The sequence below is a fragment of the Aricia agestis genome, chromosome 16, assembly GCF_905147365.1.
Source record: "Aricia agestis chromosome 16, ilAriAges1.1, whole genome shotgun sequence".
In the NCBI taxonomy this organism is placed as follows: domain Eukaryota; kingdom Metazoa; phylum Arthropoda; class Insecta; order Lepidoptera; family Lycaenidae; genus Aricia; species Aricia agestis.
The window spans coordinates 9,093,782-9,155,502 of NC_056421.1; the positions used below are offsets into that span (position 1 = coordinate 9,093,782).

Sequence of the window (61,721 nt, forward strand, 5' to 3'; positions counted from 1 at the left end):
AAATAATATTAAATTATATAAATTATGTTAGTGTATATCATACAGATTCTAACAACATAAACTGTATATATATATTTCATACAAAATTAGGGAGTTTTCGTCATTTTAATGCGACGGGGCGCTATTTCCAGTCCTAGGCCGAAATCTGTCTGACAGATACGCCCGAAGATGTCATTTTAAGAGGATTCCACACCGCCATTTTTTCCATACAAACGTTGTCCCCTGTTTCCTCCCTGGATAATGCTAGTAGAGTTATAATTTTTTTCCTGAATATCTACGGCCACTAATACAATGTCCCTATGTTTTCTTTTTTTTCATAATTTAATTATTAAATAAGATATGAACGTTCAAAAACCCAAAAAAATGGCCAGATTTTCCACTGTGTTCAAACGTCCAGAAAACAGATTTGGATAGATTATACAAAAAAAGCAAAACATAGGAACACAGCTCAAGCCTTTTTTTAATCTTTAATGAAAAAAGTACTTAAATCGGTTAAGTTTTGGAGAAGGAATCAGGGGACAACGAATCGTTGATTTTCTGGATTTTCTGCAGTTGTCTCTATCGCGTTCTGCGGTATAGGCTTGAGGTAAGGGAGACAGCTATAGATATTACACGTATTTTTTTTTCATTTCTCTAGCCGCTGTGGTATCCTCTTAAATTTTGACGTATGAGGGGATAAATGGCCCCGTGCGAGTTTCTTACGCCGGTTCTTTTCGGCGGGGTAGTTCCCGAACCGGTGGTAGGCAACGTAGTTTCTTCGTTCGACTTTCAAAAAGTGTATCATGATACCCATTTTGAATAAAAATATATTTTATTTATTTATTTATAAGTTGTGCTTTTAATTAATCGTTACTGTAGTACTTCTTTATTTAAAAATTTTACATACATGCCACAATAATTATTATCTATTGATGGCCGCGGCCTAGATGCGGCAGTGTCCTAGGGACAGCAGCGTCCTAGGGAGGCGGCAGATTTCGTACATGGGGCGGCGGAAATAAAATGGTCTACACTCATAAATAATATAAACCCGCTACTGATCTCAATGCAACAAATGCAAAAAACTTTCTTTGTAAAATCTCGTCTACTGATCACTAGATGGCGCTTTTAAGAATCTTTGATAAATAATAATTATTGATACGTAGAGAGTATTAAGTATTTGAATTAAAAGTTAATCTTGGTATATTATGGTGTAAGAAAACAAGCTGAATACTATGTATATTTTGTCCCTTAACGGTTAACCCTTTGAATATTACCTATAATTATAGTGGTCACTATAATGTACCATCGAGGAAGTTGATTCCTATGCAATTGACAGACCAACGTTATTTGGTCGAATATGTCAATTCAATGTTAATTGTGATCTGTCAGCTGGGTTTGACGTAATGCAACCAAACTACTTAGGTCCCCGATTTGCATAGGAATCAACTTCTCTGATAGTACTTATAGTTACTACTTACTTTTAGATAAAGATACTTTTGTCTTCTAGGTCTCTATGAGAAATACCAGAACGCCATGAATTTGCCCATATTAAAATAAAAAATCGGCCAAGTGCGAGTCGGACTCGCGCACGAAAGGTTCCGTACCATTATAGAGCAAAATAGGGCCAAAAATTGTGTTTTTTGTATGGGAGCCCCCCTTAAATTTTTATTTTATTTTAATATTATTATTAATTATTAAAGAACACGTCTTATTATAATTAAGGACTTTGTGAAAATTTCATGTCCTTACCTGGTGCCATTATTGATATCGAGCAAAAAAAGCCAAAAAAATCACGTTTGTTGTATGGGACTAAATATTAATGTTTCTAGTATTTGTTGTTGTTGCGGCAACAGAAATACACAATCTGTGAAAATTTACTTACCGCGAATTTTTTCACATTTCCAGAACCAACCGTACCTATAGCTGGTAGAAGGGGGGACAGGGGGGACCAGACCAGACCAGGACGTGAAAAAAAAACACCCCCGCTTGTTGTGTAGCCTGTAGGTACCATAAAAAATATTTTTCAAAAATTTTATATAAGTACTTAGGTACATTTTGTCGGCATCATTAATATGTGCATTGTGCATTCATGCCGAATTACAGCTTTGTATAGTCTCTGAGCAAAACCGCGGACAGACAGACAGACGGACAGACGGACGGACAGACCGAAACTATAAGGGTTCCTTGTTGACTACGGAACCCTAAAAAAGTTACTCTTTTAGTGTTGCTTCTCTCACAGTGAACTCGATACTAAATAGGTAATAATTATAGAACTAAGTATATTACTTAATATATTAAATTAAGACATGATGTATAATAATACACACCCAAATACAATTTTTATAACGATCACACACCGGTTTCGGTAACGGTGGCCGGTTTCATTTAAACCAGGCCAGCTACGCAGGAGTAATTTTATAGTGCCCAAGTGTGTGCGCAGTACACAAGAGCACTTTCTAATCCTTTACTCTCATAACCCAGTGGGACAGAAGACCGACACGACCGGCGAGAGATCAGGCGCAGGACCGACTTTTTACATGCCCATCCGACGCATGGATCACCTTACTTGTCAGACAATCAGGTGATCAGCCTTCATTCTCCTAACCAAACTTGGAAATAACATGTTTCCAACGCGGGAATCAAGCCCACGACCTCCGAGTCAAGAGCCGCGCTCTATACCACTAGACCACAAGGCGTCGACCTGTATACTATACGACTACTATTAGTATAGTAGTATCATACTACTCAAGTAAAGCTCACTTGTTAATAGCGTAGGTAATCTTGTCAGCTGTGTCATCCCATAATATTCGTATTTGTCACTTAAACTCCCGAGAACTTACCGACGAGCAAGTTTCGCATCTCACAACTAAAGTCATTACGACGCTAATAATAATTTAATCTATGTTCTTGATATACTTAACTTTGTTATCTAAGTACTTTTAGGTGATGTAGACGAAACTCACCTAAGTAATAATTATTTTTCAAGTTTCTTCGGTAGATAACAATGACTTGTACGTCTTAGATCTTTTATGTTACAAAAATGAATTTTAAATTTTCTTAGTCTCGCTAGAACTTGAAAACGGCTAAACCGATTAGGCTAATTTTAGTCTCGAAATATTCGTCTAAGTCCAGGGGAGTAGCGAAAACCCCCAGAAACTAGACAGGTAGGTCTACTTAATTACGTCCCACTTTCCGACGCCTTCTGTATAATCTAATTTCTAAGTAAAAACATAAATGAATTACCTAGTTATAATAATTTAAAATTTATTAAAAATGTATTAGCGATTAGCATATAAATAGAATTCGGTAAGAATTGTAGCTGCAGAAAATTCTATTGGAAATCGGAATATGAATTTGAAATTCAGTCTAGAGACTTAATAATAATTGTAATTTAAATAGTAATAACCGAACTTTGCATTCGAGACGAAGAATTTTATTAAGAGGAAATATTTTAAATCTTCTGTAAACTTTCAGGTGAAATCCGGGAGAGTAGCTTAAAAATTATTCTGATCGGAGAAGAACGAAAAACTAACTACTTAGGTTGGGTTGCACCAACTAACTTTAACTATAACTTTAATTACAATGCAAAATGTCAAATCTTTGGTTAAAGTTAAAAATGGACGCCATCAAGACGCCATATTTAACCATAACCATAGAGCTCGACAAGGTTTTAAATGCACGTGGCGAAAAAAGGAAGTAACGCTGCCATCATACAAAAACGCCAATTTTTACAGTTCTCCTTTACCAGCAGCGCCCCCGCCCACGTTCATTTATAACCTTGTTGGACCAGCTGTCATCTGTCAATTTCTCCAGTTAAAGTTAAAGCTAAATTTAACCACTAACCCATCAATCCTCAAGCGGCAGTCGGGTGCTGCATAACTTGACAATCTCTCTGTCTGTCATACTCACGATGGAGGTGCTATATATTGTATACTTTTGAAAACATTCATTTGAAGTTAATTTAAAAGAATTGTCACTTCAGAAAATTGTAAACCCTTACAAACCGCGTTTCATTGGCTATTGGTATTCCAGTAGCGTGCTGTAGGGGGCGCAATCACTCCTCTTGTCTCCACAACGATACAATTTGGTAGCACAATGCGTATGATGATTGTAGGTTATTGTAGTTATGATTTTTAGGGTTCCGCATCCTAAAGGTTGGAAGGAAGGTTGAAAGGCTGGAAGTTGGAACTCTGGCCAAGACATTTTTTAGGCTTCCGTAGCCAAATGGCAATGAAATGCCCTAAAACCTTATTTGATTTTATCAAAAAATTATATTTTTCGAACGAAAATCGCGACGAAATTTAAAAGTAAATAGTAAAGAGCATTTATACAATTATTAATTCTTTACTCACAACAATTTGATGCAATATACAGGAACCGTAAATTTTTTCGGGATAAAAAGTATCTTTTCTAGTTCCTTCACCAAATTTGAACCATTTTTTGGCCCTTAGTAGCTCTCAATAATAACAAATAATTTATTTATTATTATTATTATTTATTAAGCAGAGGACGCTACTGGCACATACAGTAAACAATTAGACCTAAATCCAAAATTTTGCCGAAATCGTCATATCAGAATATCGACTGAAACGTTGTCAAACCTCGAACAAAACTTTTGGTTTACGGTGCTCTAACGTGAAAACTATTGCAGTAATAATATTGTATCATAGGGTGGGTTGCACCAACTTACTTTAACTATAACTGGAACTTTTTTTTTATGAAATAAGGGGGCAAACGAGCAAACGGATCACTTGATGGAAAGCAACTTCCATCGCCCATGGACACTCGCAGCATCAGAAGAGCTGCAGGTGCGTTGCCGGCCTTTTAAGAGGGAATAGGGTAATAGGGGAGGGTAGGGATGGGAAGGGAAGGGAATAGGGGAGGGTAGGGAAGGGAAAAGGGTAGGGGATTGGGCCTCCGGTAAACTCATTCACTCGGCGAAACACAGCGCAAGCGCTGTTTCACGCCGGTTTTCTGTGAGAACGTGGTATTTCTCCGGTCGAGCCGGCCCATTCGCGCCGAAGCATGGCTCTCCCACGTATAAACTTACGAACTTTAACTATAACTTTAACTACAATGTGTGTACAAATGTCAAATCTTTGGTTAAAGTAAAAAATGGACGTCATATTTAACCATAACCTTCAGCTCGACAAGGCTTTGAATGAACGTGGCGAAAAAAGGAACTAACGCTGTCATCATCCCCCTCTCCCTCGGACAGTGACAGCGACAAGTCGTGTTAACGTGAGCTCTGTCATTTAATTTAATTATCGCTACCAAAACTGATTATTTCTGTTATGAGTGACTTTTACCTTAAATATTGAGCTATAGTGTTATTATCTCAGTGAAAACTAAACTTTAAAACAAACTGTGCATGTTTCTTTAACCAGTGAATAGACAAGTAATATTCGTAACTGCTGGTTGTAAACAAACCAATAATTTGGTTACCCTCATTATAATTAACAAAAATTAAAGAACTGTCAGCATACCATACTACAAATTACAACTCTACGTCACAGACTTGTTGGTTGAACGGGGAACGCTCTGTGCCACGCACATCAAGTGGTCTGGGTTCGAGACTGAGCCCGGGTCAATTTTTTCACTTCGAAATTTTGTAGACAACAAGATTTGAGTTGCTTTATTGTAAGTATAGGATAAAAATGTCTATACAACGTTCGCCACCAGGCAGCAACAAATACGGATCTGACCCATCCTTAAATGTGACAAACAGGCAGAACAAACGAAAATGCACTGACGATATGGAGGTGATACAGCAAATGTTCAAAGAATTTAAGGAGCAGCAGTTGTCTAGATTTGATGCTTTAGAGTCGGCAATGAACTCAGTAAAAGTTCAAAATACCGAGATAAAAAGTTCTATTGAGTTTATGTCAGCCCAATATGACAAATTCATAAATGAACTGGCAACACTGCGTACCGAGAACGAAACGATTAAAAATCGTATAAAAGTACTGGAAACCAAGCTGGAGTACATGGAAAAGTCTGCTCGCAATGCAACCATTGAAATACGCGATATACCAAAAACTCAAGGAGAAAATATAGACAAACTCATAAGCACAGTAAAGACCTTAGGTAAAATAGTTGATCAACCAATTGATGATTTAAGCATACGTGATATTTATAGGCAAAAGTCAAATAAGCAAGATTCTGGACCCATCATAGTTGACTTTACGAATACTTTTATCAAGAACTCACTACTAAAAGCAACTAGAACCTTCAACAAAAATAATGAAAATCAGCAACTTTCTACAAAACATTTTAACCTGGATGGACCCCCCAAGTCTATATATGTCGCAGAGTTCCTGACGTCTAAGGCGAGACACCTATTCTATTTGGCGCGTGAAATCAAAAAGAAAAACCAATACACTAGCGCATGGTCTTCGTTTGGTAGAATTTACATTAAAAAAAATCCAAATTCTGCACCAATTAGAATTGAAAGCGAAGCGGATATTATGAAGTTAGAAAAGAATATTATATGACTGCGCATAACATTAGATTTTACTTCTGCATATTTAGTTATAAATAGAGTAGAATGTTGTTTTCAAACTGTCCCTATAATAATTTTAAGTTGCATGTATTTTTTAAAGAAACACTTTTTTTGTAACAGGCCTATATTTAAAAAACGATTAATTATTAAGACAAACAATACACTTATATATTTCATCATTTGTATGTGTCATCAATACTATATACCAATCCATAACTACTATACTATAGAATTATACGCGTACTTGAAACTTACCCTCTGTTTTCCAAATCTACAAAATTCAATGAACAAATTCAATTGCAATCCGAAATCGACTCAATAAAAGTGGCTCAAACGGTAGTATCCTGTAACGTGGAGGACTGTGCATCCTACATACCAAACACTAAAAAGGTTCTCAAAATGTTCCATCAAAATATTAGGAGTTTAAAATGTAATCTGACAGGTCTTCTGCCTATTCTGTCAATGTCTAAGGTAGAATGGGATTGTATTATTCTAACGGAATGCTGGCTCTCATCTTCTAGTAACTTACCTGTTTTCCATGGATATAAAAGCATCGCTTCCACCAATAACTTGACCCAGAATGAAGGTGTGGTAGTGTACTACAGAAGTAACCTTTTAATGACAGTAGAGGAACCTTTAATAGAGAACGCGAACTGCCTAATGATCACAATCAACGAGGATACAGTCGCATTGGCTATTTATAGACCACCGGGATATAAAAATATTGAAAAATTCCTACTATCTCTTAATAAAATCTTACTGAAATGTTCCAAAAAACGAAATATCATAATCATGGGTGATATTAATATCGATATAGCCAATGACAGCCGAGACTCTAATCACTGTGCGTATTTAGATCTACTAGCTTTCCACGGTTTACTACCGGCCTATACATGGCCTACACATAATAAAACTTGCCTAGACCATACTTTTTTAAAGACCAAACAAGATGCTCTTTGTATTATACTCCCAACAACACTAACCGATCACTTTAGTGTGGCCTTAATTTTAGCTAGCCTTCCAAAAACTAAACCTATTAAAAAAGTAAAACAAATAGATTACGATAGCATAAATAGAGACCTTAAGAAATTTGACTTTACTCCACTGTATTCAATCGATGATGCAAATGAAGCTGCAAATTTTGTCAACAACACACTTTACACGGCTATTCAAAATAATTCTAGTGAAGTAATAGTATCAAATAGGAATACAATACTCAAACCTTGGATTACTCCTGGGATCCTGAGATGTATAAGAAATCGTGATAGACTGTACCTAAAAGTAAGAAAGTATCCGGACAATGACGTAGCTAAAGCAACATATAACAGATATCGATCTTTCTGCTCCAAGCTATTAAAAAAACTTAAAAAAGACTACGAGGAAACACAATTTACAAACGCCGGAAAAAATCCTAAAAAAATTTGGAACGTTGTTAAAGAAATTACCTACTCTAAGAAACCTCAAGACTATGCTCTGGAGCTAATAGATACTGATCAGCCCCAAAAAGCAGTAGATGACATAAATAGTTATTTTGCTAATGTCGGGAAGAATTTAGCCGAAAAAAATGTTAATAAGAACCCTCTAGCAGAATCAGTTACTCAGAATCCGACTTCTGACTCTTTCTTTCTTCTTCCAACCGATGAAGACGAAGTTGAGAGGTTTATATGTAATCTGAGGAACGACTGCTCCGTTGGATTAGATATGATTTCTAGCAGAATAGTGAAAATGAATAGCGACGTACTAAGGACACCAATAACTTATGTGTGTAATCTGTCTCTCTCAACCGGGGTGTTTCCGAAAATATATAAGAAGTCGAGAGTACAACCGATCTACAAAAACGGTGACAGAGGCAATATAACCAATTATAGGCCGATCTCTATTCTTCCCACTCTCTCAAAAATTCTGGAACGCATTATAAACAAGAGACTAGTTACATATTTGGAAAATAAAAATCTATTATCCCCATCACAGTTTGGCTTTAGATCAAAACGTTCAACATCAGACGCTGTCTTATAACTAACTAATTATATTTCTACTAAGTTAGATTCTAAAATGAAAGTTATAGGCGTGTTCTTGGATTTAGCAAAAGCGTTTGACACTGTCTCTATCCCTATTTTAGTGAACAAACTTGAACGTATCGGCATCAGGGACATTCAGCTCAAACTAATGAAAGACTACCTCACGGACAGAACTCAATGCGTAAAGATCGGAAACGTTATAAGTAAAGAAGTTCCGGTAACATTTGGGGTGCCTCAGGGAAGCATTTTAGGTCCAACCATGTTTTTGATCTATATAAACGATCTATGCCAAATTAAGCTCCCTGATGCAGAAATTGTTACTTTTGCCGATGATACGGCACTTCTCTTTAGTGGTTCTTCTTGGCATGAAGCATTTGCAAATGCTCAAAGTGGGATAGACACTGTGACCAAATGGCTAAATAATAATATACTTACCTTGAATGTCGAAAAATCAAACTACATAACCTTTTCCATCAGACCTAATGATAAGTCAGATTCTCGCCTGCGTTTAGTCTCGCACTCATGCTCAAACCCGTACGATAAATGTTGTCAATGCCCTTTTCTTAAACATATAGATGCCACAAAATACCTGGGTGTGATCATAGACAGGAATCTGAAATTTAATGACCATATCAACCTGTTAGTGACAAGGATACGTCGTTTAATAGCTGTTTTTAAAGGCCTGAGAGAAATTGCTCCAAAATCTGTAATTAAAACAGTATACTACGCACTATGTCAGTCTCAATTGGAATACTGCATTACTTCATGGGGTGGCATGTGCAAAACTTCCCTTCTGAAACTCGAGCGAGCCCAGAGGTCACTTCTGAAAGTAGCCCTGTTCCTTCCATATTACCATCCAACTAACGACCTCTATTTGAAATGGAAGGTATTAACCGTCCGTCAACTCTTTATATTAAAAGTTATTATAAAACAACACCCACTTGTAACTTTTAATCCAAATCTACAAATCCGTCGAAGAGATAGAGTTTGTCATGTGCCTCTATATAAAACCACCTTTGCCCAAAAATTTTTCTGTTTCCTTGGACCCAAACTTTACAACAATTTAAATCGGATTTTAACCATATATCCTTTAAACAAAATTAAATGTAAATTTACAGTCATGGATTGGTTGCAAAAGTTAAATTACAAAAGTACCGAAAATTTAATTCACATTAATAACTAATTGTTAATTTAGTTTTACTTGTTTGTCTATCTTTTATGGCCATCCCCTGAGCAGACGACCTTGACCATACATTTGCCGAGATCGCACGAAAATCCAATTTTCTTACTTATTTAACGGCTAATTACAAACGGAAAATATGTAGTTTATGAAATTGGCGTATGTTTCAAATAAACGTAATTTGTAAATACTAGGGAAACACTGAATGTATGCTTGAATTTAATTAATTTGGAAGCTGATATCATCCGGGAAGACAATTCCCAGCTGTCACCCCGGGTGGACAGGGCTAAAGGGGACTACTGGGAATAATCCTCTTTTATCATTATGTATGTTTTTTTTTTTTCCTTTGTCTCTAATAGTTCCGTATCCGTAACTATTGATTTGTCTCACTGTATTGTCCGAGGTTGGGGACCTGGTGATTTGTACCACAGGCTTTGGCCTAACACAAACACCAGCTCCTCACAGACCTATGTATGTACTATGGTGATTAAAAATGTTATGTTAAGACTTTTTGTGAGGAAAAATAAAAATAAATATTATTATTATTATTATCATATAAAACGCAATTTTTGGCAGTTCTCCTTTACCAGCAGCGCCCCCGCCCACGTTCATTTCAAGCCTTGTCGGACCAGCTGTCATCTGTCAAATTCTGTGGTCAAAGTTAAGGTTAAAGTTAAATTAGCCTTAACTATAACTAAAACTTTGACAATAACTTTAACTTTAACCATGCCTATGGTGCAACCCACCCTTATTGTGGCATTCTTTAATACTCCTGTGATGTTCAAGAGTCAAGACCACCGCTGACCGCAGCACCTATTCCTCCTCCTCCAGTCGTGTTCCTCATGTCTGAGGGTCGTGACCTCCCCCTTCCATGACCTTCCTTCTAATGGTCTTACGCCAGCTGTTCCTATCCTCGGCCACTCGAAGAGCGTCATAGACGGTGGACTCAAGTGTGGTGCGGATTTGATCGGACCAACGCATGGGACTACGACCTCGTGGTCTTTTTCCCTCAATCTTGCCAGTTACCATCAGTTTTTCAAGATTGTCTCCTTTTTTTCTGGCTATGTGTCCGAAATATTCTAAAATGCGTTTGAGGCAGATGGTAGAGAGCCTTGTTTTTATATTTAGCTGAGCCAGAATGGATGCGTTGGTTCTGAATGCAGTCCATGGAATTCGGAGCATTTTCCTCCAGCACCACATCGAAGGCGTCGATACGTCTGCGGTCTGCAGACTTCAGAGTCCATGTCTCAGATCCATAAAGAAAGATGGAGAATATGAGCGTGTGCACAAGTTTCGTCTTGGTTCTTAGCGAAATCTTCCTGTCACGCCAGGTTTTATGCATTTGAGACATGGCACTCTTAGCCATCCCAATTCTCCTACGTATGTCTGGTCTACGTATTTACAGGAGCCGTTGTTCGTGATAGTGGACCCAAGGTATACGAATTCGCTAACCACTTCTAGTTTTAGAGCGCCAGTCAATGGTAGTGTGTTTCCTCTATCTATGATCATTATTTTGGTTTTCCTTTTGTTAATAGAGAGGCCTAGGGTATTGCTGATTTGCTCCATTCTCTCCAACAGTTCTTGCATCTCGACTTCATTTGCAGCCAAGAGAGTAGTGTCATCAGCATATCGGAGATTATTTAACTTTTTTCCTCCTATGCGGACGCCTCCCCTCCATTGGTCGCAGGTTTTCCGCATAATGTATTCGCCGTATGCGTTAAATAAAATCGGTGAGAGAATACAGCCCTGTCGTACTCCTTTGCCAAACTTAAAGGGCTGGGACGTCATATCCTCGATCCTTACTACGCCACAGCTATTGCAGTAGAGAGACTGGATGAGATATATTAGGTGATCCGGATCCGGGCAGCACCTATTATACCTTGAATATTTATTATATTTAATTTGTTTAAAGCTTTTCATATCCTTCCGCATTTATTGTGATTTTATTTCCCAATATTTTAAAGTAAAACCCCACATTTCCGTCAGACTCAATAAAGCAATTTGTAAAGCAATCCGCGCTCATTACCCGACCCAGTATAATTGTTGCAATAATTATTTTAAATGTACCGAAATGAACTCGTTGAAAACATTGAAAATAATTACAAGTATTAATTATCGATGCTTACGGTTCGGAGAACTGTTAAGTATCATTTACACAAGTTATATTGTAACATTGATTATTTATCTCCACGTTGTAACTATTAAAATGTAGGAGAAAATAAATAACTTTTGTCAATATTGGTTGGTTGCTCCAAAATTCGTTTGTCACGCGGGAACCGTACATTTTTCCGGAGAAAAAGGATTTTATTTATGTCCTTTCCCGGGACTCAAAGTATCTTCATAATTCAAATTTAGGTATTATATTATTTATCTTTAAAATTCAAATATGTTTGACTGTTTGACTGTCTGTATATTGTATGGATTACGCAATAAGTACTTTTCATGTTTAACTTTTGATAACTCAAGACGTGAGTGGATGAATAGGGATGATGAATAAGTAACATGAAAAAACTTCCCGTTTTTATGTTTTAATGGAGGCTTTAGGGCTGGAAAAAATATTTGAAATAGAAAAAGTATGGATTATACGTGTAGCCAGATATATTAGCTTGGTTATGAAGTATATAAGTCACAAGTTTTATTAAAATAATTAGGGAAAAAATTAATTATTGTCCGAATGTTACGAAATGTTACTTGTTCGATTCTTCCACTCACGTCTTCATTATTATTAGTATTAACCGTCTTCGTTACGAATTACGATTAAAAAATTCTACATCCGATATTAAAATTATTACAGATTTACAGAATCTTATATTTACCTTTTTATACTTATTTTAGGGATTTAGTCAAAAGTGAGATGGGTCATAGGCTGCATAGTGCATAGTGCATATTAAGCAATATCAATTTAACACTTCTGCAAAACACAGAAGTATAACAGCGGCTAGAGAAATGAAAAAAAAGTACGTGTAATATCTATAGCTGTCTCCCTTACCTCAAGCCTATACCGCAGAACGCGATAGAGACAACTGCAGAAAATCCAGAAAATCAACGATTCGTTGTCCCCTGATTCCTTCTCCAAAACTTAACCGATTTAAGTACTTTTTTTATTAAAGATTAAAAAAAGGCTTGAGCTGTGTTCCTATGTTTTGCTTTTTTTGTATAATCTATCCAAATCTGTTTTCTGGACGTTTGAACACAGTGGAAAATCTGGCCATTTTTTTGGGTTTTTGAACGTTCATATCTTATTTCATAATTAAATTATGAAAAAAAAGAAAACATAGGGACATTGTATTTGTGGCCGTAGATATTCAGGAAAAAAATTATAACTCTACTAGCATTATCCAGGGAGGAAACAGGGGACAACGTTTGTATGGAAAAAATGGCGGTGTGGAATCCTCTTAAGGCAGCATTTCGTGGAAATTGTAATAAATATCCATAATGGGCGTAATTGAATGTAAGTTCAGTCTGATTTTCGCTTTAATATTTTCCTTATTATATTAATTTACCAAGAACACTCTCCTTCAACCGGATTTTTATTGACTACAAAAAGCTACGACTGTAGTTATATTGTCGATGATATTGTCGATCTATTGGCGTGTGTTTCAAATAAAAATAATTTGTAAATACTAGGGAGGTGCTGACAGTATGCTTTAATTTTAATAAATTGGTATTACTTTAGAAGCTGATATCATCCGGGCTAGCATGGCCACTGGTAGAAATGCGAAAGTATAGACAAACTGTGGAGATAAACTTAAGATGAAGTTCCGATCTTTTTTCGTTCCGAAAAATTCAATTAAAATGCCACTTTATGACAGACTATAGTCCTAAAAATTCAAATAATATCCTACTTTATGACATATATTATAGTCTGTCATAAAGTGGCTTTTTAATTGAATTTTTGTCGGTCACGATTAGCCGCGGTAAAGAACGGAACGGCACCATAAGTTTATGTCCACAGTTTGTCCACACTTTCGCATTTCTACTGGTGGCCGTGCTAGCCCGGCTGGAGTATAATAAACAAAAATAGGAAATTAATAACGTGGAAAGGAATGTTCGTATACAGAAGATTATTGGTGTATTTTTATTATAATTTTGTAGCTTTCAAATTATGAGTTATACAGCTCTATAAAGCGGTAAATTACGGCATCTCTGTAGGGGGACCGCCTTATGCCATTGGGCATTTGAGCGTTTAGAGTTTTAGACGATAAAGGCAGTCAGACACACGTAGTTTTTGACGTGGGAGAGCCATGCTTCGGCACGAATGGGCCGGCTCGATCGGAGAAATACCACGTCCTCACAGAAAACCGGCGTGAAACAGCGCTTCCGCTGTGTTTCGCCGAGTAAGTGAGTTTACCGGAGGCCCAATCCCCTACCCTTTTCCTTTCCCTACCTTCCCCTATTCCCTTCCGTACCCTCCCCTATTCCCTTCCCTACCCTCCTCTATTACCCCTTAGAAGGCCGGCAACGCACCTGCAGCTCTTCTGATGCTGCGAGTGTCCATGGGCGACGGAAGTTGCTTTCCATCAGGTGACTCGTTTGCTCGCTTGCCCCCTTATTTCATAAAAAAAAAGTAGTAGGGATATGTATTCATTGATATCACCAGACTCTAGATATTTATAATGTAGTGTAGCGACGCGGTCACGTCCCGTGTCCTACAGGTCCCTAATGGCGAGAGCGGTGCACCTGCAAATTATTCCATTGCATAAAACGCTATGGATTAAGCTTTTAGCCGTTTTAAGCATATTACTAACCTCTACCAAAAACCGCGTGTATTACCAAAATCATTACTTCCTTTTTTCTCCGTAGTCGAGTAAAAATGAAACCGTAAACTGTGATGTAGTTGAACATAATTTACGGCGTAATAGGACAGAATGAGTAATTAGTGTTCTCGCGCCGCGCTGTGAATGATTTACGATTCGCACCCCCCCTCCCTAGGTTTAGCTATATTTTGTGGTTAAATTTAAACTGTGCTTTTAATATAAGAACTTGAACCTCAAATCAAATGAAAATTAAGATGTCTCTATTTTGTTATTTTGGAGCAAGAATTTTATAATTTAAACATACCTACACTGAGAAATGCTTCATTCTACGCTATTTCGTTTACTTCGTTTATTAGGGTTCTCTCTGATAGTACCATCGAGGAAGTTGATTCCTATGCAATTGACAGACCATCGTTATTTGGTCGAATATGTCAATTCAATGTTAATTGTGATCTGTCAGCTGGGTTTGACGTAACGCGACCAAACTACTTAGGTCCCCGATTTGCATAGGAATCAACTTCTCTGATAGTACAATAATATGAATAGGGATGATGACAAGGTCAAAGATTAGCAAATTTTGTTAATAAAATAAAGAAATCACGGTAAAAAATAAGCGTTCCCTAAATTTCAGCTAGATAGCATTTGTATTTTTTTTGTTATGCGCCTTTAAAGTTGGATATTCAAGTCGATTTTTTTTTCAATTAAATTTCTTAATATTTATATACAATTCTATAACTTATGCAATTAAAAGCAACTTTTGTTATGAAACCACTTTCATAAACGCAATATTTAATATACCTGTCGAACAAAGTTGTCTCCCGATGCATACAAACTACGAAAGACTGACGTCAGTCTTTCGTAGCACTTTGTATGGAGCGTTTCGGGCAGGTCTTTTTTATGGGATATTTGAATTGTCATATCTTGGTGAATTTTTAAGCTATCAGAGTCATTCTTTCAACGATGTTTCTATTTTTTAAGTGTCCTTCAATTACCGATAAGAAAAAAAATAGTCATCATGCCTATTATGATGTATGCCATAATAAAATTAAGTTTTATTACGTAGTAGGGTGTTAATAGTTATAGAGGTAAGGCACGTGAGCCTTAAGAAACCTTTATTGGCAGCTGCGTCCTTAAAACGGACATAAATTAACTTAATCACGGCAAATGTGGGAACCTACATGTGTATGAAATAAACATAATAACATCTTTTTATTTACGTTTTGTTTTTCTCTGATGATACTCGTATTAACTTCAAGTAGAGTCGTTCTCGGTCGCAATTCGCAAAAAGAGATTTTTTTTTTATAAAAGAAGGGGGCAAACGAGCAAATGGGTCACCTGATGGAAAGCAACTTCCGTCGCCCATGGACACTCGCAGCATCAGAAGAGCTGCAGGTGCGTTGCCGGCCTTTTAAGAGGGAATAGGGTAATAGGGGAGGCTAGGGAAGGGAATTGGGCCTCCGGTAAACTCACTCACTCGGCGAAACACAGCGCAAGCGCTGTTTCACGCCGGTTTTCTATTATATTTTACTAAACTTAGATATTATTATATTTTACTAAACTTTGATTTATTGAAGATTTTGGTCATAAACTCTATACTTATAATTTCTGTCAATACAACTCTTTTGATTCAATTAAATTTAGGACTTAGATAAATAATCATTGAAATAATATTATGTTCCTGAGTGCGGCCGTGTCGGTCTTTGCTTGAAATAATAATAATAATAGCTCCCACACCGGTTTCGGTGACGGTGGCCGGTTTCATTGAAACCAGGCCAGCTACGCAGGAGTAATTTTATAGTGCCCAAGTGTGTGCGCAGTACACAAGAGCACTCTCTATTCCTTTACTCTCATAACCCAGTGGGACGGAAGACCGACACGACCGGCGAGAGATCAGGCGCAGGACCGACTTTTTACATGCCCATCCGACGCATGGATTATCTTACTTGTCAGACAATCAGGTGATCAGCATGCACTGTCCTAACCAAACTTGGAAATAACATGATTCCAACGCGGGAATCGAACCCACGACCTCCGAGTCAAGATCCGCGCTCTATACCACTAGACCACGAAGGCGTTAACATATTATGCTTGAAATAGCTAGTACTGCAGAAGACAAATCTATTATTAAAAAATATTTTTTTAATTTTTACTAATGGGATACATTGATTTAAGAAGTGTTTAAGTTAAAGTTATAATAATGCTTAGAGTTCAGGGGCTGAAAAGGCTCAGTTATGAAAAAGGTGATAAAACTTTTTCTTTGGATCTCCTTTAAAACTTTAACAACACTCGTTTTTAACAAGGTAGAGTTTCGAAGTAAGATTCAAACGTTTTAGTAAATATTATATTATTATGTAACAGGGATTCCAGGTAATTCTTACATAGAAATGTCCTTTTTTTCAGAAGGCTAAATTCTGTTTATTATAATATGTTCTTTAATCCCAAATTTTTCAACCCCGACTTTCTAACACGGAAGATCCTCGTATAGTATTATGAACTTACGTAGAATGGAGATAAAAAATCTAGTGCAAATCGGATAACCTAGACTCAGGCATACTTCATGAATTCATGCAAGTTTATGCTGTTTTAGAAAAACGCATGCTGCATAGGAGTAAAGCAAGCACCCTGACAGAATAGGTGCTAGTGACATAATGAATAGGGATGATGATTTAACGTTGTTAGTGGCGGCCGAAAAGGAAGATCTTCCGACCGAGCGAGATAGCATGCTCAGTCAGGCCGAAGCCCACTGACGTCATTTCAGACGTTGTATATAACTTGCCGTTCTTCGAAACTTCGATAGCGCGATGCAGGATTGTTAGGCGAATAGTGGGTACCGCCACATCACTCCCTCCCGAAGACCTGTGGTATTCTTCGATGCGCTTGTGTTGTCAGGTGTGGGCCGAAGCTACGCGTGCAATGACCAGGAGAGGGACCCCGTGCTCTGCTTGTTGACCGGTCGTTGTAGCCTATGGCTGCCCCATTCAAGCCAGACGCGGGTTCGACCGGCGCGGACCTCCAACGCGGCTTATGGTCGAGGCGACCCGGTTATGCTTGATGTCTCTGCTGACGTGGTGCGGAGGGGCGGGGAGTGTTGATGATGATTGATGTCCAGAAGGATGCGTGTTCTTGTCGGCGGTCACCAATTTAACGTTGTTCGTGGCGGCCGAAAAGGAAGATCTTCCGACCGAGCGAGATAGCATGCTCGGTCAGGCCGAAGCCCACTGACGTCATTTCAGACGTTGTATATAACTTGCCGTTCTTCGAAACTTCGATAGCGCGATGCAGGATTGTTAGGCGAATAGTGGGTACCGCCACAATGACAAAGTCAAAGATTAGCAAATTTTGTTAATAAAATAAAGAAATCACGGTAAAAAATAAGTGTTCCCAAAATTTCAGCTTGATAGCATTTGTATTTTTTTTGTTATGCGCCTTCAAAGTTGGATATTCAAGTCGATTTTTTTTTTCAATTAAATTTCTTAATATTTGTATACAATTCGATAATTTATGCAATTAAAAGCAACTTTTGTTATGAAACCACTTTCATTAACGCAATATTTAATATAGCTGTCGAACAAAGTTGTCTCCCGATGCGTACAAACTACGAAAGACTGACGTCATACTTTCGTAGCACTTTGTATGGAGCGTTTCGGGCAGGTCTTTTTTATGAGATATTTGAATTGCCATATCTTGGTAAATTTTTAAGCTATCAGAGTCATCCTTTCAACGATGTTTCTATTTTTTAAGTGTCTTTCAATTACCGATAAGAAAAAAAAATAGTCATCATGCCTATTGTAGATTCTGCGAGGAAAAGGACAAGAAACTTCTTCACTTTCTCTTCGACCGTCCTGCACTAAAACAGTGGGCGCTACGAATATGCTATGAATATGCTCTCACACAGGAAATTCGTGGCACCAACCCCAATCACATGAGCAGAATTGGTTTGCAGATTGTACTCTAAAGAGAAGCAGTCACAATAAGTCTATTACTTAGGTCGCAATACATCAGACTTTACTTACCTGCCTATGAACATAAAAAGATTAAAGACGTGATGCGTCCCTTTCCGCATTTGTTACAAAATATAACTTTTAGACTTTCTGGAAACATAGTGCAACGTACGTGGACATATTTTCCGAGGTTCGCTACAGAATTGGGCCGTCGACAGTAAAATTAAAGTAATCTGTACCCGCGAGAGCGCATCTGTTCTGACGACAGCCACACTTACTCTCTGATATCTGCAACCGCAGATCTTAGCACTGTAACGAACAATGCAGAATGAATTCAATTTCACCATAAACGTCGGCGCAGCTGAAAAGGGATTTTGACAGTCTCTCTCAGAGAAATTAACTCTAGCAGATGGTAGACCTAATAGGTTATTTGCTTTGACTATGTTTTTTTTTTTAATGAAATAAGGGGGCAAACGAGCAAACGGGTCACCTGATGGAAAGCAACTTCCGTCGCCCATGGACACTCGCAGCATCAGAAGAGCTGCAAGTGCGTTGCCGGCCTTTTAAGAGGGAATAGGGTAATAGGGGAGGGTAGGGAAGGGAAGGGAAGGGAATAGTTGAGGGTAGGGAAGGGAATAGGGTAGGGGTTAGGGGATTGGGCTTCCGGTAAACTCACTCACTCGGCGAAACACAGCGCAAGCGCTGTTTCACGCCGGTTTTCTGTGAGAACGTGGTATTTATCCGGTCGAGCCGGCCCATTCGTGCCGAAGCATGGCTCTCCAAATATGTCAAATATTATGTCAATGTCTGAGGTAGACCGTCCAGTTGGCAAACCGCAGGTGGTTTTAGTAGGTCGGCTGGCGCTTCCCCCTCCGAACACAAAAAATGTTAGATAATGTTTAAATAATGTATCTATACATATAAATAAAATTGGAGTGTCTGTTTGTAATATTGAAAGAACTGTTTTTTACTAAATGCATATGAATGTATATAGGGTACAGAAACCAAAACAACATCTTTTACAATTTTTGTCTGATTGTCTGTCTGTTTGTTTGTTCCGGCTAATCTCTGAAACGGCTGAAGCGATTTTGACAGGAGTTTTTAGGCACATAGCTGGTGTAGTAAGGAGTAACTTAGGCTACTTTTTAACCGACTTCCAAAAAGGAGGAGGATATATTTCACTTTTTTTATAAAGCAACCTTAAAAAGGGATTTTTTTTCTCTTTTTTATTATCTTTGTTATCACATTTTGCTGACCTGGACGAAGTCGCAGGCAACAGCTAGTTTAATAATATAATAGTTGACTACCGCAACTCCGTTGTGCCAAAATTCGTTTATCGTACATTTTTCCGTGATAAAAACTATCCTGTGTCCTTTCCCGGGACTTAAAGTATTTCTTTGCCAAGCAGCAAAATCGGTTTAGCGGTATGAGCGTGAAGAGGTTACAGACAGACAGACAGACACACTTTCGCATTTATAATATTGGTATAAATATTCACTGTTGATGCCAGAAACACTATTTCACGTCAAAAAAGCCCGGAAAAAAGCTAGTTATTTATTTATTTAGGTAGGTGGTAGGCACCAGTAGTATCAACGTTCTGAAAGCATTTGTTACAAATCTATTCGGAAACAAAACAATTTTTTTAAGGTCACTTTTTAACAAGCTAGTTTTTATTTTTGAGTAAGTATTAAGTATTTACCCCAAATATAAAAATACAAATTTTATATTTCAGATTTTCAGAACATAAAATTTACCCACCTCATTAATTAATCTGTTCAACCACATAACCATCATAACGAACCTTTATTTTTACGCTATTAAATAAAACCTCGAAGGGCCAAAACTATGCAAGTCATATTTTCATAAAAATATTAAAGCCTCTTTATCCTCTGTTCGTATGTCGTAAAGTCATTCATGCGCCCTTTTTATGAAGTAGATAAAAGTATTAAGCCCTAAATTTACGACTATAATACCGTATAAGTGTTATTCAGTTTTCCATAACTTTATATGGCCCACTTTGATATCACGCATTGTGACGGTATCAAATAACTTAATATTTTTTAACATTTCATGTCAGACTTTATTTACTTATTAATACCAGTCTTTCCACTTTGACCAACTAAACTAACCAACTGCAACTGACCAACTATTTTTCGTTCCCAACGTTACAACTTTTTAGTTGGTTTGATAGGAATATTTTATTTTTTTGAATACAACAAGATGAAAATAATTATAATTTAGTCTAGTAATAGAAAAACCACGTAGGTTTAATGACGTAGTACAAGTTATCAGTTTACGTCTCTGTACGAAATTTTTAGAAGTAAGATGAGTGCATTGTAATGGCATTACATAATATTATGAAGATTAATATCATTGTTCCGAAAGAAAGTAAGGTTTTAATTTATTTTTTTATGTATGTAGGAGTTATGGTAGTTATTAATTCAGGTGGTAATTGATTTATTATACTTTTAGCCCGATGCGATAAAAAGTTTTTTAATTAATATAATATTATTTATATTGTTATTATTTGGTACGTTTTGACTGTCACCGTTAAATTAGTACCACATATTACTACCTAAATAGTTACTGCGTACATAAATTATACTACAAATACGTCATGACTATAATTGTCGCTTTTAAGTATTGTGTCCTAATCCACAAAACATTTTTTTGTTAAATGTTGAATGCTGTCTTGTTCTAAACCATCTTCATCATCATGAAAGAACATAACTGCATTCATAACTGAATAAGTATGTATTTTTTGTGGGTTAGTACCCTAATGCTTAATAGCGTCCAGTTATTAATTATCAAATTATACACATTTTGCTTTAATAAATGTTTATTAAAATATCAAATACAATATAATAGTCTTAAACAACAAATACTTTGGCTAATTTATATCACCTATAACTTAAATATAATTTAAAGACATTATATTTTAATCCAAATTATCAAAAGAAAATAAAAAATACTAAAATCGATGGGCTCATAAAAAAACTTTTAAAGCGTAATTTATTTTTCTTCAATTTGGAAATAATTGAAATCTAGAATAATAATTTAAAAATTATAACGTTAAAATAAAATAAACGTTAAACTTACAAAAATAATGTACAAAACTTAATTATTGTTAAACTTATATTTTTACAAAATATTAACTTACTTATACAATTAAATATCATACTGTAAAGTATAAGTAAGCTTATGAATGTGACTATAATTTATTATCTGAATTAGTTAGTAAAAATAACATCTTATTTTTTTAATTACCTTGAAAAAAAATCCTATCAAAATTTGGAATAAACCACTCGAAAACTTTCAAACTTTTCGCACATTCACACAATCTCATGACTTTATTTTTACCAAAAATAGCATGGAATAATAATTATGTTACCTAACAAGCTAAACTAAAGAACAGAATAATTCTATTCTTTAGTTTAGCTTGTACTACCTTAGGGTATGTTCACATGATCGCTATAATTTTATGCATATAATAATTAAATAGAAGTTTTTGATAATAAAGGGCTTTCCAATAGGGACTTGACAATTTTTAATTTAGTTGGACGCATCACGCACCCTTTTACTTAACATCAATCTGTCACTGTCAGTATTAAATTGACATAACATTTTCATCATGGTGAAGTACACGAGCGAACGTCTGCAAATAAAAAAAAAATACGACAGTTTTTTTTGGTCCGGATTGGAAGACATTATGGACTTGGGCAGCATGAAGTTTCAATAGGACGGCGCCACAAGCCATGTGCACACGTTACAATCGATTTATTGAAGAACAAGTTTGATGAGCGTGTTATCTCAAAAAATGGACAAGTCGATTGACCGCCTCGTTCGTGCGATTTAACGCCTCTAGATTTTTTTCTTTGGGGCTGCGTCCAGTCGTTGGATAAGCCGACGACGTTAGAAGAACTCAGAGCCAAAATTAAACGCGAAATAGCCGAAATGTGTGGCCAGGTCATAGAAAATTGGGTTCAACGAGTCACCGCTGAAAACCATAAAGTTAATATACCTAGCGGAATAGAGAAACAATTAAGGCCCGAGCAAGAGAGATGTCACTATCAGTAACACTGCGTGATAAAAAGAGACGTGTGATACATGACAGCAGCACTCTTTTTTTGACGTCCAGTCGGCACGTGCCGCACGTTGACAATTTAATCTCATAGAAATCATGTTCAATCATGCTTGTGTTAGTGTATACGTACACATATTTTTACACACAGATGAAACCAATTTCAGTTTCGTTTGACAGCTCGAGATTGTTGCTCTATTCCGCTAGATATCTTATATCTTTAAACGAGCAATTCTTGTATATATATACATATATAATTGGAATCTCGGAATCGGCTCCAACGATTTTCATGAAATTTAGTATATAGGGGGTTTCGGGGGCGATAAATCAATCTAGCTAAGAATCATTTTCAGAAAATGTCTTTTTATTCGTGTTTTATCGATAATCGATAAACTGAAAAATATGACTCTTCCTGACATCTATTGGCGAATAATAATACTATTTTGTTAGCAACTAATTGTTTTAACGACCAGCAGATGGCGTTATTAAGTAACACGAAGTCAATGAGTGTTTGCTATACCGCTTTATGCTGCAAACGGGCCTGCGGTGACCAATTTAGGGTGTGTCACGTTGTATGGGCGATTTTTTTTTCTTTGAATTTCTTTACGTAATAGGAACCAAAAGTTGCCTTGGACTTATATGATTATGTATATGTTATAAAAGTTATATATTTCTTTTATTTTTGGCTCGCTCAAGTGTCTTGAAATATCAAAAAAATGAATTTTTGTCCTATTTTTTTTAAGTCGGTTAAAGTGATAAATTTTATTTTTTATCAGTTATAAATATATGTTTATACATTAAAGAAAGTAAAAAAATATATTTTAATCCATTAAATTATAGAAAAGTAGTTTAAGCATAAGGCCAAATAACAGCCGGCTGCGTTCAACAAATCCAATTTAGTCGATTTCCGCCAAATATAAAATAAATCTTAATTGAATGTCTGATTTTGTGCTTTTTTCAAAATTTCAAGGTCTTTGAGCGAGCCAAAAACGTAAACTTAAGTAGAAAAAATAAATGCAGTTATTATTTTTATGGACAAATACAACTTTTGAAAACTATTACATGTAAAAAATCAAAAGTTGGAAAAAATTACACACCCTAGTGACCATATTATGACCATATAATATGAGCGAAGTCGAGTTCCATTCAAAAATGTTTTCATTATACTTTGACCCGATACTAACTTATAGTAAGTAAATATAATATTATAAGTTGTAATTTTATTGAAAAAAAAGTTGTCAAGTCCTTATTGGCAAACCCCTTACATATTGCGGCTAAAGGAGAGAAAACTGATGCTGCCGCTCTAAAAGTAGAGTACAATTTGTAGTATACAGTAGACCACTTTACATACAAAACTGACTCAAAGAGTCGGACAAACTTACGATAACAGCGGGGCTAAAATGGTCGCTTTGGAAAATCATATTATTAATCATAATATGATTCATTTTTTAAAATCGCAAATGCAAGTCTGCTTGCAGTTCATGTCTAGTAATTTGTACTAATTTGACATAATATTTTGTTAGTTTGACAGTTTTGACATTTCATTTGCTGAATTGATTGAGATGAATTGCTACATGCGACCGTTTTAGCCCCGCATCTGCGGGGCTAAAACGGTCTGTCACCTGTATACTGATAATTAAATTATCTAATTTAATTATCAGTATACACTTGACTAATGACTATACAGAGTGTAACGTGTATGTATCTCTTGTTTAGGTTCACTGTAAAAAGTAGCAGAGCTAAAAGAGTAAGATACTTTTAGCTTCTTAGTCTATAGAAACACATTAGATTTCTCATAATGAGAAATGAAATACACCCCCTATAGTATTATAACTTTCGTGTGTTACACTCTGTATATATTTTTAAAAAGTAGAGCGTTTTAGCGACAATTTTGTCTCCTAAATGCCACAGAGTAAACAAGTCCTAATCCATTATACAGTTGCTACTTAGTACTTATACGAGTTTACAGAGTAGCTACACGGCAGAGTGTTTCCCAGTAATAACGCCGGTAGTTTTATTGTACTCGTATTCTTTATGGCCGTTGCTCGGTCGCTTTGTGCTTTCGCCATCTTTTAGGAGCTCCTTTTTATCCCTGACAACAATTTAAACATCTATGTTAATGTAATTGAGTTGTTGTTGTTGGGGCAATCTCATGTCTCCGTCTAATCCATAGTTTACCAATAACATTTTGTCTTATGACTGGTCAACTAAATATAGCGTCTTTTATGCGCGACCTCCACACTCCTCGCCCCATCAAAGAGACCAGAAAATCAAACTCTGTTTTCTGTCTACAAATTTTTACCAAGCGATCTTAAAGTTACTAGGTACTAGTATTTGTGCACAGCCTATACTTTCTTATGAGTTGCGAAATGACAGATAGTGAATAAAACAATGATATTTTGGAAAATAAACTAACCTCGAATTCAAACTTTCATCTCCATCTTTCTTCTTGAAGCAGCAATTCGCCAGGATACCCTGTCGTCTCCAGGTCAGTAGTAGAAGGTCTAGCAGGACCAGACAGACAAACACCACCACTATTGATAGACCGATGACACCACCAGCTGATAGGAGCGGTTCTTCGTCACCTGAAAATTTGTGTCTTATGAAATTTTATCACTTAATCGTCTTTACTGCTAGATTTCAAAAACATTTTCATTTACATTGTGTATAAATAAACAAAATTATGTAAAAAATTTGTCGGATATATTGCTGTGCAATGTTTTTACGTTAGAGCTGCAGCACCAGCACAGACATTGAAAACCTTCTGTCAATATTCTGACTTGACCTGTGCAACATGTCGGATTATTTACTGTAGGTGCTAGTAACGCCCTCTGCTTTACATTTTTGCGTAACGACCTTTGCGTAATATTTCCTACTAACGGTGTCAATTTAGCTAAAATATAAATTAAATTTTGTAGATAGTACCACTACAGTTTATTGTCATTCATTAGTAACTTTTTAGACTAGACTAACTCTAGCCATTTGAATCGAACAAAATGGAACAATATAGTAAATCATTGATCGTTAGAGCTATTTTGATGCAAATGTATAATGCAGCACCTGTCAGGGTGATAATCATGTACAGAGCAGACGAATTCCCCAGAGAATTGTGCGCGACTAGTTCGAAATAGATGTCGCCTGCCCCCGTGATGTGGTACTCTGTGGACGATTCTACTATTTCTATGCAATAGTCATCGTCTATTGAGCCGTTGTAGGTCTGAAATTATAAAAATCATAAAATTATAACGGTAAGCCAACATATTTTTAGATAAATAAGGCGACTACATTATATAATAATTAATATTTAAACATGTTCCCCTTGCTAATGAAAATCCTACACCGTAATAAATATTGTTACTACAATTATAAGTATTTGTTACAGGCCAGTCAAACTTCCTGTTATCTTATATATTTAAACGAGCAATTCAATATAAATATATAATTGGAATCTCGGAATCGGCTCCAACGATTTCCATGAAATTTAGTATATAGGGGGTTTCGGGGGCGATAAATCGATCTAGCTAGGAATCATTTTTAGAAAATGTCATTTTATTCGTGTTTTATTGAATACCGAGCAAAGCTCGGTAAAATATTGTGACTAATTATCGGATAAGTCCGACAAGGATAGAACATAATTGTACAACTATAATATTTTTGTATAAATGATAGCAGTAAAAAAAAGAAATTAGGAGAAAGGACAATCGATTGATTCAATCGATTTTGTACCATATAATATACAAAATATAATTTAATATTTGATGTGGGTACTGTAATTACTATTTACTACTTACCAGGCACTGTCGTAAAACATAATAGTCAATCGGTTCGCTGGTGTCCAAACTCTTCCACCTGAGTGTGCGGTACTTGGCCACGTCCTCTTTACTCACATCCCATACGGGCTCGTCTGGAGGGGACATTGTGGGTTTCCTGAGAAAAAAGATATAGTAAAATGAATTGAATTGAAAAATAATCGTAAGGACATGTGTCCTTACTATTATTTTTAGTTCAGTAGAATATTAAATGTTTCGTTAGCATTGTTTTGATCCGTAACTCTAATTCCAAAGTTTAATTAACAGTAAATTTGGCAAATTTTGACGAAAACCGTAATCAGAGGTATATCTATAACGTAGCCAACAAGTACATTTAGAAGACACTTTTTCAACTTGAATCTTATACAATTTTTTAGTTTTTATATAGCAATAATAAGATAATTAATAGATTTAGCAAAGATAATAATAATAATAGATCACAGCTAAGTTAAGTAACCACTAAGCAGACAAAAGACTAGGCCTTTGCATCCGTTGTGGATGATTTAAACAGTATTTTCAGAGCGAAGTAACCACTCCTCAAAATTAAATACTGCAGTGCCTGGGACAAGATTTAAATGTCCGTATGGTTGCCCAAGCACATACGACATTCTCGCGACATAGTCGGCCTAGTCCAGAGGAAAGAACTAGTCAATACGTCTGGGACGAATGTGCGGGTTTCCTCACGATGTTTTCCTTCACCGTACGAGCGTCCGTATTATGTACTTGAGATCAGAAAATGTCTCATTGCTACACGCCTCCACTAGGGATTGAACCTGCACCCTCTACGAGCGCGAACTAAAGGTCTACCCATTAGGCCACGGACGCTCAAAACAGACAAAGCGATACATAATTGATGCGGTTTTATAAAAGTCTTGAAACGGAAAGTGGGACGGGATTAATCCCAGTTTTACGAGAAACTTGCGCTTTGAACAACTTACTGACTTTGATGTTTCTTCGAGATTATGGCCAGAACGAAGGATTATAAAAGTAAATCCTTCGATACTTCGTGTTAAGCATCTAAAATTTTTGCTCCAGTTGAGCAAAGCGTCAGCTTAGCAAAATTTTTTTTTATGAAATAAGGGGACAAACGTGCAAACGGGTCACCTGATGGAAAGCAACTTCCGTCGCCCATGGACACTCGCAGCATCAGAAGAGCTGCAGATGCGTTGCCGGCCTTTTAAAAGGGAATAGGGGAGGGTAGGGAAGAGAATAGGGTAGGGGATTGGGCCTCCGGTAAACTCACTCACTCGGCGAAACACAGCGCAGGCGCTGTTTCACGCCGGTTTTCTGTGAGAACGTGGTATTTCTCCGGTCGAGCCGGCCCATTCGTGCCGAAGCATGGCTCTCCCATGTATAAATGTGACCATAATATTTTGTTTGTTGTGAATTCTTTTTGAGACTAATAATTAATGATGTTAGAATTATTAATTTTCATCTTTTTAACTTGATTCTTGTAGAGTTAGTAGATTTTATATGATTACTAGATGTCCCGCGCGGCTTCGCCCGCGTAAATTAGAAATTTTACAGAATCCGTAGCTACATTTTCCCATAAAAAATATTTCCCCCGTTTTTCCCACATTTTCCTGAGTTTCTTCTGTCGTATTAGTCTTAGAGTAATAATATAATATAACCTTCTCGATAAATGATGAGTCTTACTCGATAAATGATCTATCTAACACTGAGATAAGTTTTTAAATCGGACCTGTAGTTTCTGAGATTGACGCGTTCAAGCAAACATACTCTTCAGGTTTATAATATTAGGTAGATATAGATTTTTTTTAATTATCGCTTGACAAACTCGAGTCTCGATCTAAAAGACTATGAAATGGTATAATATGGTAGTGATGATGATGATGATGATGATGAAGAATGTAATTTGCATAGTAGCATATGCTTTCTGTTCTTAAAACAACGCCGAAACTCCTAAACTTGTATCTATAAAGAATCAGGAATTCTCTCAGCACCTTCCGAACCACGGTATACCAGGTATATCTCGGTGCAAAATCTTACTTGTTGGTAGCATATGCTTAGAATACTTCTCACGAAACCGAAGTCACCATATGTTTCCCTATAAGTTTTGAGGAGTTCCCTCGATTACTTATGGATCCTTCATCAGATCACCACTTTTCTGAATATAATACCAAATTAGGATGATAGCCTATATACCAAAAGAAAAATTTTGAAAATCGGTTAACAAACGGCGGAGTAATCGTTGAATATAAGAAAACGAACATAACACCTCCCCCATTTTGAAAGTCGGTTAAAATTGTAGCCTATGTGTTATTTATTTAATATTTTAATCAGCACATGAATTGAATACCAAATTTTTTTTCAAATTAATCGTAGCACCATCTGTCAGGACAAACTATAATTGAAATAGAATAATATTGAATGCGATGATAGCGCCGTCCGCCGGATCTAATGTAAAACATTCCAAAATCAACAACTCCTTATAAATAAGAAATTAATTGAAAAAACATTTTCCAGTAGACCAAACTGTAAATCTAAACCATTCTCGAATCTCCACGAACACACACAAAAAATTTCATCAAAATTGGTCCAGTCGTTTAGGAGGAGTTCAGTCACATACACACGCACACAAGAAATATATATATTAAGATTATTATGTATTTTTCATCTAAGTATTGAATTTCCATTAATACAAAATTTTGGACTGACTTCCAAAAAGGAGGAGGTTATAATATGTTCGTCTGTATATTTTTTTTAACTCAAAATAGTGTTCAATGAAATTTTTTATCTCATTATTAATTACAGCATGGTCTACACTCTGCACTAATTTCTTCCTTGAATGTGAGCACTTATTCATAAATACCAAAAACCTTAAAAAAGTTAGGTACCTTTCCAAAGTCACAAACTCCACAAAATCGCTCCAACCTCCAACCCCAACTTCGTTGATAGCAGCAAACTTGATCAGATAACTCGTATTGGCCTTGAGTTTGTCCACTTTAAACGATCTATCTATGGACCAAGTCCTGTTTGTGTGTATGTCTGTGATGTTGTAGTTCTGTAGCTCGTCGTATTCTGCCCGGTACCCGATGATGGGTGGTCCGTTCACAATTTCCGGGGCTTGGATCGAAAACGCCGCGGACGTTGCTGTAATTTCCATGGTGGTCACCTGAAAGAGTTATTGGTGAAGTGACAGTTGAATTTATAATAATATGAGTTATGCAAAATGTAAATTGTATTCAATGTTATTTCATAAAAAGCATGAAAGTCTTATGGCCATCTATGGCCTCTATGGGTAGAATCATAACGTTATTAAGGTACGAATTTTATACAAAAATTACCTTCTAAGCAAAAAAATATAAATTATCCTTTTCCGCTTAATATCCTTTACAATTTTGTTAAGTATACTACATACATTAATTCCGAATGAAGTAACAAAATACTAAGTAAATCATTTCAGTTTGAGCTAAATACTTATTTCTACATAATATTTTATAGACATAATGATGACTTTATGCGAAGTGTACAAGTTAAAATTTATGATAAAAGCGAAAGTCTAAGTTTGTTTTGTACTTAAAAATTATTTAATGGTATCCTAATATCCTAATGGATGCTAAAATACTGAGTACAGATTTGCATTAAAGAACAATTAATTAAGTCAGTTGGAAAACACATAACTAAAAGACTTTAGATCAGCCTCCAAAATTATTGTTTTTCATACCTTGAAAATCTTTATTTAAGTATTCTTTGAAATTCTAACACCTGCAAGTTTAGTTAGAGTTTAGTCACCATAGAAGCGGTTTCTTTCTACGGAAGAATAGACAGTGACAGTTGTACAAAGAAAATCCGCCATTTTATCACTAAAATCTGTCTGTTTTTTTTATTCTTTCCCTTTTCTAATGTCGTTATGCTAAGCCTGCTGGGTACAATCCATAAAGTTAATATACCTAGCGGAAGGTATATTAACTTTATGGTACAAACACATTGTTTGCTAAAACTGAACCATGTAAATATAACTTACGTTATTTACAATCGGTGGTACACTTCCTTCCTGTAAATTGATCATTTTTCGCGTTTCGCCGATCCTGTTCTTCGCTATACATTCGAATATTCCGTACAAATTCGCATCGTCTAAGGACAACCAAACGTCGTGTTCCTTGGCTGCGATCAGCCTGTTTATATCAACTTGGTCCTTTGGAGGAACTTCGTTTGCGTGGTACCTGGAAAATATTATTGTCAATTTCACTATCGCCTGGAGTCACTTGTTTATCATTATCACGTTTTTTCTGTTGTTTTACGCATTAATTAATAAGCTAAAAATTTGAGAGGTGTCAAGGCACACCCGGATGGAACGAAGTTGCAATTTGTTATTTCGTACATACAAAAAACCTGTATACACTAAAAAACATCGCTACACCATACTGTTCAGTGCGAGAGAGAGAGAGAGAAACACGCGCTACCGCAACTATTACAACAAATGCTATAGTTGTGAGCCATACAGTTGGTATGGTATTACTTTTATATTCCTACCTCCAAGTAACTTCAGATGGTGGGTTACTAAGATGCTCGCAGCTGAGGTTGGCGGGCCTCCCGCGCCAGCTCCAAGCGCTCTCCATGGTCTCGGGGAAGAACGGCGGGAATTCCACCGTCAACGTCATCTCTTCCGTCACGTAGTCCACTAAATGTTCAATGCGATAAAATAACGTTACTAACTTCATCGTTTTCTTCTTCGGTAACAAGTATTTGATAGTTGTAAGCAAAATATTTGAAATCTGTTTGACCATCTTTATGCAATATACTACAATGATATTCTATGTTACTAATAGAAACTCATTGATATACTACCATTTACTTCATTATCATTTATCATTATCACTACAATAAGTATTTTATGATGAAACAATTGTTACCTTCATTACTTGCATTGCAGAGGTAGGTCCCAGCGTGGGTCCAGTTTACTTTCAGGAACGTCAGATAGAACTCTATTTCTGTCTCGCTTACATTTTTCGTGTTCCAAACGATACTGAAAATAACGAATCGTTATTATCCAATCCTCTTGTTACCACGCTTTTATGCACTCCGATTTTAGTTTGTCTGTCAAATCAACTGCAGTAGAATTTACATGACCATAAGACTTAGAAGGCGCTGCATAAAGATGCAGCGCCTTCTAAGTCAATAGCCAAAGTCATAGTTAACAAACACTTTGGTAAACAGCTTTTCGTATTACAGATTTTGAATGTTCTATCTTAGCACAAATCGGGAATTAGAATCTCATTAGTAGAGTTATCAGAAGCTTGATGCTGATTTATATCATTATATTGTTTATTTAAGACTAACCTCTGATCAGTAGGCTCTTCACCAACATACATAAGATTTATTTTGGGCATGGGTTGGCCGCTAGCCTTACACACGATCTGCATTGTAGACCCCTCCACGGCCGTTACATTATCGAACTGCGTTATTGTTGGCGGTATTAGTACCTGTAAGGGAGAATAGAAGTCATATTGGGTATAAAAAATCAGGATGATTAATATCCAGTCATCCGCAAATATTATTATCTAGTTATGTCTTGGTTATTTCATTTACGATTTGTAGCTGTGCCTTTACTTCTCTGATTTTAAAGCTCTGATGTCGCTGTTTTGTATTTTTTGTGAATTTTTTATGTACGTGTCTATTTACCATCGTAGTTCTTAAAATGTTGTGATCGTCTAATATTATTTATATTTTCTCTGTAATTATATTTTAATAGAGTTAAGTTTATTTCAAAGAAGATTTTAAATTCCTAGTAATTTTTATTTTCTACCTGTATAGGTATACCCATGGTGTAATTTCCTGCAGAATTAGTTGCTGTACACTCATATGTGCCCTGGTCTGCAGCTTCCACAGAGTCGAATATTATCTTATTGCCTACTTGTCGCCATGTTGTGTTGTCTTTTGCCTGTAAATTAACATTAGAATCTTCATTAATGATATCATCTACATCTTGTTCGTTATATTCATCATCATCACCATGATTAATCCATACTAATATTGTAAATGTGAAAGTCTGTCAGTCATTTCTTTCCTCTTCACGAACAACCGGTAAAGCAATTTTGCTGAAAATTGGTATGAAGATATTACATTGAGCATTGAAAGGTCGAATCTTTGTCCCAAAAAATGTACCTTTTTACCTTAACGAATTTTGGCGCTTTTAGGGTGGGTTGCACCAGAGGCGTGGTTAAAGTTAAAGTTATGGTCAAAGTTATAATTATAGTTAAGGCTAACTTTAACTTTAACCTTAACTTTGACCACAGAATATGAAAGATAACAGCTGCTGGTCCGACAAGGCTTGAAATGAACGTGGGCGGGGCGCTGCTGGTAAAGGAGAACTGTCAAAAATGGCGTTTTTGTATGATGACAGCGTTAGTTCATTTTTTCGCCACGTTCATTCAAAGCCTTGTCAAGCTCAAGGTTATGGTTAAATATGGCGTCCATTTTTTACTTTAACCAAAGATTTGACATTTTGCATTGTAGTCAAAGTTAAAGTTATAGTTAAAGTTACAGTTAAAGTAAGTTGGTGCAACCCACTCTTAATCTAGTTATAATTATTATAAATTGTAGGTTTATTGATTTGTTATAATAATATTATCATTATAGATTTTTAAATTTCCAATTATTTATCAACTGATTTATTTAATGATTAACAAGGGCAGAGAATAAATGAACATTGAACATAGCCTGCAGCAAATGCAATTAGATACGTTTTTATCGGGAATCCTTTCATTTGCAATATACACTTAACTGGGTCGGGCTGATTGAAACATTAGAACAAGGAATTAACCCTATTGATAAAAACCTATTTTATTTGCCTGCAAATAAATTATTCTGTTCTTGCAAATAAAATAACGTGTTGAATTGAATGTAAATAGTTAATTGAAGAGATAATAAATTATTTTATTTATAGTTTAGATTCTCCTTTACTTATTAATTATTAGTATGCTTATACAATATACAGGATGCAACAAACAAATTAGGTGTGTCCCTTATGTAGAGTTCACTGTCAAAGCAATTAACACAATAAGTACCTGTTCAATTTATTTTGGTATTAAATCTTACGAGTTTTTGTTCCTCTCTTATTATTAAATTTAATAATTAGCTTATTGTAAGTAATAATTAAATCTTTAATAGCTTACAGTGTCATTAATTTTTCTCCACGTGTACTCAGGATGGGGAACTCCGCTGGCCAAACATTCAATGGTTAGACTCCCGCCATAATGTACCTTGCTGTTCGGTGTCGCGATCACACCGGTTATAATTGGCACCGATATAACCTGAAAATAGAACGAATTGTAGGTTTGTGGGACAGTTTCTGTCAACGTAACATTCGGTTTCATCAAAGACGTTGATTTATATCTAACAAATGTTTTAGTTGCCTTACACCTCGTGCAGAAAATGTTTTTTTACTGCTAAAGCTGCTGCTGTTACCACACGTATTTTTTACGCGACGACACGTTAATCCCATCAGTTCCTATCCCGATTCTGCTATTCAGCTTTAAATTATTAATAGAGCTTTTATACAGTCCAGATCTTCTTACACAGCAGCTCTTACGTTACTGCGCGTTATTTTTACGTTAAATCAGTTTTTTAATATTTTCGCGTTAAGATCAGCATCTTTACACGTTAATATTATTCTCTACGATTATAGTATTATAGAAAAACAAATAGTTGGATTAATACACTTTAATAGAGTAGATTTCTACTATGCCTGTAAATCCATACTTCCATTCTTAATATGATAAATGCGAAAGTGCGTCTGTCTGTCTATCTATCTGTCTGTCTGTTACCTCTTCACGCCCAGACCGCTGAACCGATTTTGCTGATATTTGGTATGGAGATGCTTTGAGTTCTGGGAAAGGACACAGGATGCGTTTTATTCCGAAAAAAGGTACGGTTCCCGCGCGATAAACTAATTTTGGCGCAACGGAGTTGCGGGCATCATCTAGTTAATAATAGCGACATCAATTCTTAATACAAATCTACTTCGAATTGAGGTTGGGATTTATTTTACAGTTGTTTGATTATAGCGGCAAAATTACTTGAAATCGCACGTGCGGCCCTAACTATTTTAACATCTGGCTCTAAAAAGCTTTTACTCAGCTGAGGCTATTAATCCTGAAACGAACTCGAATCCTATTTCAAATTAATGAAATAAAGAACACGAGTAATGCTTTAAAATTCCATAAAAGCATTATTAATGTTCGCTAGATGTTATCTTGAAATATGGTTTCCAACTTCTAGCACACGCTAACACAGTCCGGTATTGCCTGGTATTACTAAGGCTGTACTTATAACTAATAAATGATTTTTCATTAGCCCAGCAATTACTTTCATGCATGGAAAATAAACTAGCCGCAAATTACAATGCACAGATTTTATCTTTAACTAACTGAACGTTTGCTTTACTGGCCGTAAATAATGAATTTTAAAAACTTAAAATGCTGGCTGGTTCGCGTTGGTTATAAACTAAAAAAAACTAAATATTCTGCAATCTGCATTCCAAATTTAAAATTCATTCATGTAAACGACTGAGCTACACAGACATCTCTATGCGCAATATTAGCATATTACAGCTTCTAGAATCGTGTGGGATTTCGGCAGAATGCAACAAGTGACAATCTCTATTCTCTCAACCCTAAAATCGGCTTTAGAATATCTTTTGTTCCTTGAATTATTATTATTAATACAATTTGGTAATGACAAAGCTTGGGTTCCGGAAAAGGAAAATTTAGGACAGTTTCTCAGAACAAACTCGATACATTAATTTCTGCGCAACAGAATTGCGGGGGTTTTTGAATTAGTAAATTAATGAAGTTGGATAAACTTGGATCCGACCTGACCGGCTACCTTATCACGTAAAAATAGCGATCAACAATCCACTAGCAGTAATCGCGCGAGCAAATGCTGGGTGTCATGAATGTCACAAACAATGGGATTTTGGAGCAATTATCGCGCAATAACTGCCATCGCATTGCTCTCGCAAGATACGTGATACGGGGGCGGATGCACACACACGGAAATGCACAAAAGGACTCCAATCAGGTCAAAGATTTCAATCGGCAGGTCAACTATATCTTGCGACAGCAATGCAACAGGCGTTTGGGAGTAGTTGCATTGCTGTCGCAACTATATTATATAAAATTACTTACGAGGTCACTCGGCCACTCACTTGTTACTGGGTACGAAAACTTCGTAAACAAGAAAACTAACCTCTACATTAATATCTCTATCAATTCCTTCGCCGGTCTCCAAGTCTGATGCTGTACACTTGTAAACGCCGCTGTCGTGTTTCGTTATGTCCTTTATGTGAAGACCTTTTGGTGACACTTCATACTTCTCGTCGTTCGCTATCTATAAGAAAGTTTATTAAAATTAGGAATCTTGGTGGATGATTTAATAATTGTGCGATGTTTTTAGTACTATAGTTATTACAAATTCAAAATAACGGTACAGGCTAATTGGAATGTGTCTAGCAGAACTGACTTTACAATATAATATTATTCCCCTTTCAAATAACAAAAATTAAAAAGCTGCGATATGTCTGCATATCTTTGTCTTTCACATTGGAAACGTCACAACATGGTTAACCTTAATACGCACAATATTGGATCTTGAATAGTTATGTACTCCGTAACTTTATTAATAATAATAATATGGTGTTTTATATACTTGTAGTAGTTGTATAATGTACTTCTTTAATAACAAGTGAATCGCAATGTTTCTACATTTATTTGATTACTTTACTTGAGAGTACTTGATTACTTTACGTGGGAGAGCCATGCTTCGGCACGAATGGGCCGGCTCGACCGGATAAATACCACGTTCTCACAGAAAACCGGCATGAAACAGCGCTTGCGCTGTGTTTCGCCGAGTGAGTGAGTTTACCGGAGGCCCAATCCCCTACCCTATTCCCTTTCCTACCCTCCCCTATCCCTTCCCTTCCCTACCCTCCCCTATTACCCTATTCCCCTATTCCCTCTTAAAAGGCCGGCAACGCACATGCAGCTCTTCTGATGCTGCGAGTGTCCATGGGCGACGGAAGTTGCTTTCCATCAGGTGACCCGTTTGCTCGTTTGCCCCCTTATTTCATAAAAAAAAGAGTTTTATACATAACGTAAAGAGTTTATGTCAAAATAGTTATTTGATTAAAATAAAGAAGCCATTAAATCTCTCTGAGAGTGTTTTTACCATCGAGGAAACTGATTCCTAATAGGCAGTTGATGGACCAACGTCATTTGGTCAGATCATGTCAATTCCATGTTATTTGTGATCAGCACAAATACCCACCCAGATTCCGTCAGCTGGGTTTGGCGTAACGCGACCAAACTACGTAGGTCCCCATCTGCCTATTGGCGCATCCACACATGCCGCCGGCTTATACCGCCGGGTCTGTCGCCGGCTTTCAGACTTCCTTGCCACCGAAGCCGGCGGCATGTGTGGATACAGCATTAGAACCAATTTCTCTGATAGTACAATAATTTTTACACGACGTGATGCCAATCTCCTTTATCTATATAGGAATGAAAGGAAAGAAAGCTAATAGGAATTAGCCTAGTGTACATTCGTACACTAGGCTAATTCCTATTTGCTCACCTCAATCAACCCCTCCCGGTCTTTGTGCCAGGCGATCATAGGCTCCGTCTCTCCTCGCGCCTCGCACGTTACGTTACACCCAGTACAATCCCAGTAGCAATCCAGCGCTTGGATTACTGAATTGTAATGTAAGCCCGCTATAACATATGTACGTAACACGAGCGTTTGCCCGCGGCTTCGTTCGCATTAGCAAGTATTATAAACAAACTTTTATCCCCTATATTGGGTGTAGAATTGATCAAAATCCTTTCTTAGCGGATGCCTACGTCATAACATCTACCTACATGCCAAATTTCATCCCGATCCGTCCAGTGGTTTTGGCTGTGCGTTGATAGATCACCATGTCAGTCAGTCACCTTTGAGTTTTATATATATAAGATTCCCAACTCTAAGGGCCCCCACACAAAACTGAGAATTAGCATCGCATCGTGAATAATTATCTGCGATAAAAATGACATTGAGATGCGAATTCTCATGAATTCGCAGTTATGTGTAGGATCCCTAAGTTAATTTCTAACATATTTGCTCACCTCAATCAACCCCTCCCGGTCTTTGTGCCAGGCGATCATAGGCTCCGTCTCTCCTCGCGCCTCGCACGTGACGAGCGCGTCTCTCCCGCTCACCACGTACTGAGTACTCTCCGTGTTTACGAAGTAAGGAGGGTCTGGGAACAAATATTGTGGTGAATCGATACGTCTGGAGATTGGGGAGACTTTGACGGTTGGAATCAGATTTTGAACTTTTGAAACTGTGATATTACATGATTTATATCCAAGGAGGGTGTTTGATATTCTATTTGCCACCAGGTGCCGCTATGTATCCTTAGAGTCTATCGTGTGAAACTGCTGTCATATGCCACGATATAGCTGTCATGTGTCATGATAATATTATGCCTATTTAACACGATAGATATACCCTAAGGCTACATAGCGGCACCTGGTGGCAAATAGAATTTCATTGGGAAGATGTTGGCGATTTTCCCATACAAAAGTTTAAAAAAAGTTACTCTTTTAGCGCTTCTACTTTCACAGAAAACTCTACACAGGCACATATTACAATATCCTAAAGTATTATCACTTAGTTCAATGTATATAACACTTATGACACAATTTCTGTTTGATGATCTAAAATCTAAATGAAACACTACGAATAATAAAAAACGTAGATGAAACACTTTGCTATTTGCTCCTTAAACCTGGAAAATTTTACCTCGCCGTTTAAAAGTATTGTTTTTATTGAGTTTTGATCAAAACAGTGTATAAATAGCTTAATAGACTTCTCACAAAAACAAATAAAGTATTTCAAAGTATTTTTATACTTTTTTGCCCTTGAACCGAAACTCACAATTTTCAGCTGTAAATACCAAGAATTTTCATAAGTAAAACAAAACATTATTATTTTTTAATCAAATTCGATATTTAAATCAGATACGAGACGTAGCACGGAATTTCAAACACAAACGCATTGACCGATATCGACATCTTTCATAATTCATTTAGCCAGTTCAAAAACAAAATTTGCAAGCACTTTTATGTGGTGAATGACATCGAAAAATGATAATCATAAAATATGTATAAGTATCCCGATAACTCTATCATTTAATTATTATTTATTTCTCTTAATGAACTCTATGTTGATTAAGTTACGACTGGATGTAATTTGCTTTAATTTAATTTTTCGCAGATTTTCGATTTTTAATAATTATGAATAAGTAGTATTAATTTATTATTATTAACTAAATTTATTAATATCGCCTAAAATTTTAAATAATTTTACTTATATAATTATGACCTTGTTTTAAAATTGTGTTTATATTTTCTAAATTTATTTCATCTAAACTGCTCTTAGTTAAGATTTAAATGTATTGTCATAGTTTTAAGTTATTTTTTATTATGTTATTTAGTTTGTTATCACAGTAATAATTATTTGCATGAAATTTTATTTAATTCATAATCATATTTAACGATTTAATTGTGTTTAGTTATAAAATCAAAATTTTTTTATTGTTTATTTTGTAGAGCTATATTCGTGAATGCTGTGTCGCCTGTTAAGGTACATGCATCGGTACAAATTAGGTAATATTATTGTGTCAAGGTTTTAATGTATGTACTGTTTGGTGTCCTTAATTTAATTATATAAATAAATAAATAAATAATTTTTAGTCTCGTGCCTGGATTCTAGTCTCACAGCAAAATCTTTAATTAAATAATTATTAACATGATTTTATTACTTTGGGCTGTGTGTATGTAACAAACGTTGTCGTTCTATCTGCTGTCTCAATCCTATCTCTCTCCGTAGGGCTGCTGGAAAAGATTTATTTTGGACATAATCAGATCTTTTGTGTCGTTTTACTGTGTATATAGTCTTATTGTAATTGTTTCTTGTGCACAATAAATTATAAAATAAATAAAACTGAATCTTTGAGCACGATTTTACCTATCTCCAGTAGTCTAATTAATTCGAAACTTTGCATACGTAAGAGCTAATGATAATGCAATAATTCGTTAAAATTTTGAAAAAATATAATACATAAAGCATGTTTTTTTTTTTTAGTTTTTTTAACTATAAATTTTAATTATACATACCATAAGCCTCCACGTTGTAAGTCAGCGTGTATATTTTCCCATTGTTGACTGTTATACACTTATACGCTCCGGATATAGACTTGGTGATGTTCGCGATGAACACACTGTACGTGCTCTTGTCCATCCACTCGGAATACACGTTCGATTTTGTACCTGGTCTTGTGAAATAATCGTTTATTTTAGGTGGGAAATAGAAAAACTTACAGATTGGCTATAAAGAGTCGAAAACTGTTCGCACCTTTCGTATTTCTTACGAAAAACGCTGTATTATTGTAAGAATTCTGTATGGATTTTTTTTTATTTCATTTTAATTAATTGTAATTTAACTTTTTACTCTTTGTGGTCAAGCTATTGGTAAGAATATAATATGCTTATAAAGAGCAACATTGCATAAAGAGTACCGCGAATACTTTATGGTTTATGCACTTGTATCTGTAATACAAGAGCTAGCTACAACAAAATAGTACTTATCTCGTGTCTAAAGAATAATAAGATGCTCTTATTGTAATAATTATTATGATTGATGATGTGCCCATAACAATTATTGTTATTACTATGATCACAAAGTTAGTACTATGATCAAAAAGTCATAAGCATAACGTAGCTCGTAGTCATTAACTCTACGTGATTCATTCTTATTCTGTGTTCTTTGCCTTTATTGATATTAATATAACGACTTGCGATGTATTCTAACATAAGCTACACATACGTATTACATAACCGAACAATAACAGTATGTTATTATTGCCACGAGACGCCCAAACGACGTTGTATATCTGCCTCCCGCAGACATAAGGCCGATCGACCTCAATATAATAGTCGTATTGTAAACATAATATCTAACTGTGGCCTTAGATATTGGTAAAATAAGATACACATAATATTGTTATGTGAGTAATATGAAGAATAAAATTAAATTAAGAAATTTTAAAAAATCCCGCCAAACAACTTTAAAAAGTAATGAAATAATATATTTTACTGACTTTAAGTTTAAATAATTTTTAAGTGTAAAGTGATATTTTAGTCCATAATTGTTGTCACGGTGTGTCGGGGGACCGCCAACAGTGTCTTTTGCATTTTGTATTGCCATGTCACTGATTGTCTCGATTCGGTTCGCTGTGAACTGGCCCTTAAACTATAATGTTATGTGAAATCAAACATCTACATTAGCGGTCCCTCGACACACCTTGATAACAATTATGGACTAAAATATCACTTTACACTTAGGAATTATTTAAACTTAAAGTCAGTAAAATATATTATTTCATTACTTTTTAAAGTTGTTTGGCGGGGGTTTTTTTAAATTTCTTAATTTAATTTTATTTCATGCTTTTTAAACTTATGTTGGTTATAGTGCAGAATAATTCCTATCAACAGGATCATAATTATTATATCCCAATGAATACCATCCACGAATGTCCTTTTGGATGAGGCCGTCAATATGAGTCCAAACATGAAACCTCCACTTTGGGTTCATATGGAGCTCGGCTCCTATAGAATCCAGGTGGTGCTGCAGCAGCAGCATGCAAAAATTTATTGGTTATCTACGTCTTACTAGTTGTCGCAATTCAAATGAGCCCAAACACGAAACCGTTGCTCTAAGTTGGTGAGGAGTTGGGTATCCTATTGATTACCAGGTGATGCTGCAGCACCAGATCAACTTTCCATTAATGTGTAAATATTCATAAATGTCACGAACTAAAATGCAATAAAGCCCACCAAACGACTGCAAGTTGCTAATCGGCCCTTCAGGAACCAAATGAACCGCGATTTTTCAGCACGGAGCAGGCTGATGATGATGAACTGTAGCTAAGAACACTCTCAATGAAGTCAGCTTTCAAAAAAAAAAAACTAGATCAAAATCGGTCCACCCGTTTGGATGCTACGATGCCACAGACAGACAGACAGACAGACAGACAGACCGACAGACAGACACGTCAAACTTATAACACCCCTCTTTTTTGTCGGGGGTTAAAAACGGAGTGAATGAAAGGAAATCTGTGTGTACTGTATACACAACGGATTTTCCTGAGCAAAATTTTAAGTGTGCGTTCACAAAATGTATAGTTGTATGTATTTTCACTTATAAAACATTACGCAAGAAAAAGTTCCCCCAAACTACTAAGTGAACTGTGAAGTTTTGGGTCAAAAATTTTATCACATTTTTTGCCTATAGTTTGTTATTATTACACTCGTCTATGGTACACAATATTAAAACATAATATTACTGTCGTCTGTCTGTATTCTAGGTAAGAAAGTATTGCCAAATTAATTTATAACATGTCTCTGTACTAAGTACCTCTACCAATGATATTGTACTTAATACAGATCTGTTACGTCCATACTATTTTCCGGCTTAAATCTCTTCCGAATAATTTTCAAATTCAAAATTGCAACCATTGACAAATTTGACAGATAAGTGAAACAAAAGATACGAAAAACCATTTACATAAAAGAGACAGTTATATTTTTAAACGTCGAATCGTATCGCTGTCTCTTTCTTCGCCTGAGCTATGACGAAAATTCGATTTTTTCCAGATTGTTCGAAAAAATAATTGAAAATGTAAATAATCGAGGTATTTATTGCAATCAAGACATGTGGTAAGAGATTCCAAGTGTTTTGTTTTCTTTTGTGTCATAATTGGTACATTTTCGAAACACGCACGACGTCATTTTCAATTTATTTAGGTAAGACGAGACGCGGCACGTTCGTGACTGCGCTCGATGCAGACAACAGACGGCCCAATTGGGCCATATTTGAATCCTCACAACGCGCGCGGTAGTAACATATCTGCTTTAAGTTTTTCATCATTGACCTCTACATAACATTTCAAAGCTCCTATAATAGCCTAAGAAAATTAAGCCGAAAATGGACGATCAGCGGAAATAATTCGTGTAGTTTTGAAAATCGCTACAGTTATTCCTTGAGATATCCAGATAAACATATCGAAAATCCCCAAGGGTGGGGGGTGAGCTAAAGGTGTAGGGGGGGGTCAAAGGACCCTTTTTTTAGATTTTAGCTCATAAGTCTAAAACCTGCACAAATAGCGTAACGGTTACTTCTAGGAAAACATTCTACATAAAATTTCCTTTAAATTTGATCCTATAATTTTTTTTGTATGGTCGATACTTTAGAAGTTACAGAGTGTTCAACTTTATATAGGTATAAAAAATGAGACGGTTTTATAAATAAAATAAAATTGGTATGTTTTCAAAATGTATTCAAAACTAGAAAATAATAATTAGATAGTCTTAATTAAATCAATAATTTTCTTCTACTACATCATCATCATCTTCACCTTCTATATCTACCAAATCTACAGGTACGCCATTTGTACACGAACCCAAGCAGCCGTTGCATAATAGACTGCACGTGATACCAGCTTTTCGGCATCCACAATTACCAGTGCAATCACTTTTGCAGTGACAAAATATTGACTTCAGCACGGTGTCAGGAGCTGGAGGATCATGAGTGGTAACAGGCTCGAGGTTTCCATCAGCTCCTCGCTTCCATCCCCACATTTCAGGAGGCAGTGCGTTACCTAACCACTCTTGTACTTGGTGGAACACTCGGAATGAGTGAAATTTTGCTGATCCTTTTGTAGGTGGGAGAGAGGAAAGATCTGGTTTGGATTTGGTGCTGGATTTGACAAAAACTGAGTATCGATGTCTGTTAAGATCAAGCTGATCAGTGGCTGCACGATACATCGTCAAAAACATCCTTCAAAGAGTGACTAGCATGGAATTAGTAAGAACTTCGTACAGCTGGAAAGCTTACTGTGCATTAAGCATGCGACGAGCGAGAGGTCATTAATCTTGGTCTGTCCCTTTCAAACTAGTGTAACCATGCTTCTTGCCTATGTGTAAATCTTAAGACATTTTAAAAGAAAATCGCACAACTGAGAAGCTCAGTTTAATAACAATTATTGAAATTAAATAATATTAAACTGAAGCAGGAAAGCGCAGTATTAAAACATGTCGTTTATATAATATTTATGCCTTATTTTATCGTTTTCTACGAAAAATGCTTTTTTCAATTTACTACCAATGTAGTATCGTATATTTTACATGGCAATTGTGCGAAAGGGACAAACCAAGAAAATCGATTTCTCGCTCGTGCTCGCTACTATAAGGAGATATTAGTTAATAAAAATAATACTTTAGCACATGGAAGTAAGGTTCATTTTAATATTTCAAAATGATGAAGTAAGCCTTCCAGCTGTATAGTACTTCCTAATTCCATGGTGACTAGTCTAACGTTTTGTAATAATAGCAGCTAGGACAAATAATTATCTGTGAATAGCAGGTATTTGAATCAGAATAAGTTGTTTTCTTAGTCTCGGACGTTCGATGCGTGTTATTTTCGCGATTCGCACTTTTGAGGAATTTGACCCCTCCTGTAGTTCCTAAAGTATCGACCGTACAAAAAAATTTATAGGACATAATTTAGAGGAAATTTTATGTAGAAAATTTTCCTAGAAGTAACTGTAATGCTATTTGTGCAGGTTTTTTACTTAAGAGCAAAAACCTAAAAAAAGGGTCCTTTGACCCCCCCCTACACTCTTAGCTCACCCCCCACCCTTGAGGACTTTTGACATGTTCATCCGGATATCACAAGGAATAACTGTAGTGATTTTCAAAACTACACGAAATATTTCCGCTGATTTTATTAATTTGATCGTATTATAAAGCCTATAAAAAAACAATAAAAATTCCTATTTCAAGCGCCTTCAAAATTTTAAAATTCGAACGTCAATAAAAAAATAAATTACCCCAACGGCACAATTTCTTTGTCTCTGCTATCCAGCCATTTGAGATTAATCCCGGTTCCGGGATCGTCGCAGTGACACTCCTGGTAGAATGAACTGCCGGTCTTCACTTTGGTATTCTCGACTTGGTTGTACGTGAAGCAGGCTTCGGTACCTGGAACGAAATTGCAAGTATTGTAAATTCTAGTGTGAATTAAAGAAATTGTAGGTCCGTCTTTGTGCCTCGATTTTACCGTAGTAATAAAATTATTAAAGCGGAAGTTTGTGAGTTTGTATGTTTGCTCTGGAGCGATTTAAATAATTTTTTTCAAGAAGTTAGCTGACATCCAGATACTAGCCTACATTTAACTTCTGTTAGATATTATATTCCCATGGGAAAGTCAATAAAAATGAAATCGCTAAAAATCATCTAAGCTATCGTATTATACCAATGCAATATTATGTATTTCAAGATACAGGGGATAAGTTTTAATATTCTTTTCCGTCTTATATTTGAATAATAACTTTTAAAAGCATTATCAATCAATTATTTCCCGCCCTCCAAAATGTTCTGATGCCTTATGACAAGTGGAAAATATAGGGAAATTCTTCCGGGATCTTATTTAAGTTGTAAAACTTTGCGGATTGTAATATTAAACTTTGTCGACTAACATCTCATTCTCCTTGTATTTAAGCAAAATCGGACTTCAAAGTTTTGCGATGGCTTATTTTGTACGTTGTTTTTATACTTTTATTTTGGATGAGAAAATTCATGATTTTTGTTAAGCTTAGGGATTATACTTACATGAATTATTTTTTATTGTTAAAGCTAGCACAATAATATGACTGGAGATTTTTCCTGCTTTTAAAGTCAAATGCCCTTATAAGTAAACACATACCTTACAAATGATGAAGAAATTGTTTTCCCACTTACTATTACAGTTTAAAACGAAAATATTATGTAAACACCACGTTGGTATTTAGGCTGGGCGGATGCGCCCAATTTTACTCTAAAAGCTATTTCCAGTTGTCGACTCAACATGTTTTTCCTTGACAATTTCGCTTTAACATTTGCAAACTTTGCTCAAAACAAGTTTGCGACTTCGCCAGTTACTAGCAAAGCAACTCGTCCGTTCTTTTTCGCAAATGTGGTTAAAATAAAATATAACACCAAATAAGTTTTTATCAAAGTGTTTTTGTACAGTTCACAATTCACACTAAGTACTAAATACTACATCCTTATAACCATACGTTTTATTACAAACGTGCATTTGCCAGCGGCTCCGCTCGCGTTTCATTCCCCTATTTTAACCCCTTGGAGATAGAATTGATCTAAAGCCTTTCTTAGCGGATGCCTACATCATAACATCTACCTGCATGGCAAATTTCAGCCCGATCAGTCCAGTGGTTTGGGCTGTGCGTTGATATCCAGCGCTTAGACTATAGACGAAACATTAAAAAAGTTAACGTCACCTTCTAAATAGTACAGGAGGTGCGTGCGATAAGTGTTCTTTGATGTGCGTAAACAGTAATACATCATAGCTTGTGATGTTCACTGACAGATTCAGGTCTGCGTTCTTTCAGTATTTTGCCTCATTTCTTTAAATAGTAATGGATCTAAAATCGATTGAAACTTCTTGTTGGCACGTAACAAATGATTACGAGAAACAAATCGAATACAATGTGACTTGAGTTCTGAGGAACATCTACTGATGACGGCCGCAACTCCGTTGCGTCAAAATTAGTTTATCACGCGGTAACCGTACATTTTTCCGGGATAAAACGATCCTATATCCTTTCCCGGGACTCAAAGTATCTCGATACCAAATTTCATCAAAATCGGTCCAGCGGTTTTGGCGTGAAGAGGTAACAGATAGCCAGACACACTTTTACATCTATAATATTAAAAATCGCCCAAGTGCGAGTTGGACTCGCGCACGAAGTGTTCCGTACTATAATAGGTAATATTATATAATATAAAAAATCACGTTTGTTGTATGGGAGCCCCCCTTAAATTTTTATTTTGTTTTGTTGTAAGTATTCGTTGTTACTAGAGATCGCCCAATGGTTGAAATTCGACCTTAGTTTCAATGACATTAGGACTACTACCTATATTTTGTAAAAAAATATTGACTTGATCATATTTTTTTCAACTCTTGTCTCTAGGACTCAGCTGATCTCAGACTGGTAAGCACTATCTAATAGTATCTAAAATTCAATAAAAAAATTATAATCCATTTTCAATTTGTCACCTTGTTGTCAACAGACTTCAACCATAAATAAAAGAGTATAATTTGTATGTATAGGCTTGTCACTCAAAAATCTGTCATTTTCCTAGTGTGTGTGTTGTAGTGTGTGTAATATTTTATTTGTTAAAAAAATGTATGATAAAAGCATAATTTCAAAATAATATTAGCTCGATGCACTTCTTCGCCATATAAACTATAACTGTGCAAAATTTCATTCACCTACGTTTCCCCATTTTTCATCAAAAGGGATACAAAGTTAGTAGGAAAATTTTTGGCTCACGTATTAATATATAGATAGCGGCAACAGAAATACACAATCTGTGAAAATTTTAACTCTCTAGATATTACCGTTCTTGAGTAACAGCCTGGAGACAGACAGACGGACAGACATCGAAGTCTTAGTAATAGGGTCCCGTTTTTATCCTTTGGGTACGGAACCCTAAAAAGCATGGATTATTATAATATCTATCGGGACGTACTCTGGATATGTTCAGTATCCATCAAGGTGTGCTAAAATAATATAAAACTATAATTTCAATCTTATAGTAATTATTTAGGTAAGTACAAACAAAAAAAAGTAACTCTACCAAATTAATATGACATTAGTTTGTCAACATTACTTTGTCACGTGGGCCGCGTGGAGCTTTGTTTATATTTATGTCAAATTAATATAAAACGTAGAACCTACAGAGGGACAATTCCTAATTAGTGTAATAATAACAACACGTTAATTGCTTTTGTTAGTCACGATGTTGTCTTTACAATTAGGTTACCGTTACATTTTCATTAAAAATGTTTTGTTCCCATTGACGGTAATAAAAAATATGAAATGGTTATGGAACGATGATTTGATAAAACTCATTCATAAAGAAGATAATTCATAATTATTTTATTAATTGTTTACTCAGCTGAAGTGATACATATAATGCACAGGTATAACAATGTATGATGAATGATGAAAATACTATCACGTAAATTGTGGTATGTTTTGATGACTTTAACATTAGTTTTGGAACGTAGTTCCTTATCGCGCGTCGTCTATGGGCTAGCCTGAAAAAGTTGTAACGACACTTTTTTATTAGTGCCTGCACGGTAGGGGCAGAGGGCATTAATAGTATTCCTGTGCGTCAAATAGATGGTGTTTTTTTTTTTTAATTTTTATACAGGTTTTTTTGAACATAAGAAATAACTTCGTTCCTTTCGGGTGTCCCTTGACACCTCTCAAGTTTTACTTTATTATTTCTCAACAAATACGTACTATAATAATTCCCCTTTTCTGTGATTTTAGATGTAGATGGGCTATGCTAAGCTGTGTAGCTAGACTAGCTACTACAAGGTTCTAAAAATGTCATTTTCGTGGTTCATTCATTACGAGAATGACATCAAAACGGAAGGAAACTTAATCCTGATTCTTGACATAACTCATAGTCATAATCTTAGAAAAGATTTCTGACATCATTCGTGTCGGGTTACAAACTACATTCACTTCAATTTTCATTGCTTTTCGAGTGCTGTAATGCACATGTTCCTTGTTTATAGAGCAAAAGCCAACGATGGACTTTCGTCATTTTATTAAAGCTGAAACTTGAAAGTTTCCCTGTATATGACCCCTTCAGAGGTAATAACGACCACTAAATTATAATAATATTATGGAGTTTCGATCGCGGTTACTTTACTACTTTTGAAGATCTACCTAATCTTTGATAAAGTATTTAGCTCAATTTTAATTGTAACTTATTTTCTTTGTGAGAGCTGTTGGAATCTCAAAAACCACCTCAAAGTCTAAAGTATTAGACTTTACGGTGGTCTGACAGTGGAAAGCAATTGTCGTATGTATCCGGCTGTGGAAGACGAGATTTTTACAGTTTTTTCAAAGAAAATAAGATAAAAAATGAGCTATATACTTTATACGACCTATACCTTCAGAATTTTGATCGCGGTTACTTCAGGAGGTCCTGATGTAACCGCAATCAAAACTGCATAGCTGCTGATCGTTTTTACCTTTATAAAGGTTATATAAAGGAGAAGTTTCAGCTTTTGTAAAATGACGAAAATTTGGTTGTCGCTGGCTCTTGGGCCATTAACCCTAGAAGCCTTATCTATGTCTGCGAAGCGTACACGAAATCGAATATCGTTTGTATATTTTTTTCTAATAATTGAAGCTAGTGTGTTGTGCTCTTACGCCAACTCAGTGGAAGCCAGGAGCTAGCATATAAGTCAGTCATTTTTGACTTATCGAAGGATTGTGCGCCTGAGAGAAGTATGTTTAGGCTTTGTGTAAGTTTTATTTGATTTTACTTTTGCTGGTTTGTCGTACTTTTTATGACTTTTTCGGCGTTGTTTCAGACATAAAATGTCACAGTCTCAAAATATTTTAGCAATCCTAAACGGGGAAGATAATCCTTTTTTGGAAGATTCGGGTACCGAAGCTCGAAGTTAAGAATGACCAAATTATCGACGACATTCAAAGGGAAGAAAAAAATAGTTATGTGACTGAGTATGTTTCGTCTTTCCGTCAATATTGCACCACTTATTCCTATAAAAAAGGAAAATATCCAATTTAGTCTGTTATAAATGTTAAAAAATCTGTGTGTAGCAAGCACAAGGTGTGTAGACTGCTCGATTTAAGGCTTACCTAGTCTTTTGAAATCTAATTAGTTTATATGTTTGCTCTATGAATAACTGATTAGAATTTAAAAAAAAAACAAAAATTTATTTATAAAAATAATGTTCTGTTAATATTTGAGGTACTCAGCTGATTTTTTGTTCCAATTTTTGCACATACATATTTTTATTGTTGTAATAAATTATTCATAAAATGTTGTTTTATTGTTAGATTGTATTATTTACATTTTCAGTCCAAAAAAAAAACAAAATAATGCTATTGCTCAATACATAAAAATTGTGAATTATATATTATTGTGTACCTACTCGTTTGAGACGTATATTAAGGCTTTGTGTAGTCCTGAGATATACTAGGCTTCTAGGGTTAAATTAATATACGAGAATTATTTATCTTGTTATACGAATGTTTGCAAGGTTAAATTAATTACATACATGCACCAAGATAGACATACAAAAAATTCAATTGAATGTATAAATTATACAAGTATAAAATTTCTTAACATCAATTCTTAGAATACAATTAAATGCAGTCGTAAAATATCCAAAATTACATGGAAAAATACTTAAAGTATAATTTATGAAGAAAAAAACTGCTTTTATTTGATTGCATTGATACATCGCCGTTTTAGCCATAAAAAAGAATCGGTAGGGACTTTTTTTGTAGGGAACCACCCTTGCAATGTGCTAATTCTTGCACTTGGGAGAGATAACATTAAATTGCAAGCCCTCCATCTTTTCCGATGCTTTTCCACTAACGAGGCGATAATTCAAAATGGGGAAAGACTTTGTTTTGTTGTAGATAATGTAGCCGTTTTGTAGACAGAAAGAAAGAAAAAACTCTTTGCGTTGCACATGATTTGAAAAGTTTACTGTACCAAAATAGTATTATGGTACAGTAATACTACATTCTTAGCCTGATAATTGAAAAAGTAGAGTGTCCAATCATGTGTCATTGGGTGCACATTCATGTTTACGTGTGCTGCTGGTTGGCCACGTAGATATTTGAAGTTTTAACTAATGTTAATGTATTTAATCATGGGCGTACCGAGGGGGGTGGGCAGGGGGGGAGGCAGCTGCCCCCCCCCCCCCCCCTTTATGTTGACGTCCCTACTAAGTATATTATCTAGTACTTTTATCTATAAAAATTAATAATTAAGAAAACGAATTTTTGCCATTTGTTTGCAATACAATATTTTTACTACTAAAAATTATTAATTTTTTATTCTTTACAAACACCTAGCTTATGAAAAATCTGATTTTGCCCCCACCCCCCCCGGCACCAGAACCTGGGTAATTTGCCGCCCCCTGGCCCAGAAGCTGGGTACGCCCATGTGCATTTTATATAATTTCTGAGTACTAACATAGTTTGTAATAAAATAATTATTGTATCTACTAACAACTTATGGACTCCTAGTCTGAAATAAACATTTTTATTTTATTTATTTTAATACAAACTTTTCCATAATATTATATATTTGGTATGTAAATATGCAGCTCGCAACCTTGTTTATCGCGTGGGGACTGTACATTTGTCTGGGGTGTAAGCTATCTTAGCTGCCTGGGAAAGGACATAGCCTTTTTCGGGCAGCAAGATTAGAGCAACTATTTCCATAGCTATTTAGGCGAGACACACACACTTTTGTTAATCAGGGCGAGCGAAGCGAGCCCTAGTATATCTCACAACTTGTACATTTTGTGGTACACTTTATCTATTGGTTTGTGCTTTAACATAGTAATTTTTATTTAAATGTAGATGTGTCATGTGTCATCAGTCAGTCAAGGTGTGACGACGTGAGCCCTCACAAAGCTCGGCTTTTAGCTAGTTGAAAGCTAGCTTTATAATTGCTCATACCTAAATATATTTGGTATTCGACTTAATTACAGCGACTGCCAGCGAGCAAATGAGCGCTCAACTACATAATATAACGTAGCGCAAGAATAACATCATAGCTATATGCGTTGCAGTCGTATGGCTTAATTGACTGTTTGATTTTATAGCGCTATCATGATTCATAACTATCATCATTTTCGTCATTATTAGGGTTCCGTACCCAAAGTGTAAAATCGGGACTCTTTTACTACACACACACATTTTTATCTATTTTTGCACTATAATGGTACGGAACCCTTCGTGCGCCAGTCCAACTCGCACTTGTCCGATTTTTTATCTATCTAGTACGTAATATTCCTTTTCGATGATTGCTATTTTCGTGAAAGTTTCTTAGAACTTATGTGGGTTTCTAATCATAATGTGACGTCGGTACAACCCTTACAACATCGGGAGTTAATAATAATTAATGAACAACAAAAAAGTTTCTGTAGATTGACTCTCAATAGGCGGTGGCCGATAGAGTTGGAATGTGATATGGTTCAAATGTGATTAAGCAGGTTTATCATAAACTGTGCACAAGTAGAGGTGCAATTAAAAAAAAACAATTGCCCAGTTTGATCCTACTCGATTGTTGTAAACCATGCAATGTCTACATCAGTGTATCCCAAACTGTGATCCACGGATCCCTGGGGGTCCGCGAGCTATAATATTATGTTTGCGGTGACTTCTCCGGACCATACATAATTTGGTTTTTGGTGTTTATTTAATTAAGAGGGATCATATCACATTCCGTGTGCTTCAGTTCCTATTTCAAAAGGTTGGGAAATACTGCTCTACATCTTGCACAGCGACGTCCAGCATGGGTAATCATTGACGAGCACACTTTACTACACGTCCTTAAGAGGATACACCAGGGGCGAGAGAAATTGGAAATAGGTATTTGAAAATGTATTGCTGTCTCACCAATCTCAAGTCTCCCACCGCAGAGTGCGATAGAGACAACACGACAAAAGTTATAATAAAAGAACAGAAAATCTTCGATTCGTTGTCAGCTGATTCCTTCTCCAAAACTTAACCGATTTAAGTACTTTTTTCATTAAAAATTAAAGCAAGGCTTGAACTGTGTTCCTATGTTTTTTTTTTTTTGGATATTTTAGCCAGTTTAGTTTTCTGGGTGTTTGAACACAGAGGAAAATCTTGCCATTTTTTTGGGTTTTTGGACGTTCTTATCTTTTTTAATAATAAAATTATGAAAAAAAAAGAAAACATAGGGACATGCTAATAGTGGCCATAGATATTCAGGAAAAAAATCATAACTCTACCGGCATTATCCAGGGAGGAAACAGGGGACAGCGTTTGTATGGAAAAACGGCGGTGTGGACTCCTCTTAATTGCTTGATTGGTTCATGACAAGCCAACGCGAAGAGCATAACACGCAATCTTTCATAACTAAATAATGAAAATCGGATAAGTGTAATTGCTCCTTAAACTGCTCAGTGTAACAATAGTCGACCCAGTAACCCAGTATAAATTCGCACGACATTAAGGCTTACAGCCATTGCGAACAGCGGCATAAAATATTATATTGTTCAGCTACGTGAGAACTGAAAAAGCTTTCATACATTCGTTGAATTTTTAGTTAAGTTATTTAGTAGCATTTTAAGTGTTTTTTAAGTAAATGCTTAAAGAAAACCGTGCTATTTACCATTTTAGTCAAAGCGTTCATGATTCATTTGAGTATGAATAACCAAACAAACAAAAAATAGCCACAGAAACGAAATAATTCTTGCCATTTTATTGTACTATCGAAGAAATCGATTTATAGGTAGTTGACTGACCTACGTCAATCGGTTGGATTACATCAATTCAATTGGTTAGGTGTTATCTGTCGGATGGGTTTGACATAACGCGACCAAATTTTGTAGGTCCGCCATCTGTCTATGAATCAACTTCTCTGATAGTACAATATGATGTTACCAAAAGTGTAAGCCGAAAACGCCAGGTATAAACATTAAACAAGTATACCCACTAGCCAGCAAGTGGTATGCATAATAATAATTATGATAGACTCTTCTACTATTTCTATATCGACTATTTCACTAAAACTTTTTAATTTTTGTCGATTGACTTTATCAGGGCAAAGGCATCAATATTTTGTTAGGCAAAGAAAGTTCACAACATTATTTTCTCCAATATTTTACTAACAATTTATTATGAACATACAAACAGGACATCAGACCTCTAGCCAAGACATTTCGTTTGTCACTGCTTTATAGAGTTGCCGATAAAAAATGTATAGAATTGACATAAGCGTTCGACAGTATAAAGCCGACATTCCACTCATGTCATGTCAGTTCCATACATTTTGATCGGTGATTCTATAAAGAAGCGATAATAGGTGCTCTGGTTCAGTATAATACAACAAAGCGCGTAATATCCTAGCAATGTGCGGGACATAAGCCTTCCACGAAGGTAATATTATTAAACCATTAATGTATCCAGGCCAAAGGTTTGTAAGGATTTACATGTATAAATTCATTCTGAATCATTCAAAACAAGTTTTGTGTCACAATAATGTTAGGATTTGATCATCATACTCATTAGAATAATATGTTGTACATTTAAGGTAAATACGTAATTACAGAAGATGCCAAATTATCATTTTATTCTACTCAAAGTTGCTTAAGTACCTCACAAATAACGTTGTAACGTAGATTTTGGAAGTAAAATCGTGTAGACACGTAGACACGATAAAATATTAAAACAGCAAAAACAATGAATAAATTATTTTTTCATTGTTTACAATAAGGATTTTTGGACCTGATTGATATAGAGTTCGCCTGGTGGCAGGTGGAAGTTATCAAAAATTCTTCGTCAGTTCAAAACTACGAAATACCTGATGACGAGTGAGAAGGGACTGCCCCAAACGACAAAAGAAATATCAAATATTCAAAAAACCGACAATCTGCAGAGTAGTTTCAAAATATTCCGTCTTAAAATCTCAACTTCTTTTATTAAGACAATAACGGCGCCCACGCAGATTTTTACTAAGCGGACCGTCACAGGAAACCGCTAGTTTAGTAATTTCAAAAACCGACTTTATTTCCGTCAAAGAAACAACGATCCCACAGAGAACCGGGCTTAAATAAAGTTTTCTAGGGGTTTTTAAGACCGAGTAAAAATTTCAAGGAGCTAATTAAAAAGAACATCTCAAATAACATCGCAGGATAAATCTTGGAGAAATTACTGAAATGTTATTACAACATAGAACGCTTAGCAAAATCTTTTCTCAGTGGCGAGGCGGTTAGGGTCAGTGCATATTGCAAAGAGAAGCGTCGATGCAATGCGATGTATTTAATTCTAAATTAGCAATTTAAAATTAAACTTTATTTACTTTATAAGAAGATTGACAGACTTGTTACGTGGTGTTGGGTTATCTGTTCCAAACGTTAATGGCTTATTTAAAAAACATCGTAACACCTCGTGATGCTGCAAATTGCAATGTCACTTGACCCTTAGCAAAATCTTTTCTCAGTGGTAAGGTAAGTTACTGTAAATATTAAAACTTGTACAAACTTTCCGACGTCGTTACAGTTTTCTTTCTGTGTTTAAGAGAATACATTTTCTCATGAAAAAGGAAATAAATTATGTATGTAAATTGTTTGGACTATGAATATTTTTGCTTAGATTTTCAAAGGTCATTACACTTTATTTTCTCGTTGTTAAATTGGGGCTAACTGCCAATGTATTTTGATTAAATACTGATTTGTTTAATTCAGTAGGAGCCAATGCGTCTAGAGTCTAGACTGATTTCACAAGCTTTAAAACACAAGGGATTTCGACTACAATCCAATTCCTTACAACGTAAGCTAATCGAATTTGGAAAGGGGCCAATTAATGCGTCCGATAACTTCAACAGGAATGTTAGAAATCAATAAATAATAAGAAGGATCTAAAAGGTCAATGAAACGAGAAATCTAAACATGCACAGGTAAAAAAATAAAATGTGTCTAAAATGCATAGATATAAAATGGAGATAACTTTTAAGGTGATGAAAATGTACAGACGTACAGTCGGTCTTTTGATATGTTATGCAGCAGATGTTGATGCCATCTGCATCAACATCTGCTGAGTAAAGAGAAAGAAATCAGGAAAACTTTAATTTACCTCGTAACTTTGGTTTGTAGTACAGTATTCAGTATGAAGGTGTAACAAAACTAAGTAATAATACTTTAGGGTGTGTATTTGTCCCTTATATTAAAGAGTTCTCTGTAAAAGTAGTAGCGCTGAAAGAGCAATTTTTTTGTGATTTGGATGGGCAAGTGCCCTAATATGTTACTCATTCAGCGCTGCTACTTTCACTGTGATCTCTCTTACAAAAAACACATATTATAACACGTGGGAGAACCATCCTTCAGCACGAATGGGCCGGCTCGACCGGAGAAATACCACGGGCTCACAAAAACCAGCGTGAAACAACGCTTGCGCTGTGTTTCGCCGACTGAGTGAGTTTACCGGAGGCCCAATCCCCTATCCTATTCCCTTGCTTACCCTACTCTATTCCCTTCCCTTCCCAACCCTACCCTCCCCTACCCTATTACTCTAAAAAGGCCAGCAACGCACTTGCAGCTCTTCTGATGCTGCGAGTGTCCATGGGCGACGGAAGTTGCTTTCCATGAGCTGACGCATTTGCTCGTTTGCCCCATTATTTCATTTAAAAAAACACACAAAAGTATTATTACTCTGTTTTGTTATGCCCTGAAAGGATTGTATCACAGCGGTAGGCCTGAAGTCGCAATTCTATTAACTGTGCTCTCAATTAGCACTCATGAGCTTTTATTATTTCGCCGTTATCTTCGCCGACCTAAATATTTCATTTAAGTACCGTCTTGGCTTTTCAACTAGCTGTCTTTTCTTGATGTCGGCAACAAAAGATGACTTGATTTGTTAGTCCTACTGAAACTTTTACTCTTTAATATGAATTTATTGAAGTTTTATTTACCTACTAACGTGACCGTGAAAATTTTAATGTATAAATAAATAAATAAATAAAAAACTCTTTATTGAAACAAACAAAACAGATCAGTTTACACAAGTTACAAAAACAGAAATAGTTTGAATTGGCGGCCTTACTGCTGGAAGCAGTCTCTACAAGGCAACCATAAAATATAACTAAAAATATTTAAAATAAAAAAAAATAATAAGATAAGATACTAATAGAATAATATAAATAAATAAATATAATACACAAATAAATTTATTAGATACTTACTTATACTTTATGCCGAATAAAATAAATACATATATAATATATATATATATATATATATATATATATATATATATATATATATATATATATATATATATATATATATATATATATATATATATATATATATATATATATATATATATATATATATATATAATATATATTTATATATATATATATATATATATATATATTTATATATATATATATATAAATCGAAGAAGAGGAGAAATCGTAAGGGTTTTAAGAGTTAGCAGCTAAGTAAATCTAAGTAATATTGTTTGAGTCTTTTTTTAAAAGTGTCAATAGATTTGGACTACCTACTTACCTACTTTTTTGAGGCTAATCTGTATAACTTTGTCTTAGATAATAATAGCGTACTGTAGACAAAGTTGGTGCTTGACTAGGCATGAATTCAAACGTTGAAAATAATCAGCTGTACTTATATGATTTGATGACTGTCCTTAGTCGTTGCGATTTGATTGTTTTAAAAATATATATTGAGGCTTACACATTGTAAATGGAAACTATTGAGACTGATCGAGAGGTTTTGTCGTACTATCTGAAAAATTGGTTGATAAACTTTTGACGGACCTTTGTAATTTATACGGGTTTTATCCAGGTGATCTCGACTCACGATTTCACGGCTAACATTGCCTACAACCTGACTAAACGTCGTAGTACCTTCTGCCTATGGATTGTTGATGCTGATAGTGTATATCCCGTGTTATAATAGTTTCAACACCGAGCGACATATTTTAGAAATTGGTAGCGTCACTCCTTAATGAGCTCAACGAGCTAGTGACCGCCGCCATTTTTATGCCGAATAAAATAAATACATATATAATATATATATATATATATATATATATATATATATATATATATATATATATATATATATATATATATATATATATATATATATATATATATATATATATATATATATAATATATATTTATATATATATATATATATATATATATATATATATTTATATATATATATATATATAAATCGAAGAAGAGGAGAAATCGTAAGGGTTTTAAGAGTTAGCAGCTAAGTAAATCTAAGTAATATTGTTTGAGTCTTTTTTTAAAAGTGTCAATAGATTTGGACTACCTACTTACCTACTTTTTTGAGGCTAATCTGTATAACTTTGTCTTAGATAATAATAGCGTACTGTAGACAAAGTTGGTGCTTGACTAGGCATGAATTCAAACGTTGAAAATAATCAGCTGTACTTATATGATTTGATGACTGTCCTTAGTCGTTGCGATTTGATTGTTTTAAAAATATATATTGAGGCTTACACATTGTAAATGGAAACTATTGAGACTGATCGAGAGGTTTTGTCGTACTATCTGAAAAATTGGTTGATAAACTTTTGACGGACCTTTGTAATTTATACGGGTTTTATCCAGGTGATCTCGACTCACGATTTCACGGCTAACATTGCCTACAACCTGACTAAACGTCGTAGTACCTTCTGCCTATGGATTGTTGATGCTGATAGTGTATATCCCGTGTTATAATAGTTTCAACACCGAGCGACATATTTTAGAAATTGGTAGCGTCACTCCTTAATGAGCTCAACGAGCTAGTGACCGCCGCCATTTTGTTTCGCTCCTTTTAATAACGGGAGCCGCTGGGAATACGCCCTTGAATATTAATATACTGAGTAGTGACTATAGTAGGTAAATTCCGGTCTAGTTTCTATTTTATAATCCCACATCGGTTTCGGTGGTCAGTTTCATTGAAGCCAGGTTTGTGGATATTGCTCAAGGGTAAGCACAGTCCACAGGGATACTCAATCTTTTCCATACTCTCTTAACTCTATGGCCTATCAGAGATGTCACGCAGGACCGCCTTTTTCCATACTCATTCGACGCATTGATAGCAATCAAAAGTCAGACAATCATGTTTTCAGCCTGCAATGTCCTACCAATTTTTACCAATTTTTGTTCTTTCCACCTCGGAAATAAAAATCAGGACCTCCGAGTCGAATTCAGTCAAAATTCCCACAGATGCTTGATCTTACTTCTGAATAATTTAACCAGATACCTACTTTCTGAACATTTAGGGCCTGTTTTACCACTTCCTGACAAGGCTATCCACCAATTAACTTGACAGATTAAGTATGGAGAATCTGTCAAAAAAGTTGTGAATAGCCCATTAGGCACTTTATCAGAAAATGGTGAAACAGGCCCTTAAAACACATAGGGCCTGTTTCACAACTTCCTGATAAGGCTATCGACCACTTAACTTGACAGATAGAGTATGGAGAATCTGTCAAATAAGCCTATCTGGCACCTTATCCGAAAGTGGTGAAACAGGCCCTTAATATTTTTGCCATAATTCAAGGGAAGGCAAGTGTCACACATATCACGTGACGAAGGGCTATGACGTAACGCAGATGCACGAGGAAGAGGGAAGTGTAACATAAGAGACTTTTCACCTTCGTCACCCTTCACGGCAGCTAACCGCGATACCTGCAGGTTATTATACCATAGTATACAACAGTAGATCATTTTCATACAATTGCACCGTTTGTATAATATGTGTGCGTGCTCTGGCATATTCAGGTCGGCGGTCGCAGCCTAAAATTTTGCAACTTGGAATAACTTTAAAAAAAGGAGCAAATTAGCATCTTTATCTTTCAAGGTTTTTTGTAAAATTCTTAAATGGCACGGATGGTACGGCACTCAGAGACATTTAATGATGATTAATGAAGACTTTGACAGATAATGTACGGGGCTTATGTCAAAATCTTTATTTAATTACAGTTTAATAATAATTAATGTTCGTTTCTGATTGCGGCAGAAAAAGTTTTTACTAAACGATAAAACATAATATTATTATTGTTTTTATGCTCCATGCGTAGGCGAATGTAGAGCGAACCACGGCTGTGGCAGTACTGCCACAGAGTACTATAATACTGGCGTACATGGTACTGCAGTGAGTTGTATAGAGATGATTTACTGTTCTTATTTCTATACTGTACTACTACTACCTAATACATAAAATACACATAGATATAATTCTCACATTGCATCTACCAAGGTCATAACTCATAAGTCATTTAAAGTATGTAAAACATTAATTTAAATAATTTATTGAGTGAACTATCAAATTATAAAAAGTAAAAACTCATTATTGTTAGCCAACAAATTCTAATTGGCTTTATCGTTATTGAATATTCATAGTAAAATAAGGATGGTAAACTAAAAACTCTTCTGCAGAGAAAAGTTGATTTGTTATAAAACAAGTGTTTTTTTTTTACAAAATTTCAAACAAATAAACTATATATTTACTTACTTAAATAAGAGTATAAAAAGGTCGCTGAAAAATACTGCCCAAAGTTTTATTATAAGTTGTAACTTATATACTTAACAGAAAGTAGAGAGAAAAATATTATTATAACCATTAAAAGAATAGTTCTTACTTCTTTAGGCAAAAACCACTAAAAGGTTTTAGATTTCTAGCGTTAGGGTTGACGATTATTATAATAATAATATTCTAATCGGCTATTTTTAACAAAAAAGTTCAATATTATTATGGAATACTGTATAACTAGGTTTTAGGTTAAAGCCAGCTCTTTAATATTATTTTTGCAATATGCCCCTGCGCATCGTCAGTAACATTCCAGTATAGAACTGGTCCGTTACTGAAGATCCTAATAAATAAAATTGTATCATCAATGTATTTGTAAAATCGTTTATAAATAATATAATTAAATTACTTAAGTATACGAATTATAAAGCAGTTGGGAAACTTTGTACAGAACAAATGAGTGAATGACGAAAATATTCTCTACTAGCTGTTGCCCGCAATTTCGAATCGAGATTTAGAAAATTGAACACCCATCTACGATTATTTTATTTGAATCTATATATTACACACGAAATTTTTAATTTACATCAAAGACCCAGGAAACTTGAACCTCAGATACTTATCGTTTTGAAAACTCCTTTTTTCGAAGACCGCTTGGCGTGGACAAGTCTAGTTTAATCGTCGAGTAGATTTTTTTAAGAAAGGAAAAACATTACCATTATTGCTGCAATAAAGAGGCCATATCGCCCGAGTTTGTGTCAGATGTATTAAGAACGCAGGCTGTATTTGTGGCCTAGTATTTTTTAAATTAAATTAGCATCATCATCAACAACCCATGACCTATGATCGTCAGGTAAACTTACGTTTATTGTCAAGAAGTAAAAGTTGAATTATTTAAATATGCAATACAGTCAATGTCAATGACATTTAAATTTGAATAATAATATTATGTTGATGAGGTTTTTGTGATGCAAAAAAATAACTAAGTAATAAAATTGTAGTGTCAAAATTATAACCATAAAAATAATAAAAATAAAACAAAAGACTACGTACCGTGCTGCAAAATCAAGCATAAAAACAAAACCTTAAACTCCATTTTCAAAACTTGAAAAAAAAAAACACTTCAACTCCCGCCTTTTTCAAATTCAAATGTGGAATTGATTCGTGCGTCATGTATGCCGACCACAAGGCGGACTGGCGGCCGTTCGGATACTGCAACATCACGCTTATTTTTAGTGTTGTTTAATACGCTCTTCTGTTTAACTCCATAGAATGTCAATCTTAATGACAAAGGATTTCATAACAGAGCGTACTCGTTAAAATTCTCTTTATTGTCCGGACCACTAGTTTTAATTGCATAAAGTCTTCTGTTCTTATGCGAAACTCTAAGTTTTGTGGCTTCTTTACGATGGCGTAAAGCAATAAAGGTACGTTTACATACTAGGGTCGCCTGAAAGTTGTGAGGCAAAAATATGTGAAGGTGCTTTAATTAAATAGTTTGGCATAAGTACTTAGGGTAAATTTAGGTACAAATTTTATAGATTATACAAAGATTATAGAGGTTTTAGGAGGTTTTATATATACGAGGTGATGGTGATGGTTTTTAACCCCCGACAAAACAGAGGGGTGTTATAATTTTGACGTGTCTGTCTGGCTGTCTTTGTGTGTATCTGTCGGTGGCATCGTAGCAATATCCAAACGGGTGAACCGATTTTGGCTTGTTTTTTTTGTTTGAAAGCTGACATGATCGAGAGTGTTCTTAGCTAAAGTTCATCATCATCAGCTCAGTGCTGGAAAATCGTCGTTCATCTGGTTCGTGAAGGGCCGATTAGCAACTTGCAGTCGTTTGGTGGGCTTTATATTTTGTATTCTAGTTCGTGACATTTATGAATATATGTAACACATTAATGGAAAGTTGACCTGGTGCTGCAGTATCACCTGTACCCATACCCAACTCCTCACCAACTTAGAGCAATGGTTTCATTTTTGGGCTCATTTTAATTGCGATAACTAATAAGACGTAGATAAACAGTAAATTTTTGCATGCTGCTGCTGCAGAATCACCTGGATTCTATAGGAGCCGAGCTCTATTTGAACTCAAAGGGGAGGTTTCATGTTTGGACTCATATTGACGGCCTCATCCAAGAGGACACTCATAGATGGTATTCATTGGGATATGATCATGTTGATAGGAATTATTCTGCACTAT

At 35.5% G+C, this 61,721-nt stretch overlaps 1 protein-coding gene across 2 annotated transcripts; it reads right to left on the reverse strand.

The window, feature by feature from the left end:
* Window positions 1–24,110: 24,110 nt before the first annotated feature.
* On the reverse strand, window positions 24,111–60,708 carry LOC121734808 (fasciclin-2-like). 2 transcript variants are annotated; one of them, XM_042125426.1, is made up of 17 exons: window positions 60,566–60,708; window positions 44,221–44,371; window positions 39,449–39,606; window positions 37,454–37,527; window positions 36,864–36,923; window positions 35,481–35,621; window positions 33,407–33,544; window positions 32,038–32,172; window positions 31,572–31,714; window positions 31,145–31,257; window positions 30,765–30,912; window positions 30,256–30,454; window positions 29,126–29,403; window positions 26,250–26,385; window positions 25,519–25,675; window positions 24,875–25,043; window positions 24,111–24,550 (listed from the first exon to the last, which is right to left on the reverse strand). In XM_042125426.1, the coding sequence occupies exons 1-17, from the start codon at window positions 60,606–60,608 to the stop codon at window positions 24,433–24,435; spliced, it is 2,361 nt and encodes a 786-aa protein (XP_041981360.1). In that variant the 5' UTR covers window positions 60,609–60,708; the 3' UTR covers window positions 24,111–24,432. The 2 variants fall into 2 exon arrangements, with proteins under 2 accessions (XP_041981360.1, XP_041981359.1); XM_042125425.1 differs by lacking the exon at window positions 36,864–36,923 and having other exon boundaries at window positions 37,394–37,527.
* Window positions 60,709–61,721: the final 1,013 nt, after the last annotated feature.

Bases quoted from the DNA above. Each gene is read 5' to 3' on its own strand.
- LOC121734808 (XM_042125426.1), bottom strand. From the start codon at position 60,608: ATGGAGTTTAAGGTTTTGTTTTTATGCTTGATTTTGCAGCACG. The intron at 26,386-29,125 runs GTACCTAACTTT...CTTTTTTCTCAG, and splicing joins GAGTTTGTGACTTTGGAAAG to GAAACCCACAATGTCCCCTC. The intron at 25,676-26,249 runs GTAAGTAGTAAA...TTATAATTTCAG, and splicing joins ATGTTTTACGACAGTGCCTG to ACCTACAACGGCTCAATAGA.